Below are 72,089 nucleotides of genomic sequence, written 5' to 3' on the forward strand. Positions count from 1 at the left end.
GTTATGATGAAATGCATATGCTGCCCCACTATCTCAACAGTGGTGGAAAAACGTCTATGAGTAGGTATTGCCGCTCTTCCTTTGTCGTCCTAGGAGAAAGAAAACCTGAAGACGGGCCAAGGAGGGCGATCCGGAGACCGGGAACGAAGATCCAATGGGCCCAGTGGACCGCCTAATATTCCCATCAGGACCGGCGAGGAGGACCGATCGATCAGTACCGGATGGAGAAGAAGATGCTGAACTGTGCCATCTACAGAGTAGGAAGAAGATTATGCGGACAGACCGGTGTGTGGGTCAAAACCCTTGGGCACGCGACTCCCCATCGACTCAAATTCAAAGTGCAGTCGCGTGGGGGGGCTTGTTGGGTGTCCTGACCCACGTTTAAGCTATCATGCTACAACATTTGGTGCTGTGGGCTTAGAAAATTCAAGATGGCGGAAAACCCACATGTGCGCCGAAATCCAGGAAAGCTGTGCAGTTTGTGCGCACACCAAAATGGTTGCCTCACTTGCCACCCACCAGTGCGAGAATGAAAGGCCGGGTTGCCATGAGGGAAATGGGTTGCCAAAGGAAAAACAGTAGCGCCGGTTAGCTTCAAAGCGCTTTAAAATCACCATTGGACTACCCGCACAGTAGTCTGAAACCATTGGGAATGGCAATGCTGATTGCCAAATGCAACCTAGAATTGTGGGGAATTAATTTCTTAAATCCCAAAAATGGGTGCAGTACCAGTACTCACCACTATCCAAAAGCCGGCGTTTTAAAACCACCCTGTGTTTCTCTGAAGGCAGGCTCAAAATGCCTATTTTCAAACATTGCAACATGTGCAAAATATTCACTGAACACCAGCAGACATTTGGCAAAATGGAGTTTTGTGTGCTTACAAAATCGGGGAAATGAAGAGCCCAAAACAATGCTTATAACAAAACTGCTATGGAGTCAGCAGTTTAAGTTGCACTGGATTTAAAGACACTAAAATCGAAAATGTTTAGATTAAATGAGTGACCTATGTTTGGTGTCACATGCCTTTGTAACTGTTGAAATGTCATAGTTTTGCACTTAGAATCAGCATTCTAGCTGCAGGTGTAAAATTGCAAGTTAATTTAAAAAGCAACAAAAAACATGACAGTTAGCTGAAAGTCTGGCTTAAGGAACTTGATTTTGCTTGACAGCTACCCCCATCAGGAGTGAAACTTGAGTCACAAGTGTGTTCCCAGGCCTATCTGCCTTTTGCTGGCCACACTAAGGATATGCCATCTATCTGATAATTGAATTACCTGTGCTCTACAGGAGCTCTGAACAAAGCCTGTCTTGACTCAGGCAAAGGTTTTATTACAGCGGTCGTAAAATGTAGCTTCCTCTTGGCAGAAGCTGGGAGGGCCACTGCCTGTGAGAGCAAGCTGGCTTGGCAGAACTGGATAAACCAGTATTTCCACCATGTGACCTGGGAAACCACACCCCTTTGTAGCCAGAATATTGTTTAGAAAAAGATGAATAACTCATGGTGCGGACATGTGAAAATTTTATAAATGATACCATAATTCTTGTGATTTTTCTGCCCACAGTTTAAGAGGTTTTTAGAACCGGTGGTATGTTCAGGGGGGTGTTAGCGGAAAAGTGGATATTACTCTAAATGTATGCATGTTAAAAATCTGAAACTTCATCAGTTAATGTCCATACTCCCTGCGCACATGTATGTAAAGTTGGGTCAATGTCAGAAATTGAAAAATCAGTTAAAAAGTCAATTATCTGCCATTTCTGAATGCAAGCTCTTAGAAACAGCAGATTTGGACAGAGACATGGCTAAATTCAGCCACACCATGTATATGTAATTTCAAACAACTGTGTAACTCTGAAATATGTATTTTGATCATATATAGATTTGGGTGCACAGATGACAGGGGAGGTTTTTCAAGAGATCATAAATGGATGACATCACTCTGACTCACAGTTCCTTCCCCAATCAAGTGAGGAATGAAAGCTGGACCAATGACAAGTGAGAGGGGCAAGTTTAGTTATGACCAACACACACACCCACTTGCAGAACATATAAATGGACCACTGAAACTTAGGTAGGGACCCTCAATTCCATCTGCCGCTGGAAGCTCTGCCGGAAAAATCCATACTTACCTCCATCAAACTTCAAAGAGCCAACACTTAGACTCCAAGATAAACAGAGACTTCAGAACCTTAACCAAAAAGGTCACTGCCAGCAAGAGTATTTGTCAGCAGGCCTAAAAATCTTTTTGCAACTGAACTCTTCAGACAGCCGGCTGACGCCGTCTGAATTTTGCCAAGAACTTTTGCAAGAACCCGGTGACAGAAATATCCAAAGAGAAGGCAGGACCCGACCCAGAGAACCGGTGCCTAGCAGAGACCAGGCCATTGTATCCAGAGTGCTGACCCCGATACTGTGAGCAGTTCCAGAGACCAGACGCTGTGCCCAGAGACCGTCCGAAGTCCAGACCTGTTGACCAGATCGTGACAAAGCCGCCTTCCTGTTTAAAATCTCTTGTGAGTACCGCCAAACTGTACCAAACCAAAGCTCTTAGTTTAAATTCATCTAATTCAATCTATTTAACCTAAGTAGAACTGCCTGATAGCTCCAAATCTGTCACCTGTCATTTGCAAAATCTGTCACTTGTCATTTTGAGCTTTTAAAATTTCAAATCTGAAAAACGACCTTCATAAAATCGCTCATATCTCCGCGACCGTTTGTGCTAGAGACTTGCAGTAACTTTCATCTGAAAGCTTAGAATCGTGGCTTTCCTACGAACCTAGAACCGCATTCCTACCCCCTATAGTTTTACTGCAATCGCGGAACACGCATCCACGAATTTTACCGCGATTTGCAAATTTCTCCTTGTGTAAAAACAGCTGCTGCTTGCCTTCCCTTTGCCAGAAATTCGTTTAACCTGCTAATCATTCCTGAATCATTGCAAGAGTGAGCCTGAGCTAATATTAACTAGATACCATTCACCCTGAACCTCTGAAAGGGAATTAAAAGCATTTTAGCATATTTTTTTAATTCATTGCCAGCACATATCAAAGCATTTTGCCTGTGTTTTCAAACTTCTGTAGTCTAAGCTTGCTGGGGTGAACTGAATCACATTTGATTGCATTTCTGAGAACTGTGTGTTTTCCTTCCATTTCCTTGCCTTGCATCAAGGGGGGGAGGGGATTGCCAGAGAAAAGTGATTACATTGTTTTGTTGAAATCATATTGAGTATTTTCTATACTGCATTTCATTCATTCAACCTTGCATTTCCTTGAACCCTATAAAGCATTCTCTACCACATTATACTTCTGTACCTATTTACCACTGTGCTACCTTATCCATTTCATGTCAACTCCTTATTGATTATAGAGAAGCGTGTTAGTGCCAGATTCTCCGTTGTTAATCTTTATCATAACAGATTAAGTGTGATATTCAATTATTAATTTATTATAAGGTGTGACATATATATATCTATTGTTTAAATTATCAAATAAACCTTTTAATTTGCAAACCAGAACTACTTCTTGGCTCAGTGGGGTCAGGGGGATTCCAAGAGAGGGGTGTTATATAGAGGTAGTCATCCAGAACGCATGAACTGGACATAAAGGTATATCAATAAGGGTTTTCATTCAGTACTATAAACTAGGCGCTGACTTAGCTGTAGTGTTGAATTGAATCCTCTTACAGGTCCAGCATGCTAACAACGGGCCCGTCATTAACGGGCCCGTTGTTAGTATGCTCCCCATCCCCATTGAGCCCCATGAGGGCTCGAATGGGAATGTGGATGCACAGGGTTCGGTTCCCTGAATGGGGAGATACCGGGCCCTCCAAGGTCGGAATGGCCCGGTATTTCCCCATTCAGGGAACCCAGACCCGGTAGCCATGCTGCAAATAGCAGCATGGCTACCGCCTTCCATGTAATGAGGCCCTATGACATACAACAGTACATTATAGTGAACGAATCTCTGCATTGTATAACTGGAAAACTATTTTGCTTGCTAAAATAAGTCTGTTATTTTTCTTGTTTTTGTCAGAAAAATAACAGACTTCAGAACATGTTTACTCTGCTTACAAAGACTCCTAGTTTTGAACACTGCAAAGGGCTATTATATTCCTTGCATTGGTTGCCAGGTTACTATAGAATGTCATGTAAACCACTATGCATGATTCACAGGGCTTGACATGGCTTAGGTCCTTTGGTTTTTGCAAGAGAAACTTTTGAAATGAATTTGAAATCTTTCCTTAATATCAGCCTCATCCCTTGAATTGATGGTCCGAAACCCAGCTCACAAAGGTAACCAATGCTTTTTGGTGAAGGGGGCCATTTTTTGGAGCAGTCTCTGGCCAGTTAACTTTTCAGAAGAGACCTTCAAGCACATACTTTTTCTGTGTATTTATATTGTCTCTTTGACCATTTGGTTGTTCAATGCCAGGTTTTCATAGCACTGGGATGTTGTTCCAGTGGTGTCAGTCAGCTCTATAAAACCACCTAGAACATAACAAGATAGAGTAATTCAGTCGTGCTCAATAAATGAACTGATGAACAGGGCAGGATTCTCTTGCATCCTGAGTCACTCAGTCACTCAGGTTTGCATTTAGTTAATTCTAGAAGTTTGATGTTTACATTTTGGAAGCAAACAGAGCAAGATTGGAATTAAAACAGGTTGACCAATTTTTCGTCCTTTGCTTGTTTATTTACTTACATGGTAAAGGAACACAATCAGCAAATGAAAAGATACAAAACATTTTCTTCAAAGGGTCTTGATATCGCATCCATGTAGGTAACAGTAACGGGTGCATACCTGCAAGCACTGCCTGTCTAACTGATTCCAAGGTTACAGGTATGGCGGCATTTCTTGCCACTGGTATCTAAAGGGAATGCCACCAGCAGTAAATACTGCCTCATCACAAGGTGGAATACTCCATGCCACTTTACGTAATCCATTCCCATTCCCAAGATGAGGATGCAAGGGGTAAAAACTGTTTCAAGTAGGAAATCTGCCTCTGTTACCACCAGGCAGTATTCCTGTAATTCGCAATGCCCCTCAGATTACTGCCAGCTCTAACTGTAATTGGCCCCATCAATAATTGGACCAAAGAAAAATGTAAAAAAGCCAAATTAGGCCTCACATCAATTTTACCATAACACTGCATTACCAATGCAGGAAGGTAGCTGTAAGGAGCACCAACCACCTCCCTGCATGAAACAAATCATGCAATCACCCGAGTGATGTGTAACGTCACATGGGATTGGTGAAGATAAACTGCAATGCAATTCCATCTCAGTTTGTACAGTTATACTGCACCCGTGGGCTGCACAGCATTCATACCCCATTCGAATGCTCTTCATCATCGGTGCATCGGAACGCAACTTAATTTCTATTTTTACTTTGCATCAAACCCGATGCTCATTGCCACCTCCCCTGCCGCAACACCATTTCCACTGGTCTCGTGGTGCACGGAATCCCCATTGCACACCACGAGATGAGGAAAGGGCAAAGATGGCGACCTGCTCACCGAGGCGGCAACCCGAGCCCAGCTTCGATGTCGACCATCAGCCTAACTGGATTGGCTCTGCCTCCCCTCTTCAACACCAATCTAATGCCAACAGGTGTTAGCCGGCCCACCCCTGCGAAAGTCCACACTGAAAAGGCTTGCTTCCTGTCCAGAGCCTGTTACTACACAGTCCGTGCTTCCTCGGAGGAGCTGGAGCTCCCGACACACTGCTGGAGCAGTGCCAAGCACATCGCAGCTCCACCAGGCCCATGAGGTAAGCACGTGGGCTGCACAGCATTCATACCCCATTCGAATGCTCATCATCATCGGTGCATCGGAACGCACCTTAATTTCTATTTTTACTTTGCATCAAACCCGATGCTCATTGCCACCTCCCCTGCCGCAACACCATTTCCACTGGTCTCGTAGTGCACGGAATCCCCATTGCACACCACGAGACGAGGAAAGGGCAAAGATGGCCGACCTGCTCACTGAGGCGGCAACCCGAGCCCAGCTTCGACGTCGACCATCAGCCTAAACTGGATTGGCTCCACCTCCCCTCTTCAACACCAATCTAACACCGGCAGGCGTTAGCCGGCCCACCTCTGCGAAGGCCCACACTGAAAAGGCTTGCTTCCTGTCCAGAGCCTGTCAGTGCCTGACCCTGCCTCTTGCCTGTAACTCTGCACCCCAAACCAAGGATCCATGGATAACTAGAGCAAGGTACTGTGACCTGTTCTTTACAGACCCCACCCTCAGCTCAGGGGAATAGCACCCTCCTCACACTAACCACAATCTGGCATTCACGCTATATACCTGTTGTACCTGGCTCACCTCCCAAAGCTACAGCCATCGCCCCGTAACCTGTCTATGCCCTCACACGCACTTGGCCACCTATGCTCAAACGCACCCTTCTGCTCTGCCTTCACGCGTGCCGAGACTGCACACCTCCACCTCCCACAGGACTAACCTCACCCGGACCCGAGGGAGCACCAAGTCTCCATGTATTACCACTACTGCTGCTCGCCTATTCCAGCAGCCACGCTCTCACGCGCTTTCAGCCTCATGCATCTTTTAGCCTATATGTGTACATTCAACTCCAGATGAACTGTGCATGCATCTCTGATTCCTGCATCTCTAGCCCATAGTATTGCATTTTTAGCCTATATGTGGATTTCTGAATCTAGGTGAATGCTGCCTGCATTTCAGCCTCTTGCATTTCTAGCCTATAGTATTGGATTTCTAGCCTATATGTGGATTTCTGAATCTAGGTGAACGCTGCCTGCATTTCAGCCTCTTGCATTTCTAGCCCATAGTATTGCATTTCTAGCCTATATGTGGATTTTTGAATCTAGGTGAACGCTGCCTGTATTTCAGCCTCTTGCATTTCTAGCCCATAGTATTGCATTTCTAGCCTATATGTGGATTTTTGAATCTAGGTGAACGCTGCCTGCATTTCAGCCTCTTGCATTTCTAGCCCATAGTATTGCATTTGTAGCCTATATGTGGATTTTTGAATCTAGGTGAACGCTGCCTGCATTTCAGCCTCTTGCATTTCTAGCCCATAGTATTGCATTTCTAGCCTACATGCGGATTTTTGAATCTAGGCGAACGCTGCCTGCATTTCAGCTTCTTGCATCTCTAACCTATAGTACTGCATTTCTAGCCTATGTAGATCTTCGAATCGAGATGAACATTATCACACCCTGCTCTCACCAGTACAACCCCGATTGCTAAACTCTGCCAAGCCCTGCACTCAGCTGCTCCCTTTCTGACCGCAACCACACTATCCTGCTGCATTGACACCCTACTACAGCCTTTCTATCACTGCTCATCATGAGTCCGCTAGCAACCAACCAACCATCCAACCCGCACATCTTCCCTTCCAACATCCCACCCACTTACTTTCTACCCTCCTTCTTCACTAAAACCCACAGCACATTCACTCAGCACCCACACACCATGACTTCTTACACCAGACCCACCAACATCAGAAACCAACTCCTGGGGCTCCGCTCCAGACACCCAACCATCACCTACCAAACACTTCCAAATCCTACCACAACCACAAGAACGTCCTCCTCCCTGCAGAAACCATCCTCAGCCACTCCAGCCACAATGCCCCGCAACCCTGCCTCTCCAACACGCCACAACACCACCACCTCCTCACCCCAGACACTGCAATGTGCCCTCATCAACGTCAGATCCATCCCCGCGCATGCCACAGAAATTCACAAACTCCTCATCAACTTGGACCTTGACATTCTAGCCATCACCGAGACCTCGCTCCATAGTGCCGCACGGCCAGCCCTCAACCTTGCCATTCCACAGGGCTACTCCATCATCAGGCAAGACCGCATCTCCGTAGTAGGAGGTAGGGTAGCACTCATCCTAAAAGATCACCTAGAGGTCAGACAAATCCCATCCGACCTGGGCGATACCACAGACTCCCTTGTGATAAAAATTGCCCTCTCCTCTAACTTCACCATCACAATCAACCTCATCTACCACCAACCTGGCCCGCTACTGGAGTTCCATGAGAATCTCCTACACCGCCTAACAGAAAACCTAAAACTCACCTCCAAAAGCATCCTATTAGGCAACCTCAACCTAGGTTACAACAACAAAAAGGATAAAGCAGCCAATTCTCTCTCACTAGCCCTAAAAGAACTAGGCTTTGACCAAAAAATAACCTCACCCACACACAACAAAGGTCGCACCTTTGACTGGGTGGCCGACCACAACTGTCACATCGACATCAGCTCCATCACCCCCACGCCCTGGTTAGACCAGCACATCATTCACTTCTTCATCCCAGCCGCTGCCAAGACCACAAAGCCCAACCCCATCCCCCCTGCCCAGGCAAGATGTGCCAAAAACCTCACTAAAGACAAGATCACCCCTCACCTTAGCGTCCTCACAACGGACCTTAAGACTTCCGACCCTTCAGTGCTAGCAGAAATCTACAGGAGTACTATAAGCACTGCCATAAACACCATTGCCCCTTTACAGAACAAAAAAGCCAAATCAGTGAAACATTCTAACACTTGGTTCTCATCTGAACTTTAAGAACTCTGCTCCCTGAAAAGAAAAGCACTGTACGCATGGCAAAAATCACCCCCGCCAGCCACTCTATCCTCCTACAAAAAAATCACCTTGCAATACAAAAAAGCCATAATCATGGCCAAATCAGCATCCTATAATGAAAGAATTGCCAACGCAAGCTCTGAATCAAAATAACTCTTCGCCATCTACAAAGAACTCACCACACCAGCCACCAAGTCTCAAGAAATTGATAAAGACCTAACCTTGTGTAACTCTATACAATCTGCACTACTGAACAAAATTGAACTCCTCCAAACTAAAATCAAGGAACACCACAAAAACCTATCACAACTTACTGAACCCACCACCACACCCACCCACCCACCTCCTACCCATTGCCCCATCCAACCATAGACACAATTACCCCATTCAAATTCAAGGAAGTAACAGATCAAGAAGTCTCCGAGATAATGAACAGGATTAAACCATCCAACTGCAAAGGGGACCCTTGTCCAGTCAGCCTCATAAAAGACTGCTCCGAAACACTCATCCCCTTCCTCAAATCCTTCATTAACGCCTCCTTCAACGCCAACAAAGTCCCAGATAGTTTAAAAGAAGCCTGGGTACGCCCCCTTCTAAAAAAAACTACCCTTGAACCAGAAGTTGCTAATAACTATAGGCCCATTACCACTGTGCCGTTCCTGCTCAAGATTCTGGACAAAGTAGCGTACACGCAAATCCAGAAATACCTTGAAACCAACAACATCCTAGGTAAACGACAATCAGGATTCCGGCCAAGTCACGGGACAGAGTCAGCCCTACTCGACTTAAAAATACAACTTGGGGACATCCTGGACAAAGGCAAACAGGCACTCCTTCTCCTACTGGACTTATCCGCCACCTTTGACCTTGTCAACCATGACATCCTTGGGATGCACCTAAAAATTAAAGCACACTTCTCCCCAGAAGCTATCGCCTGGATGGCATCGTTCCTAAATGGCAGACTCATGAAGGTCTTCTCAGAAACCGCCTCGGCTACCCCCACCATCATACACTGCAGCGTCCCACAGGGCTCCTGCACCACCCCTCCACTCTACAATATATTCACCCTTCCACTCTTCAACGACCTTGACTGTCGCAACATAACGTATAGCAACTACGCGGATGACACGCAGGTACTACTCCCACTAACAGGGACCTATGAGGAAGACGCAGCAGCCCTAACCAAAATTTTCACAGACATCCAAACCTGGATGGCTGCCAACGGCCTTTGCCTAAATGGGGATAAAACCGAGATCCTCATAGTAGGGACCAGCGAAACTCTCAACAAACTCCCCCTCAATATAAATCCTTTCACATCCATGACTCCATCATCGCAGTCTCCAAGACTGTCAAAACCCTAGGGGTTCACCTAGATGCCACATTATCTATGTCCCGCCAGGTCAACGCCATAGCATCCTCCTCCGCACTCACTGCCAAGATCATCAACGCAGTCAAACCATTTCTATCTACTAAAAACTGCCTATCCATCGCCAGAGTCACAATAGGTACCAAACTGGACTATTGTAATGCCCTCTTCCTAGGCACCTCTGTCAAAAACATCAAAAAACTACAAATCACACAAAATAACGCGCTCTGGGCGGCACTGACTATTCCCAAAAGGGAACACATCTCGAAAGCCAGAAAAAATGCACACTGGCTACCGATAAAGGAACGCATACTCTTTAAAGCCATGGCCATCACCCACAGGTGCCTCACACTAGATGCCCCACCCTATCTCTCTGATAGAATCACCCTCAACACCTCGATCAGGCCTACCAGAGTTCACCGCGCCAACCAGATCTATGTTCCCACATTCAAAAGAACCAGAGCTGGAGGGTCCAGCTTCCATTACCTGGCACCCAAACATTGGAACGCTCTGCCACTCTCGCTTAGGAATGAAAAATCCTACACCACCTTTCGCAAAAACCTAAAAACCTTGCTTTTCCGCTATTGTCTCTAAACCAACATGCATAGTATGCTTGCACTGTAACCTCAGCAACGCATAAACTCTTTGCCTCTTACCTTGTCAATGTACCACTGCTACTGAATGTTATACCCTACTTATGTATGTATGTTATGCTAAGTTCAAGCCTTCTGTAACAGCGCCACGATGCCTCAGGGCAGCTCTGTGCGCTTTATAAATGCAAATAAATAAAAAAATAAAAAAAAATATATACATGATCTACTTATTTATAGTTGAAATAGACAATGTATGAGTATTTGTCGGATTTCAGATTACACACTGATTTTTTAAATAAAAAAAGTTCTATTTGGTATTACATTTAAAGCTCTGAATGACATGCGTTACCTCTCCCCAGGTTTCAATAAGGCCTCTTAAAAAGGCCAGTACCCATTATACCATTTGATGGTGACAATTGGTCTGCAGCCATGTTTGAATTTGCCTCACCAGATGCATACTTTGAATCTGCAAGCACGGTTGGATCACCAGAGGTGCACCTTGAACATCATTCACTATGTGTCAATTCTGCCAAAACATTGCAGAGTAAAATAGAAATGTCAACTAAGAGTAGCTTGTCCAGTGTTGTGTGAATACAACATGTTTAACCTTGTTAGTATGGTGCATCATTAATGAAAAACTAGGCCGAAAATAGAAATAAAATGTTATTGGTGCGAAACTGTGCTTTCTTCTCTTCTGCTCCAGATTCCAAGCAGTCTCTCCATGTTCACTTTTCCATGAGCATGTCATTCTTCTTTCTCTGTGCACTTCTCACACCAACCTCTTTCCCTTTCTGGGTTCCCCGCAACCTCTTTGCTGTCCTCTTAATACCGCTCCTGCATGTCACCCTCTCCCCTTCCCCAGACTCTGGAAATGCTCTCCCGTATATTCTTACTCTACTGTCTTCCCCGTCCCTCTCTGCCCCTTGGACTCCACACTAGCCTCTTTTGACCTTCTTTCCCATTTCCCTTACTTCACTGCCCGTCCACTGTGTCAGCTACTGTCAACTTCCCCTGGACAGATATTCTCCCATCTCTACTGTTAGGCAGAATTATATGCAATACCCTTTGGGAACACCACACACAATTAAGACTACAAGTGACAGTACAAATTCACCTTTGGTACAAGCTTGTACTACACAGTAAAGTGGTAGCGATGGCTGAGCAGCCAGACTTATCTCAAGAGCAAGTTAGCAGTACCAATAGTTACACAAAGGACATCAATTACTATGATTCAAACAAACACTGACTCAAGGTTTCTGAGTAAAAGAATATACATTTGTTTACACATCAGTTGTAAAACATTTCACTAAAGTAAAGCAATTGAAAAATCACACTCTTAATACACCTCACCACTCCCAATAGATTCTGGACAAGTTAAACTCAAAACGAAGTGTGAGCAAAATGGCACTCCAGCAATTTAAAAAGGGAGGGAAAACCAACGTTAGACTAAAATTGAGCAGCACCAACAGGTAAGTAAGCAGGGCAATCTAGAAAGAGGAACTACAGTGATGGAATCAAATCAAAAAGGCTTAGGGCCAAAGTCAATAGGACAAAAGTCTTTTGCTCAAGATCACACAGTTCAGGGTAGTTTGCGGTTAAGTCTTTGCCAAGAGTTCCGGATGAAGTTGGTCGGCAGAAAAGTTAGTTTAAAGAGTAGAGAAGGACAAGCCCTCGGATTGGCAAAAGGTTTCACACACCTTCACCGCAGCTGGACGAAACTAGCAACCGGATTTGCACAGTATCTTTAAATGAAGAAGAAGCTGTAGCTGTGGCGGACGTTCCTGGCAGTTCCTGCAGGCTCATGGATCCTGAAGCGACTGTCGGACTGACATGAAGCAGGAAGACTGGAGGGTCCTGCAATGCCCAGGGAAGAAACCAGCAGCAGAGCAAAGCAACAAATAAAAGGTGTGTTCCTTAAAACCCAAGCAGGGTCCGACCTTCTTGGCTATCCGGTTCACTGTAGCTCTGTACAGCAAATTCGACCAGAGGAGGGAGTCCTGGCTTGCAGTTTGGGTGCACTGGTTGGTCCCACCAGCTCAGGGGAAGAAGCTTCCTGGTAGATCTCCTCTGTCGTTGGAGTCTGAAGATTCGGACCTGCAGCAGGGCTTCACCGGGCAGTTCAGTCGTGGTAGGGTCCTCTTTCATCAGCTCCTTGTTGGTTCTTTCATTCCAGTGGCGACTCTGCCTTTCCAATCCCAGAGACCTGCTTTTTATGCAGTTTTCCCCTATTCACACAGCCTGGCTGTCAATCACACGGCAGGGTGGCTGTCCTGGCAGGACAGTCACCTAGCCAATCAAACAGGAGTGCAACTTGGATTACCAAGGGAACCCATGGCAGAGGTCCTAAAACCCCTCCCTCACATCCTGCTTACCCAGACTTTCAGGCGCCTAAGGAGGGCTTCTGCGTAGAAGCCCACAAAAAGACAGTGAACAAAGGAACCAAACCTGGTTTGGCACGTGGAGTAAAATACAAGAAAGACATTTGCAATAAGAAATGGTGAATAAACCCAGCCGGAACCGTATAAAAATGTAAATGGTCTAGCGGGTTTAAGTTCGAGGCTACCAAGATAGCCTAAAACAATACCAGGGTTATTTAAGATAACTGCGGTAGGAAAAATAGGGTAGTTACCACTGCCACCAGCCAAGTCTTGATGAAAAGGGAGTAAACAATGCTCCAAGAAAAACAAACAAAAAGGGATATGTATTAACCCTTTCCAGTACTCTATGTAAGATAGTTTGTACTGGGTCTGTGGATTAAAAAGACTAATAAAGTTAATGACAACTTTACATGTTCTGGGAGACAGTAGTCAGTCCCAGAAAATGGAGTCTGAGTTGGGAAGTCTAAAAGACAACCCTGTGTCACTGCACTGAAGGTGCTGTGTAACACACCGTAAGAAGATGATGCCTATGGAGTAGGTGAGGCGCCAAAGTCTATGAACACAATAACATGTTAAACACACACAGTAAAACACATGTAAGAGTGAAAAATAAATCCTAGAAATCCGGCAAAGCTGCTGAGGGACTCAGTAGGTAAGGGAAATTAGCCATTCTGGAGAATTCTCCCTAACATCTACCCCTAAACTTCTCTCCATTCTCGCTTTCATTTTACCTATTGTATCCCCCTCTTATCTAAAAATCCAATATTCCTTCTAGTCTCTGACAGCCTCCTGCATACACCAAGCTATGGCTACCTTCATCCTGTTCTTCTCTCCCAACTATTGGCCATCACACCTCTGCTCCTCTACTGCTCTCTATCTTAACACACCCTGGCCCTTCACTAGCTGGGCACCCTTCGACCTTCCTCTCATTCCTTTCACACCATCTCCTTTCTCTCACTAGCACCTCTCCTCATTGTGCCAGACTCTGGTCCCTTACCCTATCCTCCTTTCCCCCACTTTCTCACCTTCCCTATCTGGCCTCTTCCACTCCTCTCTGCCCTCTCCTCGTATCTCACTTCTCATGCTGCCTACTTTACCCCCCCCTTTCCTACGCTTTCTTACCTTCCCTATCTGGCCTCTTCCACTCCTCTCGGCCCCCTCCTCGTATCTCACTTCTCATGCTGGCTACTTTACCCCCCCTCACCCCCGTCCAGGTTGTGAGGATCTCTTACTTTCCTCCTTTGCCAATTAGTTATATCTTTTCCCGCAGTCATCTCTATTCTTCGCTGCCATTTCAATGAATCTCCCTTTTTTCTCTGGCCACCTGCTCACCTCTCTTTTGTTGCCTCTTATCCCATTTGCCCATTCTATTGATGGTTACCCTTTCCACACCCTCTTATCTGAGTCAAACACTTAATATCTTCTTGCTATTCTCTTTTTTGCCCGCTCTATCACTTTCTCTCTCTGCCCCTATCCCTACTGCCACCTCTCCTGATTGTTTCTTTTTTCATGGGCTACTCACTAATCTGTTAGAAACTCTGCTATCCTCTTCATGGTCCCCATTCCCCTGCTTTCTCCTTATTCCCTATAAGCCTACTCTACTCTTTGCTTTCCTCTCACTACGTATTAATTGTCTTGCTGGCCACCCATTTCCATGTGCCAGCCTCTGGCAATCAACTATTTGTCTTCCTTTTCCACAATCTCTTGTCATCTTTCTTTCTCTGTTCCTTCTTTTCTTTGCAGCCCTCTCACCCTGTTTCCCTTCTATTGCTGTCCATATTCTCGTTGACATTAGACTCCTCTCTTCTCTCACTGCCTTCTTTTCTTCTGCCCCAGGCTACTTTTGTACCACTCTGTTCTACCAGTATGATATGATATGATGTGGCATTTGTAACGCGCCTGTACACAAGTGTTTCTAGGTGTGACACTACAAGGAGGGGGAAACAGAGGGAGGACAAACAATGATCTTACTAGGCTTGTGTCATTCAGACACACTCAATCCCTATCCCGCATCAGTCTATTCTATTCCTCATCGTCTCCCAGCATTTCTCTACTCCAGTGCCTTCCACTTATCCATTATTCAATCAAGCTTTCCCCACCCATGACTAGTCTAATTATATGTTGAGAATGAAAATGTCTGATGTTGATGATTTAGTGTTATTTTTAAATAGAAAGGAAAAATACATTGGGCCTCATTACATTGTTGGCGGTATTCAATGGTAAATGTGCTTAAAATACCACCAACCGGAACTACTGTTACCGCCACTTAGTCACCCGGATTTACTGCAGGATTACAAGTTCTGGTAGGGTGATGAGAGTCCCCATTTATGTGTCCATAGGACTCCATTGGGATTTTTGAGGAATTCACACTGGTGGTAATTGCTGCTGCAGTAATTCTGCCAATTTTTGGCAGTAGGGAGGAAGTTTTACCTTCAACTTGTTGAGTACTGTCTACGTAGGATACAATTGGATTACAAGGAACTGAGAAGATTCATGATTTTGCCAAACTAGTGCAATATATTTTTGTTGTACACGTTTTACTTGTGTGTATGCCATAATTGTGCACTTCATCCTCATCGCCTAGCAACAATGTAATTTTATGTCTGTAGACTCAGTGTTACGGTGGAATTTCTATGTTCAATTAAGTATTTTTCTAAACTGCAATATGTAATTGTAATTCAGCAAACATTGCATGGGTTGTCTTGCTGCAGCAGTAAAACGCACTGCATATATCCTAGGCCTTGACCGCAAGGCTTTACATGATGATGGCCCAAAGTACTTCACTGCCCTGTATAGGTTCACTCACTGAGCAAGTCCTACGTTCAACTGACAAATGGTTTCCTAGTATTTGTAGATTTTAAAAATCCCATGTCAGAAACAGGAAACTTTCCACCACAGTCCCAGTGCTCTGGAACAACCTCTCACTAGATAACAGGAAATCCACAAACAGTTTATAAGGGACCTGACATTCTTGTTTTCTGGGTGCATTTCCCCACCTGGTGTAGACTGTTGTTGGTGCCTTAATCAGTGCCCTAATGTACTGCTTGAGTTTATCTATGCACAATATCCTTGAAGACCACCTGTGAGTGAGTCATGATCGATATAATGCACCACTGTATCTCTTCCACCACCCCAGTGCGTGTGCTTTGAAGCAGTTGGCTCGCAATGTAGCACTTTATGAGACTTCAATAGGATAGAATGCACATAGCCAGCTCACGTGTGGTGACTTCTTACCATAAAGTTTATCCATAAATTAATTGCGATAAAATTGAGACTAATTACCATTTCAACAGAGGAGTTGCCTATTTCTTGTTTCCACAAATAAACTATCTACCTCCCCAGCATCGATTAGCTGCTCTGTAGTGTGGCATATAGCCACTTTTTAATGCCCTATTTATAAAGGGGTGGTGATAGATTAGTGAAATAAGTGCTTTTTAACAGGTAACTGTCCATCCTGCATCCCATCGCAATAAATTAGATTTGTTTGACCCAGAAGGTTTAGATAAAGATTTTGTTTACATTTTCAGATTGGTTTAGAAAAGAGGTCAGCAACCTGTGGCCCTCCAGATGTTTTAGACTATGACTCCCATGATTTCTTACGATGAATTATGCTGGCCAGGTCAGTGGTAACTCTAGTCCACTACATCTGGAGAGCCAAAAGTTACAAACCCCTGATTTAGACCACAATGCAGCAATTTTACTATGTTGATATAAAACTAAAGGTGAGGTGATAGTGGTGTACTGGGAAAAATAGAGTCAGTGAAACTGGTCACCTTGGCACAAATTCCAGCTTCGCCATTTGACCAATTTGTTTGATCCTGGGGAAATCCCTCTACCTCATAGAGACAAATGTTCACTAACTTCTCAAATTAAGATCTCCTAGAAGTAATTCAGTTCAGTTTGCTATTAAAAAATAAGAATTATATCAGGCTTTACCTGGCAAAAGATGACAGTACTTGTACGATGTAGGCTGCAGTTTGTGTATGATCACAGCACTTGGGCTTATGAGACTGTATCTGGCATATGCCGACAGCACATGGAATACATTCGCACTACTAGAGCATATAAAACTAGGTTGGCCATATGATAGCAGTGTCTGGCATATGAGGCAGTATTTAGTACGTGGCATGTGATGCTTTAACAGTTATACAGTGGTAGTAAATCACTATTTGTGGCTGCACTGGTATAAGAAAGCAGTGCTCCTGGCCTATGAAGGTTGTGCTGATTGTGCTCCTCAGCATATCATGCCCTACCCAATAAATATTGAGGTAGCACTGTACTTTATTTATTTATTTGTATTTTATAGTATTGCTTATAACGCAAACCTAGCTTGAGAACAGCAGAGCGTTTTACAATGGGAGGGTGCCATAAGTGTTCTTTGCATTTAATACAGAATCACAGTGTTGAGGGTTCCTCCATGCCCCCATGCGGTCCCGTAGCCCCACCCTGTAAGGACGACACTTCCACACGCATCCTCACAGTTCAGGCTTCCCGGTCGCTCTGCGCGGCTGGGAAACGCCCCGTTTATTTATGTTGCATGCGGCGGTGTGCAACGTCACACCGCCGCGTGCGTGCCCGTCATCGGGCAGCGCCACACTCCTCCTTTTTCCAGGAGAACAACAACACACACTACAACTATTCACTGCACATCAAACACACATTATAACAATAACACTTTAACATTCCCCATTCTGAGAACACCCCTTTATTACCAGCCACCCGGGTCCCCTTACTTCAACAGTGATTGCCACTACAATAATCAGCCAAATGTCCAAGTACGTAATCGGTGAAGCGAGCAGGTCTCCCTCGCCCAGCCCTCTGGGGGTACCTCCTGCTCACCTCCGGCATGGGTGATCTGTCCACAGGTGTTGGTCTGGCCGGGGACTCAGGCAGGCAAGGTGTTTCATCAGTGTCCTCTGGGAGATCCCCAGGGTCGGGCTCAGGAGGCGGGTCGGTTCTTGGATCCCGTAGCTTCTTAAAGAAGCTGACATTGCACGTGACTGCAGACCGGCCATCCGATGCAGTTACCATGGACCCTCTGACTGCGACAACGTCCAACGGCTCAGGCTCATAGGGCAGAGAGAGCTTTCCATGTGGGTGTCTGTTATGAATGAGGACCTCATCACCTGGCTCCAGCCGCTGCGGACGAAGCCCTCTCCGAACATTCTCTTGCTCGATCTGTGTCCTTCGGTCTGCCTCAACATGCTGATCATCGATCACGCCCACTTCCTTCTCCCCCACTTCCGACAGCAGCCCACGCGGGCAACGCCTGAACAATGCCTCCGCCGGGGCCACTCCAGTGGATGCGTGGGGCGTGGTGCGATAGACCCTCAGAAATTGGTACAGTGCTCTCTGCAGTGGTTGTCCCTGCCCCTGGGCAATTCTAAAGGCCTTATTTAGAGTCCTCATGAGCCGTTCTGCTTCACCATTGGCCCTTGGCCACAGGGGAGTGATCTTCCTGTGCACCACCCCATAGCTATCCATCAATTCTGAGAAACATTCGCTCTGGAATGGCGCCCCATTGTCCGAGCACAATGTCTGTGGGAATCCATGGGACGCAAATACCTTCTCCACAGCGACCACAACGTGCTCGAACGCTACCGAGTCCACAAATTCCACCTCTGGATATCTTGAATACTCGTCAACTAGTACCAAGAAGTGGGTGCCCATCGTGGTGGAACCGAAATCCGCGTGGACGACCTCCCATGGTCGTGTCCCGCGAGGCATCGCCTCTATCTCCGGCTCACACTGCAGTGGAGAAGCCGCCTGACACCACACACAGGCCGCCACAAATTCATCCACCTTACGCTCAAGTTCCGGAGACCACACCTTCAGCCTTAGGCGGGCCTTGGTCTTGGCGGCACCCTGGTGACCACGATGTGCCAGCGCAATCATGTCGCCCACCTTCGACTGGGGCACCACAATCCGATCACCCCTGAGCAGGAGCCCGGATGTTGAAAACAATAGTTCCTCCCAGACTTTCCATAGCTGCTCAAGTCCAGTCCTGGCCTCCTGAGTGCGCCCTGCCAGGGCCTCCAGCACCGACTTCCAGGAGCCTTGCTGCATGGACTGCTTCAGAATGTTAAAGCACTCATCCTCAGCTGCAGCTGCCTGAAGCTCCTGAAGAGGCATGGCATTCGGCGTAGCCGCCTCCACTACCACCCGGACATGTTCTTCTGCCTCCTCTGCACAAGTGTCAGGGTCTTCTCCACTGGGCGCTCCAGAGTGGCTGGAGAGGTAATTGGCCGCATTATTCACCCCAGGCCGATATACAAGAGTGACCCCATACTCCAGAAGGGCGAGCATCCATCTCACAGTCACCGGGCGTCCGAAAACATAGAGTCGGAAGTGCCGGCATCCCCAGAGAACTGCCAATGCCTCCCGCTCAATTTGCGAGTATCGTTGTTCCGCCTCAGACAGGGCCTTGCTGGCGTATGACACCGGGCGGATACCCCCATCATGGTCTACTTGGGTCAGCACGGCACCCAATCCAAACGGGCTGGCGTCGACAATGATCTCCGATGGTAACATGGGATCAAAGAATGACATGGTGTCCTCAGCTGCCAGGGCACCCTTGATGTCGTCAAACGCAGCCTGTTCCAGTGGGCCCCAGTTCCAGATTGTGTCCTTCCTCATTAGTGCCCTGAGCGGTTCCGACCTGGAGGCAAGATTTTTTATAAACCGTCCACAGTATGTAACCATGCCCAGGAAGCTCCGTACCTCAGACACAGACTCCGGAGGCTGCGCCTTCTTTATGTCTTGCACCTTCTTGGCATCAGGAGACACCCCCCCTCCTTGAACACAAAGCCAAAGAATTCTATTGATAGTCGCAGAAATTCACAATTCTCTTTGTGTAGGGTGAGGCCCAAGTACTGCAGTCTCTCAAATGTCTTTGCCAAACGCCGCAGATGATCGACCTCCATTCTCGCGAACACCAGAATATCGTCGCTTATATTCAAAACGCCCTCCAGATCAGCTAGGGCACCCCGGATGATATTCTGGAATACCTCCGCCGCCGAGGAGACACCAAAACTGAGTCTCTTGTAACGGTAGAGCCCTCGATGTGTGGTGAAGGTGGTAATATATCTCGACTCGGGGTGGAGTACAACCTGGTGATACCCCGCCCTGAGGTCTAGTTTCGAAAAGAAGCGAGCACCTTGTACCTCTGCAGTGATGTCATCTATCGTCGGAGTGAGGTGCCTTTCTCTCCTGATGGCCTTGTTTGGGAGCCTCATGTCAATACAAATCCTGACAGCGTCGGGTTGTTTGGGTTTTCGTGCCACCACTATAGGGGACACCCAGGGGGTGGGGCGCTCCACCTTCTCTATTATGTCCAGATTGACCAGGCTGTCCAGTTCCTTATCGACATGTTCTCGAAGGTGAAACGGCACCCTCCAATGCTTCAAGGCAATGGGCTGTACCGACTCATCAATATGTAGTCTCACTGGTTCCCCAACCATCTGTCCAATCCCCTTAATCAGTGCCGCATATTTCTCCAACAAGTCATTTATATCCTCCAAATAGACAGAATATGCGAAGCTGACGAGGCCAAGGGCCTCCACTGCAGCACAGCTCAGCAAAGTGTTGGTGCTCACAGGTGTCACATAGAACCATGCTTTGATTTGAGAGCCATCATGCTCTACCTTGGCCACAAATACACCATCAAGGGGAATAGGGTCAAGACCACCAAAAGCAAAAAATGCGGGCCCTAGGCGCGGCCAACTTGGAGGGTCGGTTCAAGGCATCATAATGTCCCCGTGCCATTACATTGACAGATGCCCCAGTGTCCACGAGGACCGGAACGGGATTACGCACCTGGGCTGTCTCCTGTTCTTACTCTCCAGGACCCCCACACTTGAGACAAAGAAAATGTTCTCTTCCTCGTCCTCCTCCACTTCCTCCACCTGGGCATCCTCCTCGCTCTGATCCACCTGAGCGACGTTGGGCGGTCGACCCTGGCGGACGAAGCTTGGCCGCCCTGGGCCTCTCGGTACCAGCACAGGCGTGGCCGCCTTGCATAACCTTGAGAAATGGTCCGGCAACCCACACCGTCCACACGTCTTTTCGGCCGTCGGGCACTCTGCTGGGTGGTAGGTCATATCCACACTTTATGCATATTTCCCCTGCCCTTCCGGCCCTCTCTCGGGGACCACCTCCAGGTCTTCTGACACCCCTGCCGCCGCGCCACATCGCACATACCTCCTCGGTCTTGATGGAGCGCGACCCTGCCTCCATTTTGGTTGCTCTCGCCTCTGACACCTCATGGCACCTCCCCAATTCAAGGATGCGCTGAAGCGTGATGCCTGGTTCTCGTAGCACCTGGCGCCTGAGCTTGCCCGATGAACACGCCTGGATAAGCATCGTCCTAATCCTGTCCTCTGCATCTCCCCAGACGCAGGCTAAGGAGAGATGCCTCAGGCGTCCATAGAAGGAGTCCAGGGTTTCATCGTCCTTCTGTTGGCCGTTAGCATCACAAAACACTCATAGTCCGCGTTGGCAAGAGGCAGAAAGTAAGCTTGCAGGATGGCCTTCGCCTGACCATACGATCCATCCCCAGGCGGCAGGGATTCAAAAATCTCCTGAACAGACGGTCCTGCCGAATACAACATGGTTGCCAGCCTGGTGTCATCATCCACCACCTGGGCCGCTCGAAAATACATGTCCAAACGGTCCACCCACCTCCTCCATCTGGGCCCTAAGCTAGAAGGTGGGCCCGAAACATCAAACTCGGGGATGGGCTGCAGAGCTGCCTGAGTACGCACGTGAGCTATGACAGGAAGGATCTGTGCAGCAGCAGGCCCTGCCACTGGCTACACGAGAGGTGGAGGGCCTTGAGGACCCGCCTGAACAACCAGAGGTTGCTGCACAGGCTGCACTTGAGGTAGTGCACGTGGTGGGGGTGGAGGAGGCCGCTGTACTGTCACCGCTGCTGCACCACCTTGGTCCTCAATGTCACTCATGAGTCTGAGCACACAGGCACCCCAACATGGAACACAGGGGCCGCAACTCAAACTCCGCAGTCACTGCAACACCTTGCGATGATGAAGAGGGTGAAGATCAGTGTAGCCACCAACCTGTTCATGAAGATGCACCACCGTGATGATGAAGGGGATGAAAACCTCTGCAATGGTGTCCACCAGCCTGATGATGAAACAGATGAACATTAATTCCTCAGCTTTCAATTGTTCCCAAAAATTAGAAGAAGAAAATGTGTGGGTTATGTAGAGCCTAGGCCCTAAGCCTTCTTTCTTGCTTTCACTCGACGTAGGAAACCCAAGGAAAACCCAAAATTCAAATTAGGCATATAGTCATGCAGGTATGCCTTCCTGCTATTAGGAGTTCCAAAAATTAAGCCTGGGGCCGCTTCCGAGCCGAAACAAGAACCTCGTGAAGTCCCACGGCTTGTTTACCAAAATGGCCACCAGCCGCGTGGGTAACGCACTACCCGTGGCAAGAAGTGTTGCATCCACCTCGTTTCGGTTAAAAAATTCTATCAAAAGTCACCGCCGGGCCCGGGCATCGTTTCCCCCACTCGTCGCCACTGTTGAGGGTTCCTCCATGCCCCCATGCGATCCCGTAGCCCCACGCTGTAAGGACGACACTTCCACACGTGTCCTCAAAGTTCGGGCTTCCCGGTCGCTCTGCGCAGCCAGGAAACGCTCCGTTTATTTATGTTGCACGTGGCGGCGTGCAACGTCACGCCGCCGCGTGCTTGCCCGTCATCGGGCAGCACCACACACAGTACGGGTGGTGGAGGTAGGGGGGGATTTTTATTCATCCGGCAACCATTGCTTGCCATGTTTTCAGTGTTTTGAGGAACTGAAGGTTGGTGGTGGTGCTGTCGTTAATGTACGTTTGAAAAATGAAAGAAATGTTTGATCACGTTAGTACTATTTGTCATTATGTTAGTTGTACATGTAGTACAGGGATTCTTACTAAGACAACATTTTCCAACCATGGAAGCAAAGATCTGTTATAAGCATCCTGCCACACAACTCTGCTTTGATCCACCATAGCTTACAAGACCATTCCCACCCGAAGCACAAATAGGCCTGGAAGCCCAAGCACACTGATCCACCCAGTAAAACCTCCCTCCTCTTTACCATTACTGTTCAGCACAGTAAGTGATGTTACTGTAGATTGCATAATACAATAAATGACAGTGTTTGTGTATCTCTGTTTATCTGCCTCTCTCTCGCTCTCGCTCCCTCTAATTCTTCTGAAACATCACACAAGGGGTTCTTCTACAGTGTGTATCTGGTGAGAGGTGCACACATATTCTGATTTACATAGAGCCCCCCAAGAGTCTATGATGCAGAAACAGAAACTTGTTGCCACCACCCCTTTCAGAGGCACTTCAAACGGTACAGTACATTCTGCCTTCATAATGCTGTATGTTCAATTTTTGTAGAGTATATTACTGTTGTTTATACCACACTTGTCTCTGTCACCTGTCTCTCAAACTTCTGAGTGAACCAAAGCTGTAACTGTCCCGCCTGTGCTCCCAACACACAGCTCCCAATATGCTGCTGATGTTCTTTGAGCTGAAATTTCACCCCAGGCTTTTGCAACAGCGTGTCTGCAGAGAGCGTCACATCAGAAACAATGATGGCATGCAGATGGAGAGCACGTTAGATGCGACTACTGCCACCTTTGAAATAAAGAATGCAGAGAAGAGATTGGGGGGTCCGTTTTGCACACCACCATTGTACCCAACGTCATCCCTTTACCCGGCCACACCTTCTCCACCACATCGACCCTCGTAGTCACTGCCTTCTCTTACCTTACACCCGCCCTCTCAGTCCATGTCTTTTTCTTCCCCACAACTGCCCTTGCAGTCCCTGCCTTTTCCAAACTCACACCCATCTTCACAGTCCCTGGCTTCTCTGTGCCCACATACACTCTCACAGTCCTAGCCTTCTCCTCACCCACACCCGCGTCACAGTTTCTGATTTGTTCTTCTCATCCACACACAGTTTCTGGCTTCTCCTCCTCCTCACACACACACCATCACAGTCCCTGCCTTCACCTTAGTGGCATCCATTCAGGCCTCAAAGGTGACTTTGGCACCTTCCCTGTTTGATATCCTGTATGCCATGCAATCCCAACTCTCTATGGCTAAGAGGAAAATTGTTGGTTACCCTTTGCATGATTATGCACTGAAATCAGTGTCATCAGAGGATGAGCAGGTGATTATGAAAATCTCTAGGCACTACCTGGGTGATATGGCATGCATGCTGATAAAACACCTGGTTACTTTTGAGCAGTATGAGAGGCGGTGCAAAAGAGCGAACTTTTATAGATCAAACAACAAGGCAGGAATGTTTGCTCTTTTGATGACCGCCATCGTCACCTTTGTGCATGCAAGGTGTGAGGGTGACCACACCTAACTTTGCAAGAACAAAATCCCTATGTATTGAAAGGCAGAACACATGCTCCCACACCTTACCACTCCTGATCCGCCACTGCCCATTTAGTCTCCTTCAGCATTTATTCCTTGTACTCCTCCCACTGTGCCTGCCCTTGGTCCCTGATTCTAGCGGCAGCTGTTAACCTTTCCACGATACCCCAACAACTACGCCTGTCCTTGGCCTTGACAAAAGCACAATTCACCAACCTTGCACCCCTGCTGACATTGACACCTTTTCCCTTCTTGGCTTGCACTTGTGTTCTTTCTCACAATAGCGGTTTTGTCAGTAGCTTTAGTACTGTATCTAGTTGTTTATGGCGCTGTTTTTACTTGGCCACTGGGTCAGTATAAAAATCTAAGTAGCTGGCTGAAATGAGATAATAGTACAAGCATTCAGAGGAAGGCGTATCACACTGATATGATGTGATATAATATGATGTGGTGTTTTTAATGCACCTATACACAAGTGTTTCAAGGCACAGCGAGATAAAGGAGGGGGAACAGAGGGAAGACAGAGACAACAATCTTACTAGGCCAGGTGACATTGAGATCGCGCAAGTGCAGGGGAAGGGGAAAAGAGGGAAAGTGCAGGGGGAAGGGCGAGGGGTCAGTGCAGTACATGGGAACGACAGTAAAAATAAATAGGATAAATAAAAAATATATATGTAAAAGTGCAGCCAGCTGGTGGCAAGTGCAAGGGTAGGTGCAGACATCAGATGTCAAGTACTGGTAAGGGGCTGTAGGGATGCAAAAAACAGTCCCCAAGTGTGGGGTATGCCAGGGAGACAGTACAGGGGTGCAACTGGCGGGGGAGGGGACCTGGGCCCGAGTTAGAGGGTAGCCAGGTGACCAGTGCAGTTTCAGAAACAGCCAGGCGTTCATCAGGGGAGAGGAGGAGAGAAAGCAGAAGTTTATTGGTAGATATTGGTTGCTTACCCACTGTGCTCCATGGGGAGTCCCTTCTTAATGTGGTTGATAATCCTTGCACCAGTATCTGCGGGATAAACCTTCCACCAAAAACTTTCAGATGGCCTCCATGAGTTCTTCCTTGTTGGTGAACTTGTGATCGCAGTTGAGGTATCCCTTTGGTTGTGTCCACCTCATTATGTCAGGCGATTCCAGGGGGTTTGATCCCAAGTGAGCCATTGTTTTACCATAAAGGCAGCTGCAGCCGAGTGCTTGTTGCCAATGTCCTGTACGTTACATGATTTGTACATGTCCTGCAAGTACCTCTTGCTTTGCATGCAGCCCATTCATACTTATTATCTCCTTAAGGAAGAATGTGTCTATTATGTCCTGAAAGGAAATCAGGAGTCCTGGGTCCCACTTTAAGACGTCAAACCCAGGCATTAACTTTGATCAGATCCTTTAGGGCAGGGTTGCTCTAAAAAGTATGCTTTCTTCATGACTGCCATCTTCTTGAATTTTACCAAGATAGCTGAAGAATCATCCGTGAATAGGACATCCTGAAAGTCTTCCATTGTCTCCATTCAGACCTTCACATTGTCCAGCCACCTTCCCTTGATGACATTACAGATCATAGGGCAGAGACATAATTTGGGGGTTGTCAGAGGTACCAGCTGCTACCCCTGTCTTTCCCTTTGCTACCCCGTGCTCTGTCCTTGTGAAACCTGGCTGACAGGCCACAACAGCAGGGCTAAGAAGAAAAGTAACGTACGGCTCACACAAGACATAGTCACTTTCTGTAGTGCCCATCCCCTTTCCCACCTCTCCTTCAAAGCATTTAATAAGAAGCTGATTAGAGGGAAGGAAGATCTGTTGGGTGTCCTGAGCCACTTTTGGACTATTAAGTTGCAACATTTGGTGCTGTGGGCTTAGAAAAACCAAGATGGCGTTAAAAAAACACAGTTGCGCCAGAATCCGGGAAAACCGAGCAGTTTGTGCGCACACCAAAATGGTTGCCTAACCTGCCACCCACCAGTGCAAGCCTGATGGGCCAGGAGTGCCATGAGTGAAATGTGTGTCAAAGGAAAAAGAGCAGTGCCGGTTGGCTAAAAAAAGCGCTTTAAAATCACCTTTGTTTCCCTGTATGCAAGCTCAAAATGCCTATTTTAAACATCACAAGATATTCATAAATCTCAAGGAACACCAGCAGACATTTGGCAGAATGTATTCTTGCGTGCATACTAAATCTGGAAAGAGAAAGAGCCCAAAACCATGTTCATAACAAAACTGGCTGAGCAGTGGATGTCAGCAGCTTAAGTTAAATGGACAGAAAGCCACTAAAATCGAAATGTTTAAAATAAATGAGTGACCTACCTTTGAGTGTAACATAGGTTGCAACTGTTAAATGTCATAGTTTTGAACTTAGAATCAGCATTCTAGCTGCATGTGCAAAAATTGTCAGTTTGATTTGAATGTAGAAAACTGGGAACTAAAGTGACATTTAGCTGAATTCTGCCTGACAACTACCCCCAACAGGAGTTGAACTGGCTCAACAACTCTTCCCAGGCCTGGCTGCATCCTGCTGCCACTGCCAAAAGGAGATGACACCTCTCTGATTGGATTAAGGGAGGAGCACCTGGGGACTACAGGAAACTAAACAAAGCACTGTCCCTGGCTCAGGCAAGTGTTATATTGGGGGGGTCATAAAATGGCTTCCTCTTGGGAGAAACTGGGAGGGGCAGTGCCTGTGAGAGCAAGCTGAGCTTGGGGGAAGTGGATAAACCAGAAATTCCACCATGTGCTTTGGAAAACCACACCCCTTTGGGGCCAGAGCATGATTTTAAAAAGATGGATAATTCACAGTGCGGACTTGTCAAAATTATATAAATAACATCATCATTCTTGTGATTTTTCTGTGCACATTTTAAGAGGTGTTAGGACCATGTGGTATGTTCTTGGGGATAGTAGCGGAAAAAAGGATTGTTACTCCAAAGGTATGCCTGTTAAAAATCTGACACTTTATCATCTGAAACCCATATCCCTGGTGCACATTTGTGTAAAATCTGGAAAGGTTTAGAGGTCGTTATCTGGATGAAAAGGGGAGAATTCTGTCATAAGTGGACATGACATCGTACAAAGACAGGGATCGGATGGTTTGGTGCTACAGAAAATATATTAACTGGACCTATAATATTAGAAAAATGGTACATAGATAAATATGTATTTGGGTCAGAAATAGATTTGTGTGCAATTTGACAAGGGGAGGTTCCTCTGACCATAAAACCTACAGCATCACTCTGACACTCCATTTCTTTTCCCCAATCAAGGGAGAGAGGAAAGCTTGGCCAATGATAAGTGAGAGGGGCAGGCTTAGCTAGGCCCAGGCACACACCCATTTTCAAAACACATAAAAAAAACCACTAAAACCCAGGTAGAGACATTGACTTTCCACTTTCTTGCGGGACGCTTTGCCGGGAGACTTCAGACTTCACATCCAGAGATCCAGACTTCAAATCCATCAATCTCCAGAGACCAGAAATAAACTCCAGAATTTGTAGCAGAGAGGCCTGAATCCACAAGCTGAATCCTCTTCATCAGGCCTCAAAACCAACCAAACTATTCAACAGCCGGGCCAGCTGTTTGAATTCTTTGCCAAGAACTTTTGCAAGAACCTGTAGCAGTATCCAGAAAGCAGTGCTGTATCCGGAACCAGAGAGAACCAGAGACCAGATCGCTGTGAAGAACTGCTAGCAGAAGTCCAGCCAATCCTGACCCGATCGGTGACGAAGTCGCATTCCTGTCCGAAATCTAGTGTGAGTACCCAGCTAGCACTGTGCCAAAACCAATCTCTTAGTTTAAAATAATCTAATCCAAACTATTTTAGCCTATTAGAACTGCCTCCTAGAATCGTGTCATTCTGTCATCTTTAAAACTGAAAACTGTCATCTGTCATTCTGAGCTTTAAATTTTCAAATCCAAAAAACTACCTTTACTAAATCGGCTGTATCTCCGGAACCGTCATCTTAAACCTAAGATTCTAAGCTTTCCAACGAACCTAAAACTGACTTACTACCCCTTATAGTGCCTCCGTAATTGTGCTCGACGCAAGCGACAAAATTTGCCACGATTTGACATTTTGCTTAATTTCAGCCACGTGTAAAAATATTTGTCCTTGCTTTCCTTTGCTAAAATTTGTTTGCAACCTGACAATCATTCATAGAGCATTGCTAAAGTGATCCTGAACTAATACAAAGTAGCTGTCACCCACCCTGAACCTCTAGAGGGAATTAAAATCATTTAAGCATATTTTTCACTTCTTTGCATACCACCTTTAAAGTACTTTGCCTGTGTTAAAATCATCCCTTTTCCTCTAAGCTTGCTAGGGGGGAACTGAATTATATTTGATTGCATTCCTGAGAACTGTGTGCTTTCCTTCCATCTCTTTACCTTGCATAAAGGGGGGGGTGAATTGTCAAAGAAAAGTGATTACATTGTCTTTTGTTGAAGTCATATCAAGTTTATTTTCTGTACTGCATTTTCATTTATCATTGCATTGTCCTTGAAGCCATAAAAGCATTCTCAGCTACTTCATCCTCTCTATATCACTTCTAAGCCATCAAAAAGAGTGTACCACTGTAACATTATCCATTGTTGATCACTATCATCCTCACAAGTGTGCTATCAAATATTAATTTACTATAAAAGTGTGATAGATATATATTGTTTAATTTTCAAATAAACCTTTTAAATTTGCAAAACAAACCTACTTCTTGGCTCAGCGGGGTCGGGGGGATTCTGAGAGAGGGGTGTTATATAAGGGTTGTCATCCAGAGTAAATGACTGGACATAAAAATACATCAATAAGGGTTCCATCAGCATCCCAGACTAGGCATTGACTTAGTTGTAGTGTTGAATTGAAGTCGCTTACAGATCAATGGATGGGATATTCACTCCCCTTATCTAGCCCCTGGTAGCAGAATATAATTGATTAATTGCCGTGTCAGAGCAAAACTATCTGGTTCCACATATGCATTTTTATTGTATTGGGAGGCCCTGTTTCATTTCATTCAAGCTATGTATATAATATACAAACCATTGGTCTTGTGAAACGGATGTATATTCTGGATATAGGTCACAGGCTCTTATGAATTGTCTTGAATGTCTACAATATGATTTAGTTATTTTTTGTGCACCCCCCTACTTTGTTGTCTTAGAGACTAAGGAATACATTCTGTTTCTGATTACAATACAAAAAGAATAATCTTCTACGGAATAACCCTTGCAAAAATTGCAGTTACCCCTTGCATGTGGATATATATTTATATCAAATATATATCTTTGTAGTTATTATTAGTGGGTTTTGTCAGATGTGCTTTGTCACCCATATTGGAATGTCACAGAATATATTGCCCCTTATACATTGTTGTATTCTACCTTGTGCAGGGTACATCTGTCCATGGATGTCTACAAGTATTCTATTGGACATGGAAGAAGGTTCCCAATTCCACATCAATTGAGGTCGGGAAAATAGATAAGTAGAAATGCTAACTTGAAAAGTGGTTGATGCATATCACACCACCTAGAAAATAAACCTATTAGATTTGCTTTTACCCCCGATGAATGATATGATATGATATGATAAGGCATTTGTAACGCGCCTATACACAAGTGTTTCAAGGCGCGACGAGGCAGGGGGGAGGGCAAGGAGAGACAGACAACGATCCTACTAGGCCAGGTGTCATTCAGATCGCGCAGGTGCAAGGGAAGAGGGGAAGGGAAAAGTGCAAGGGGAAAGGGAGAGGGGAAAGTGCAGGGTTAGTCGAATACAAGATAAATAATAAGGGCCAGCTGGTGGCAAGTGCAGGGTAAGTGCAGGGAGGAGGGGCTGTCGGGATACAGAGACCGTCCCGCAATGCAGGGGTTGCCAGGGAGGCAGTGCAGGCAAGAGTGGCTGGGCCAAGGACCGAGATCGGTGAGTGGCCCAGTTGCAGATTCAGTGCAGGTTCAGTGATTTTAGCAGGGGAGAGGGGGAGAGAAAACAGAGGCAAAGAGGAAGGTTTTGAGGTGCTTCCAGAACGGGAGATGGTTCTATTCAAGTTTCAGGGAGGCAGGAAGGCTGTTCCAGGGGGAGGCCCCTTCTGCGGAGAGAGATCTACCCCCAACTCGTTGCTTGGAGAAGCGGCTGACCCTGAGGGAGTTGGAGGCGGATGAGCGAAGAGCTTGAGAAGGAAGATATTTAGGAAGAGAGAGTTGAAAGTATTTTGGCCCAAGAAGGCCTTGTGGACAATGCAGAGGATTTTGAACTTAATCCTTGCAGCCACTGGGAGCCAGTGTAGTGATTTCAGTCCTGGAGAGATACGGTCCCTGGGCTTGAGGCCAAGGACAAGTCTTGCAGTCCTGTTCTGGATGAGTTGCAAAGAGCAGAGAGTAGAGGCAGGCAGATTTAGATAGAGGCTGTTACAGTAGTCCAGCTTCGAGAGAACCAGGGCTCTAGAGACAGTGAGCTTCTGGGGGAAGGAGAGGAAAGGAAGGATAACTCTGAGGAGGTGTAGCTGGTAGTGTGACTTCTTAGAGACGTCAGAGATGTGAGGAGAGAAGGAGAGTGTGGAGTCAAAGATGACCCCTGAGATTTTTTGCCTTGCAGGTAGGAGCAGGAAGCGGGCCAAGAGAGGCCGGCCAGAGAGCTGCAGGGAAGGAAGGAGTGGGTGTGACGATGAGTAGAATCTCAGTCTTACTGGCATTAAGGCAGAGGTCGTTGGCAGCACACAATTCATGGATAGCAGAAAGACAGTCAGAGATGAGGGAAGGGGAAGAGGAGGACGAGGGTAGTCTGAAAATGAGCAGGGTATCATCCGCATAGCACTGAAAGCTGGGACAGAGAGCGGCGATGCGGTGGACAAGAAGTGCCAGATACTGGTTGAACAGCCAGGGAGAGAGGTTAGATCCCTGGGGGACACCACAGGTAGAGAAAAAGATGTCAGAGAGGAAGGACCCCAGTTGGACCTGGGAGGATCGATTGGAGAGGAAAGAGGTCAGCAACGCCAGAGCCTGACCAGTGATACCCAGGTTATCATGGAGACGGTTGAGCAGGATGGTGTGGTTGACAGTATCAAAGGCAGAAGAGCGATCGAGCAAAATGAGAACACATGGGGTGTTGGAGTCAAGGTTTGAGAGCAGATCCTCACGGATGTTCAGGAGAGCAGTTTCCGTGCTTCTGGCAGCTCTGAAGCCAGACTGATGGTCATGAAGACTACCAACAGAATCAGCATGGAGATTAAGCTGGGGGATGGCCAGTATCTCCAGGAGCTTGCCCAGGAAGGGAGTGAAAGAGATTGGGCGATAGTTAGCCGGGCAGGAGGGGGCGGAAGAGGGTTTCTTAAGAAGGGGGTGCACAAGGGAGTGCTTGAGGGGGGATGGGAAGAGTCCAGAGGCGATGGAGTGATTGCAGAAGTTAGCCGGGGCAGGAGCCAAGGATTCGATGTGGTCCTTGATAGTTTTGGAGGAACATGGGAGGACCTGTTTTGACAAGACTTTCATAGATCGGACTTGTCTCGAAACCTCGTCAGCAGAAAAAAGGGGAAAGGCAGAGAAGGAGGGAGGAGGGGTGGCTGCAGAAGGGCCAGAGGAAGAGCAGGGAATAGAGGGGGGGAGATGATAGGAGGAGAGTGAGGACAGGATGTCCTGAGTTTTTGAGATGAAGTGAGAGGCCAGTGCCGTGCAGAGGGCCTGGGAGGGGACAGGAGAGGTAGAGACTGCAGCAGGGTTGGCCAGCTCCTTGCAGATTTTAAAGAGTTCGGCCGAATTGTTAGATGCCACAGAGATTCGGGCTTGGATTAGGGGTCTCTTCTTGGTGAGAACGGAGAGCCGGTATTGCCTTTGGAGCAGGCGGCAGGCCAATTTGTCAGAGGATGAACATGAAGCACGCCATTTCCTCTCTGCCAATCTGCACTTGCGTTCAAGGGTGACAAGATCCGAAACATACCAGGAGTTACACTTGGCTTTGGGCTTCAGGCGGATTCTCATGACAGGGGCAAGGATATCAAGAGTATCAGATATAGCAGAGTGGAGAGTGGAGAGGGCTGTGTCAGGGTGGGAGTCAGCCGAAGGGGGGGGCGAGAAGGTGGCGGCGAAAGCCTCAACAGACACGCGCTTCATGGGTCAGATGACCGCGAAGGTGGGTGGCAGTGATGAAGGTGGCTTTGCCCGTGAGATAGGGAAGGTGAGGTGGGAGGATAGGAGAAAGTGATCACTCCAGGAGAGAGGAGTGGAGAGAGGGACAGAGAGGGGAAGGTGAGAAGAGTTCAGAGCACGAAGAGTGTGCCCTGCAGAATGAGTCGGCCCAGACGGGAGAATAGAGAGTGAGAGAGAGTCGCAGAGGTCACAAAAGAGTCCAGAGGGAAGAGAGGAGGCATCCAGGTGGATGTTGAAGTCTCCAAGAAGGAGGAGTTGAGTGGTTGAGGCCAAGAGAGAGGAGGAGAGGTCTGCCCACTCGGAGAGGAAGGAGGAAATCTGACCAGGTGGTCGATAGATAGTAGCCACGGTAAGGGAATGGCTAGGAGAGAGAGAGAGCCGGCAGACAAGGCATTCAAAAGAGGAGTAGGTCTGCGTAGGAGTGACAGAGGCAGGAATCCACTCAGGGAAGATAAGGGCAACACCCCCACCAGAGCGGTTGGGCCTGGGCACAGAGAGGATCTTGTAGCCATCAGGTAGAAGTATGTCAAAGCTGGTGACAGAGCTTGTTGTGAACCAGGTCTCAGTGAGACCGAGGACATCGAGGTCAAGTTCTTCGACAATGCGGCAGATGTCAAAGGAATGTTTGACAGCAGAACGAGAATTGAGAGTGGCAATGTGGAGAAGGTTGCCATCCTTGAAGGACTTCCGGGGAGGGGTACAGATCAGAGGTACGCCCTGCAGAGGTGTAGAGGAGCCCGAGAGGGGGCAGAGAGGGAGGGAGAAGGCAAGGTAGCTGAGGAAAGGGGAGGGGGGACAGCAGGAGAAGAAAGCAAGTTGATGAGGCATGGGAAGCGTCTATCAAAGAGGTGAAGGTTGGCCTGAGGGCCTTGGACCAGGACGGTCCCATTAGAGTAAACATTAATGATGACCTTGGAAAAGTGAAAGGAGGCCAGGAGGACATCCCAACGGGTGCCACCATTAATGGCAGAAGAGGAGAAAGGAGCGAGCACAGAGACCATATGAAGGGTCCATAGGTCAGGTGAAGGCACGACAAAGAGGATGTCGGTGTTTCCTTGGAGGTGGCACTGCTGTAGGTGTCAGCGATAGGGAGACCTGGATTGGAGACCAGAATGTCCTTTTTAAACTTTTTCCTTCTAGATTTATTGAGGAGAGCAGGATAATAATAATAATAATAATAATAATTTGGCATTTATATAGCGCTACGAACCCTTAGGTATCTGAGCGCTGCTTATTATTACCCACGGTGTGTGGTGCTCATTTATCGACCTCGGAAGGATGAAACGCTGAGTTTGGCGCTGCCGGGATTCGAACCTGCGTTCGCAGGCTCTGCACTGATGTCAAAGCGAGCGCTCTACTTGACCGCCAGAGAAGCAATTAGAGAAGATAGGAGAGATAGAATGCATCATAGAGTAGGGAGAGGAGAGGCAGGGGGGGAGAGAGGGGGAAGACACAGGAGAGAGCAGGCGGCAATCGAGTAGCGCAGGACGACAGACCCTCAGGGTTAAAGAGCTCCAATGCTCAAAATAACCAGGAGGAGACCACCTAAGTATGAGAATCCAAAAAGAGGAGAAAAGGCCTAGTTTCACAGCACAATTTTAAATACAGGTACAGTGTGTATTAAACAACTTTAGAGAGACCACCTAAGTATGAGAATCCAAAAAGGGGAGAAAAGGCCTAGTTTCACAGCGCGATTTTAAATACAGGTACAGTGCGTATTAAACAACTTTAGAGAGACCACCTAGGTATGAGAATTCAAAAAGCAGAGAAAAGGCCTAGTTTCACAGCGCAATTTTAAATACAGGTACAGTGCGTATTAAACAACTTTAGAGAGACCACCTAAGTATGAGAATCCTAAAAGGGGAGAAAAAGTCCTAGTTTCACAGCCCAATTTTAAATACAGGTATAGTGCGTATTAAACAACTTTAGAGAGACCACCTAAATATGAGAATCCTAAAAGGGGAGAAAAGGGCCTAGTTTCTCAGCGCAAATTTAAATGCAGGTACAGTGCGTATTAAACAACTTTAGAGAGACCACCTAAGTATGAGAATCCTATGGGGAGAAAAAGTCCTAGTTTCACAGCGCAATTTTAAATACAGGTATAGTGCGTATTAAACCAAAAAAGGAGGGAAAGACACAGACAGGTTAATGAGTCTGAGGAGGGGTAGGCAGGGGGGCGAGTGGGACAAATCAACGGATACTGGTACTGGCAGGAAACAGGCGTCCCCTGCGGACACCTGCAGACACAACAGGAGCCGCAGCCATGGGAGCCGCCCTTTGCCTAAGGGGCCCTTAGCCGTGGGGGCTGCCGGGCAGGGGGCTGCCCAGGAGGTTCAGTATAAGACACAAGTGCACCCAAGAGGAGGAGAAGAGGGGGGTGGGCGGGCTGCGAGGCGGGAGGGAGGAGGGGAACCAGGAAGAGGCTGCAAGGGGAGGGGCACAGAACAATGCGCTCGGAGCGCAAACAATTTCAAAAACAGAAAACAAGTCAACTCACATGAGGCCCCACAGACCGGCTGGGGTCCAGAAGCAGCAGCTGGACTGCCGGCGAGCTGCTCTCACCCGCTACATTCCAAAAGAGGCGAACGGGGAGAGCAGCCATCAGGTAGTCCAGGGGGACACCTGCAGGCACCAATCAGAGGGGGGTGGGCGGGCAGGGAGGCGGGAGGGAGGAGGGGAACCAGGAAGAGGCTGCAAGGGGAGAGGGAAGGGGGCACAGAACAACGCGCTCGGAGCACAAACAATTGTAAACAAAAACAGAAAACAAGTCAACTCACATGAGGCCCCACGGACCGGCTGGGGTCCAAAAGCAGCAGCTGGACTGCCGGCGAGCTGCTCTCACCCGCTACGTTCCAAAAGAATGTCCTGCAATACATATTAGGGACAGAAACATGTAGGTTCCTTATATAAAAAATTACACATTTAGAGGAGTGTATCTGGAAATATCAAATACCATTGCATTTTGTAAAGAAAGACGTAACCCAAAACCTGTACGATAAAAAAGAATCCAAGGGTCAAATAAGCATTGTGCGGTTTATTATATGCAAAAAGGTCTCAGATGGTCCAGTGGAACCAAACTGACACAGAGCTCATCATGCCTCAAGAAGATACAGGTTGTATAGGCGAAAACCACATATTAGCATACATGGCTTACAAATGTCATCCCACCACCCTCATTGGATACCACCTATATGACATGCTAATATCCCCCTGTAGTCCCTTGACCGATTGGCCACACCTTATCTAAACCCATTCACCTAAGCACGTGGCCTACTACATCATCATCATTGAGTCCTAATACATGATTGGCCACAGGTATATTGAAACACGAATAAATCTCGACTATCACGTGATGTGCACCCCTCCAACCCAGGCATGTTTATAGTGAGACTGGGGAGGTCTACTCTGTTTTGATAAGACAATAGGCCTTCTCATTATACCAGACCCTGTGGCACACACAAGCTGCACCCCAACATTGGACTACATTTTACTGGCATCCCCTCTACCCCTCCTATCCCAGACGACTGAACATTTCAGGCACAGTTTCCCTCTTATCTCCTTCAAACCCCAGGTGCCCAGTAATGACGTGACCAGGGCACCACTCTTAGGCTTCAATTTCAAGGATTAATTTGCTTTAGGTATGCGTCTACTTGTAGTTCAAATGGGATGACTGCCCTTTGGGTGAGTGCAGTAAATATTTGCTTTGCCTGTTGGCATCACAAGGCCTTGTGCCCTGTTTACATTAACTTGTCTTTCAAAGGGCGCATCCCTACCTGCCCTCCAGGCATCCAACATTCCATTACCACTGCCTGCAAGCTCTGCAGCTGGGTACAATTAGTGTTTATCTGCGCATCGCGGGTACCTCTGACCTGACTTCTCTCTTTGTGGATGGAAAGGGGATTTGCCTTGGGATGGAGTTAAACAAAGCCACAGCTCCATATGAAGGCCTTCATTCTGCCATTCTGTTGTTAGGCCTTGAAGTCCAATATGGCTGCACTATTGCCATGATGAGCCTCTGACCTGGCTTTTACCACAATGCCTTTCTGACCCCATCTTCCACCTACTTCAGCTCCCTTCTCGTACCTCGATTTAAATGTACTTTTTCTAAACACAGGACACACTGCCCGATCCACAGCCTCTGCAACCACAACATTAATATATTTGTTGCTCATTCTGTGTTGCTATATGATGTATCTATTATGTGTCAAAACTAGCTACTCGTAATCCACGGTGCTTCTGCTGCACACAATTCGAACTACTCCCACTGTGGCACTTACTAATAGGTCTTTCTCAGCCTGAACCTTTTTGCCTGGCTGGGACAGTGTGCATGCATCCCAACAAGGATTTTGGTTCTTGAATGATTGCTATATCATGGATTTACATGTTTTTGTTATGTGAATCAGATTTTTGTTTGGTACTATATCCATGATGCACTGAATTTATGAAAGCATATGGCTAGGGCTTTCTTGTTATGAACTATGTTTGTATTTTAATATTGATAAAATATTGAGTTTTAAGGTAACATCTGTCTCTGACTAGGTAGCACTTCCTTTCTTTTTATATTGTATTCTTGTACCCAAGGAGTAAGAAAGATGCTATTGTCCAGTTTTTATCTGGATTTCCCGTTGATGTTTAATCACCACTTACTATGATGTCATTGGGCGTGTGATGTCACTTCTGCTACCCCTGGCATTTTGAATTGGCATTCCTGTCATAGGGCAGAGTATTTGGTGCATCAGCAAGGTGTATTTATAATAAAATGACTGAGGTAGTCTAAGTGAGTGGGGTGAGACAGAGTGGGTGAAGTAGAGTGCGTGGGTATGCTGAGTTAGAGAGGGAGGGTGGGTTTGAAGAAGAGTGAGGCGCGGTACAGTGGGATGGGGTACAGTGGGTGAGGCAGAATGAGTGAGTGGGTTTAGGAAGAGTGAGTGAGGTGTGTTACAATGGGGTGAGAGAGAGTATGTGAGCACAATGAGGAAGAGAGCTGTGAAGTAGAATGGGTAAGTGGAAGAAGAAGAATGAGTAAGTAGGGGTGAGGCACAGTTGGGTTATATAGAGTGGGTGACTGGGATGAAGTAGAGGGGAGTGAGGTGGAGTCAATCAGTCAGTGAGAACGAAAGAGGGGAAGGAGAATGAGGTTAGGTAGAGTGGGTGAAGAAGAGTAGGTGAGTGGGGCAGATTTAGGTGAATTAGAGTGGTTAAGTGGAGTGAGTAGGGTACATTGACTGATCTTGGAGTCTTCCATTTCCAGCCCAGACCCTGGCGATCATACTGCAGGATTGCCATTAGTTGCCAAACTGTCCTCTCATCAGGAGAGTGGAGTGCGTATGATGCAATAACTGACCTTGCTGTCCTCCACTTCCAGTCCAGAGCCTGGCAATCACACGACTGGATTGCCATTAGATGCCACACCATCCTCTTATCTTCCTGCTGCAGCACCTATGACCGAGCAGAGATAGTGCAGGATAGAAAAAAGGATGTTAATGTACAGTACCGTAGAGCAAACATTACCATACAATTTCACCAAGGAAATGTGGGGTACTTTGTACTGATTTTGTCTAAGCATATACAGTGCTGGGGAGTTCCATATGAGGTAGTTGCTACTTCTTGAATTAAAGATGTGCTTCCAACTGTTAACATGTATATAATGTTTTTCTTAGTTTGAAAGTGCTGAAAAGTGCATAAAAGAATTAATGGCCGGTAGCCAGGCCTATATAAAGCCAGAAAAAATTATAAGGATCATGGGTGCGGGGGGAGTTGCAGGAGCAAAGTGAGCAAGCCGTTTGAACAGCAAAGCTGCAATTGAGAGAGCCAAAGGAAAGACAAAGAGTCTCAATGAGAGGCAGTAAGGACCTTGCACTTTGAAGCTCTTGAATCTGCCAAGAAGCAGGGGAGCCCCAGGGGAGATGTAAGCATGTTTGCAAAAAGGCAAAAAGACAGTGGCCCTCATTGGGAGCATGCTGTTCTGGAAAAAAGTGCCGATAACAACGTTACCAGCAAATTTTTTGGACCAGCATACTCTGAGTCTGCCGGTAGGGACAGTGAACTACCAGCAGGCCTGACCTGCCGGTTATTGAGGGCCTTACCAGCAGAAAAATCACTGAAGCACTGGCACCAATAGCAACGGTGCCAGTGCTTCAGTGTTCCCATTCCCATGGTGTCCTCTGGGACTCCACCAAAATAGGTACTTACCGTTTCTCCACCGACCGTAAAATACCTTGTAATGAGGGACAGTATCTGGCCATGAGAATTGCTCAGGCTGTGAATTTGTCGAATGCCCTGTTTAATATTCTAGAGAAATATATAACTCAAATAGGGATAACAATGTGATGGTGTAACGGCTTACAACTATATTTTGAGAGTAAAATAAAATCGACCAAGCCTGCATAATTGATTCACTGGCACAATTTGGCAGTAAAAAGACAGGTTGTGTTGTGATTAATGAATGATCGATCTGAAGGTGCATACAGACCAAATTGTATTTAAACATTGTTCCTTCTTAGGAGCTAAAATATCATTCTTAGTCTGAACCTGACTAATTGTCCCAGCGATCCATGTCATTCCCAAGTTGGAAAGTAATGCACTGACTCCTAGTCCATAAAAGTCTCCCGCATTATAAATGCTTCATTTAGAGAATCAATAATTCCTGGATGTTTGAAGCAATCATGTATTATACCTCTCTCTCGAAGAAATCTTCTCTTGAGCAGTAGGATTTTGCTAATTACAGACCAATTTCCAATGTGTCGTTTCTGTTAAAAATCTTGGACAATGCTCCCAAAATTCAAACTCATGATTATCTTGTTACAAAGCAACTATTTGGAGACAGACAATCTGGATTTCAACAGCATAGGCTCACTGAAACGGTTCTCTTTCATGTAAAGAGCATGATAATTAAAATGTCAGACGAAGATGATATTGGTATTTTGATGCTGCTAGTCTTGTCAGTGCATTTGACATCTTTCATCATGCCATATCATTCCAACACCTCAATGAGGTTTACACAGTGTCAGATGGTTTAAGTCTTTCATAGCTACTAGAAAATCCAGGATGACTAATTAGAAGTTAATTTCAAACCCAGAGGTTTTGTGTTGTGGTGTTGTTCGTAGGTCGTGTATTTCACCTTTTCTGTTTAATATTTAGGTTAGACATTTGCACAACCTGTTGGTAGCTCTCAGAGGTGTCTTTCAGAACTATGAGGATGATATCCAGATTATATTTCAATTAAAAGGGCACACCCAAGATAATTTGGCCTTCATACTGTCTACCATTTGAAAAATATCTATGGGGATGAATACCAATAGTTGGGTTTAAACCAAGCCAATACACAGCCTTTGATAATTCCCTAAGTATCCAGGCAGTGAAAAGAAATTGTATAGCTCCAGGAAATTGCTCACCCCAATCGTTCTATTAAAATGTTAAACAATTTGAAATCATTGGGTATGGTCTTGGACTTCTCATTAGCTATGACACATCCAATCAGTAATTGACTTCCACCCAGCAGGAGTATAAGGATGAGCAGAGGCTAAATCCATAGTCAGCCCTTACACTTCTATAAACCACAAGCCAACACAATCATAAAGGTAAACAATTTACAGTTAAGAGATATACCTCCTTTGCCTTTTGAGGTAATGTGAGCCAAGGGAAGGTTACACTCTCAAGAGGGATATACATGTGAAACAGTGGCAACCCAAACAGCAAAGTATAACAGTCAAAGTTAAGGCATGTCCAATATAAGATTCTATAGAAATCTATATACTTTAATGAAACACACCATGAACAATAATACCTAACTAGAAAACGCTGTAAATACTCACTTCTGCAGAAAGATCACAGATATTGCAAGATATTAAGATGCAGCACTGTGGGTGATGAGAAGGGGAAAAAGGCAATAAAAACCACAATGTTCAATAGATATATTCTTGAGTTGCAAAAAAAGATGAATGTGACCTCTCCAGTCTATTGGGCCCACAATGGACCATAGAGGCAGATATCAGTCAATAATACCTTTGCAGCGCCTTTGCAGTTCGACAACGGCGAACCAGGCTTCTGTGAGCTGTTCAGTGGTTCGAATTGGTTCGTAATACAAAAGTCGTGGTGGAAAATTGGCAATAAGGACTCAAAGTGGGGTCAAACTGAAGACGGCTGTGGTTCGAAATGTTACTGTAGTGCTGTGGATCGTGAATGTCATCATGTCTCAAGTACACAGGCAGGCCAATGATGCGAGTGACAAGGCATGTGTCATGCATCAACTGATGGACAAATACAGGCCTTTCATGTCACACAGGTGCTTCTAATTTGAAGTGGATTAACATATTTGAACATCTACCATGCACATACATGAAATGGTATGCAAACAGGCACCCTTATTGCCATTATCAATGCCTGTAACCATTCACAAGGGCTATCTACGGACATGTAAATTTGAGATTTCAAGAATGGCAACCTCTGCATGATGACGCACCAGAAGCTATTATTCACCATGTTGAGTCTATTGTAACCTGTTACACCATGCAAATGTACTTGCATCTACATCATGCCTGCTACTCGGGGCAGTGATCTGTCGGCACCATCAGTCTGGTCATGCCACAGTGTGTCATGACAGACAGCTCAGATATGCATCATAACAAGGCATCCCATAGGAGCAGGGGACATTTAATTCATGCAACTCAGCATCCAATGATGTGATTGGTCAACATCTATTGCATTAACTTGTTGACACCGGCCTGAAAAAATGTAGCAAACAACAATACATGGTCATGACACAGATGTGTGACCTGTGCGTTATGTGTGCTTGTCAGGAGGGCACTTCATGGGGACTTGCAATTTGCACATGTTTTGGACATTGATACCCTGCATGCAAGTATTGTCACTGCTCTCTAGGCCAGCAGACAATGATGTGTACTGTCACACAGACATGTGCCACACATGTGGACCAGACAGGATACTCCCAGAATGCAGGCCAGCGAACATGCATTCCCCAAGGAAGTTAGACAACTGCAGCCAGATGTACCACAACACATTTATGGTTGGGTCATATATGATTGGCGTAACATGCGTTGCACAATAATTGCCACTCACCAAATGTTTCCTCATAGGTCTCGACACCGACCATGCCTTGCACCTGCTCAAGGGTGATGAATTGATGTGTGGCCTCTTTATGCTGTGTCAACTGCTCCTCCTCTGGTGGCCCCCCTCCAGTGGGTGGCCAGTGCAGAGTCCAGGTTGACACTGAGCTTGTGCTTGGTCCTATTTGTTAGATAATTCCGCCACTTCTGGACCTGTTCAGCAGTGTCCATCTCCACACCTAAGGCATTAATGAGGCTTGTGACATGCCACCAATTCAACATCCCTTGTGCGGGTGTATGAGTGCTCCCCGCATACTTGCACATCTTACGATAGTGGTTAGTTGGGTAGTCAACGAAGATCTGGAGCTCCTCATCAGTGAAGTGCCTCTTCCTCTGCAGACCCATCTACTGTGCTGGGTCTTGGGTTGGAGCCTCTTCCTGCTCTGCAGGACGTCCCTTCTTGGCCTGAGAGACCCCAGTTGGTGGTGCTTCACCTGTCTGGCTGCAACCACGTTCATGTCCAGCTGCCGGGTCACCTGTGGGCTAAAGCCTGCCACATCCCCCTGGGGCGTGGGCAGATGTGTCCTCACCACTTCCCTGACCCCATCTACTCCCTTTCCCTCTTGGGGCCTTTCCACTCATGTTTCATGTGTAAAGGAGAAATGGAAGGAACACCAAGATATTGTTCTGGGCAATATGAGAAAGTGAACAAGCTACGCGATATGCCACTTAGATGTGTGGTCCATTAAGACTCCAATGTACCCCAAAAGCAAAAAATATGGTACGCGATATGCAGAGGCATGGCTAAACTCAAAAATTGCATATGCGATACTCGAAAAGCTTCCAAAAGTTAAACAAAAGTGGTATGCGATACGCAGAGGCATCACTGAACTCATTGCGTACGCGAAACCCTCAAAACTTTCGAAAAGGTGAAAAAAGCAGTATGTGGTACGCAGAGGCAGCCTGAAACCAATAATTGCATACGCGCCACACCATAGGCCTCAAAATGGACAAAAGTACATGCACGTATGCGCAGAGGCTAGCCCCAAAAAGAGAGATGCGGTATGCATAACCAGAAGGAAAACTTAGTAACAAGAGGGAAAGCCCTGCAAAGGGAGAAATGACTATGGGCTATCTAAATATCAACACGGGGCGGGGGGGCGTTCTTCCCTTAGAATTATGCTGTTTGTCTTTTATTTAGGCAAACGGACTTTGTTATGTGAGGTACACACTTGCCAATCTTCAGTGTACCATGTATATCATTTACATGAATGATTAAGCAAGAAAACAGCAAAACACAGCATATTCATTCAAGAAGAGGGACAGCATTTATTAGTTTGCTTCCTTCTGCTTCCTTCTGATCTTGTTTTCCTTATTTTCATATTTTAAAAACAAAGATCTTGATGTTAAAGTCCATATCCAATTTGGATCCATTTGCCTGAAGAAACAAAAACTTGGTTGTACAAAGTGATAGTTGTGGTGTGCCTTCACCTCCAGTGACTTGTGAATAATTCACCAAATTATACAAATTCAAATATTAGTCACATTACAGCAAGCTATATGAGTACATGGTTGCAAAGCCGGACACAAAAGGGTGACCAGAAGGAAAAGGCTTGTGTAACACCCCCAATACATGTATACTATACTTGTCCGTTTTTATACCTTCCTGCGCACGACCAGTCATGTGTGTCACGTGCCTCATATTACACCATCATTGCCGTGAACCGCGTAGGTGCACTGCGTAGGTCATAACTTTCGTAACTTATACGTTAAGGGCCTTTACTCTGTTTCATGGCTGCTATCAACCCGCAGGGGGTGGCAGTGTGCCCCAAGAACGCAGTCTGGAAAACATTGGGACAACCTCAAGACCCATTGCCATTCCAAGGTGGTGGCAGCCCTTGTGGGCTTCCACCGGTTCTCCCAAGTAGAGCTGCGGGTCCGTGAGAGGTTCTATCCAGACCTTCATGCACAGATCTATGCATGGAGATGTCATCTGGAAGCTGCTGGTGAGTACCCATGTGGAGCATTGTTCTTCAGTGTATATGTGGCATGCATGTATGCAGATGCCACATTCTGTTTGCAGCTTGTGTGTGGTGTGAGACGCAGCAGCTTGCAGCCTCATGCCAATGCTGGGTGTATGCAGCATCAGACATTGCATACTGGCATATGTATGGGCATTGGGAGATTTTTCCTCAGTGACTTGTTGGACACACGCACATGCTGTGTGAGATCATGGACCAAGTGCAGGGACAGTACAGATGTGGGCATGCTATGTTGTGGCCATGTGAGGGATGTGCATGATGGACACCTTCATTTGTGACACACCTGCAAGTGCATCCATGCGTACACATCTGCTGAGAGTTGTTGCATTGACATCTCCGGGACAGGGATGTGATGTCTCATCCTAAATGCATTTGGGGCACAAGTGTACGTGGGTACATGCAATATGTATATGCTGGGCCAAACAACATGAGCTATTGGATCCCAGATATGTGTGGTGGTACATGTTGTTTGCTTGCAGGTCATGCCGACACATATGCATGTTCGTGACTCTGTTTGTGTGGGCATGTTCTCAGTTTGTGTGGGCATGTTCTCAGGTGCAGTTCCCATGGCTAGGGGCCGGAGGTATGTTCAGGTTGGGCTCAGATATGGACTGGATCTACCTTAGTGGCGCGTGGCTATGTGTTGGGAGTGGTCTGTAAGAGTGGGCAGGAGCATAGTAATGCTATACTAAGTGGTAGGCAGGTCTGGCAAGTGCAAGTTTGCTGAATGCTGGTTAAGTAGGTAGAGCAACGACTGATTGCAATGCCTGGTGTAAGGGTGTCGGCATGGGCGTAGGTCGGCTAGGAGGTGGCTCGGTGGTGATTGTAGGGGGTAGCGGTTAGGGCACAGTGACTAACGTCAGAAGTCTGTGGTTAGAATGCACACAAATCTAGATTCGAATTGCAGTAAATGTAAGGCACAGTGGCTAAAATCAGGAGTCTGGCTAGAATGCACAGTATCTAGATTCGACTTTCAATAGGTAGCAGGCACAGTGGCTAAAATCAGGAGTCTGCACAATGACTAAAATCAGGAGTCTGGTTAGAATGCACAGTATCTAGATTAGACTTTCAATAGATAGTAGGCACAGTGGCTGGCTAAAATCAGAAGTCTGCACAATGACTAAAATCAGGAGTCTGGTTAGAATGCGCAGTATCTAGATTCGACTTTCAATAGGTAGTACGCACAGTGGCTAAAATCAGGAGTCTGCACAATGACTAAAATCAGGAGTCTGGTTAGAATGCACAGTATCTAGATTCGACTTTCCATAGGTAGTAGGCACAATGACTAAAAGCAGGAGTCTGGTAAGAATGCACAGTATCTAGATTCGACTTTCAATAGGTCGAAGGCACAGTGACTAAAATCAGAAGTCTGTGGTTAGATGGTACAATATGTGAGTTTGAGTACCGTCTCTTGCAGTATATGGTGAGAGTGGGAGAGCAGGTTCACGAGTCAAAGCCAACCTATGTGCAGATGGGCGGGCTAGTAGTTAAGGAGGGTGAGTTGCATGTCGGGCGCACTGCTAGTGCTGCTGCTAATATTAATAATTATGGGCGGGCAGGCTGCTGTTTCAGTTGAGGTCGTGGTACAGCAAGGATGATGGGGGGGCTCCCTGGGTCGACGTGCTGGCGAGGGGGCGCTGGGTTAAGGCGCATCAAATTACCTTAGAGGGTGTCCCAAGCGTTTTGCAGTGAGCCTCATGGGATTTTCCCACAAGACCGCGTCCATCCGCGGACATCCCGCAGACAGCCGATGGGCCTTAGGAGCCGGGCCTTGGTAGGCGGACCACCGGCTTTCGCCTTCCGGTTCTTCCGGCGGCAGGAAAAGCACACAAGGGGCAATGGCAACATAGGAAAGGTGCTGCTCTGGTTGCTAGGCAGCGTGCACCTCGGGGGTGTAGGGCGTAGGTGGGCAGATGCAGCGGATTGTAAGATCCTGAACGGGGGTATGGGAGGGCCCGCCTTCCCCGAACGACGCAGTGTGGACAATGAGATGAGATCAGCCCGCAGACAGCCGATGGGCCTTATGAGCCGGGCCTTGGTAGGCGGGCCACCGGCTTTTGCCTTCCGGTTCTTCCGGCGGCAGGAAAAGCACACAAGGGCCAATGGCAACGTAGGAAAGGTGCTGCTCCGGTTGCTAGGCAGCGTGCATCTCAGGGGTGGCGGCCATCTTAGTATCTCCTCGTCAGAAGGTCACCACATAAGCGCAGAGGGTGAAGTCGGACCCGAGCAACCTCACCCCCGGGAGGGCTGCAGCCGTGCCCCAACGCCTCTGCAGAGACCAGGTGAGTGTAACAGTTGCCTGGGGGTGATGTCTGAGGTGAGCAGCACTGGTGGGTGGTGTCAGGACTTGAGGGGCTGCCTAGTGGTGGTGTTGATGTGCGGGGGGCTGGTGGGCGGACTATGGGCTTGAGGGGGATGCTGTGCGGTAGGGCTAAATGCCAACAGTTGGGGTCAGTTGGAAGTAGGGGGAATCGTTCGCAGTTTCGCAAGGGTGCTGCCTCAACTCACAGGGGCCTCAGGCAGAATAGCTGGGGTGCCGCATTTACTTATGGGAGACCTCATGCAAAATAGCTAGGGTGCAACATTTACTTATGGGGGACCTTGCGCAGAATAGCTGGGGTGCAGCCTTTACTTACATTGGACCTCGCGCAGTTTGGCTGGGGTGCAGCCTTTGCTTATGGGGGAGCGTACACAGAATTGCTGGGATGCAGCCTTTAGTTTCGGGGGACCTCACGCAGTGTTGCAGGGGTGCTGGATGTTGGGTCAGAGGTGGATGCAGAGGTTTGAGGAAAGGTTGGTGTATGGCTTGCGTGGGGACGTGTTATAGGTGTTTCTCATGCAACTCTCTTTTCTTTAGGGGTCGGGTCGCTTTACGATTTGGATTCCATGAATACACAGGCCGTACATTGGCAACTTTGCACGTAGGGCCGCGCAGAGTCGTTTTGGGAGCGAGGACTTTGCAGGATCAATGCACACTTTTCTATGAATCGGGTTCATCTTTTATATCAAGAAGTGGAGCGCATGTCTCTTCACATTTCTTCTGTGGCAGATGAGCCTCGGCAAATCTTCACTAAAACAAATTACATTTAAAAAAAAAAAAACATTGTTGGATGGCAAGGGGGTTCACAATGTGGCCATTATTGTGGAGGTGGAATTGGATTCCCTCGCTTGACTTTTCCCCCCCTCAGCCATCCAAGCCGCTAGATTAGCTCATTGGCTATGACTTCAGTCTGCTCGTTTTACATGACCATGCACTCATCTTGATCAAACCTTGCGCATGGGCAGCGTGACTTCCGGCTAGCCCCACACAGAGGCAAACTCATGAAACAGAGGTCACTGCATGAGACAAAAGTGTTGCATCGCGACAAAGGCTGCTGCATCGCGTGTTGGCTAATATTTCAGTTTATGAGGACAAGTACTGTGTGTACACGTATACACGCCAACATTATTCTGAAAAGAGTAGAGAAGGGACATCTGAAAAATGAATTGATTGTCGCTTCTGAAACAAGCAAATGTTGCTTTATTTTCAACGGAATATTTTCTTTCACAACTACAAACAACTTTCACAACTACAGGTTTAGCGGGAAAATAAAGGAATTTGACTTACACGAAATGAAATCCCTGTACGAACAAGCACTTTCGGCTATAGAAGAGGAGGGGTGACAAGCATCCAAACAGCAGAAAAGAAGACACATCTTGTGAGGCGGATATAAAATGATGAAAGGATCCCAAAAATGCAGTGTCCCCTTTGCTTTTCCGCATGAAAGGCGATGTCTTCTTTAGGATTTTAACGGTTTCCGCTTAAAACACAGAGATCGAAAATAATGAAAAGAACCAATGTCTGTGCCACACGCGGAAAATCCCAAGTATTGTCGCAAGAGTGTTTGCTTTCAAAAGGCTGTGAAGTGCAAGCCCCGTGCCACGGAAAGAATGTTCCTTTCAAAGGCTTTGGGTAATGGGGAAAATGCTCTCCCTCTGGTAGAAAACTGCAGTGCTAGTCAGCATTTGATGTTTCTTTTCGAAGTCGCATCTTCTGAAGTGGCCCTTTAACCTTTCCAAGGGCTCCGCCATTGTGTACAATATATCTCTGGGGAGATGTGATCTGAGCTGCTAACTAGACAGTAAAGACAGTCATGGCCGCTTCTTCCCGTTACCATTCCGCTTTGTTCAATTCAGGGGGCTTTCTCGGCTGTTTAAGATTTAGCAGGTCAACGATGAAAGAAGCGCGCCTGCCTGTCGCCCAGTGGGGCTCCGTCAGCTCGTTCGCTTTTTAAAGATATGGACTCTTTCTGTGCAATTGTATTTTCACTTTAAAGAAGCTATTGAAGACACAGAGTCTTCATGCTATTGTAGCGAATGTTGATGTCAGGTGCTAATTCCTGTGCGAGATGTACAATGACCCAAAAGAATAGACTCACTAACAAACTGAGTGAGGACAGTGCGCCAGGCCCAGGATTTCTCTTGTCAAGCGGTGTTAGGTGGTCTAATGAAAAATAATAACGAGGGTCATTCGGCTGCCCCAGATTCCCCAGGGCAGGTAGGCCCTGCTGGAGTCTTACCAGTACCATTAGTAACAGGGTAGGGTAGGCGCAGTAGGCCTGGTCCTGCACAGATTGCCCTGGGCCCACTCAGACCCCCAGCAAGTTTCTGAACCTCAACCGACACGGTCAAAAAGAGATGCTCTATTACAGCAGAGATTGCCAGTGCCTTTTGCTGCCATTAAACAAGGATTCCCTGCAGTCTGGACCTCTTGGGCAGTCTGCTCAAGAGGGTGTGGGGGATTAGAAGAGAGGTTAGGTGTTAGGGGGAATGTTAATTTATGTTCCAATTACCTTTAACCTTGCAGACCCACAGCTCTTTTGCTGGATTCAGGACTTTTACAGTTTTACTGCTGAGTGAGTGGGACCTTTTCTCACTCATGTGTTTTTCTGACTATGATTTTCTATGTTCATTACTGTTTTATAGAGTCTGGTAAAATCGATAGGCATCTGTTTTTGCACTGTGACACGCACCACCTTTTATGCAATGCCAAGGATATGTCCCTTTTCGAGGGTGAACTACTGTTCCCAAGAATAGTAAGATGATCCCTGTCTTACCTTTACTTTATGGGTCCAACACACACCACCCTATGTAGAGTGCTGGGGGGTTACCTAGTAATTCCTTTAACCCATTCCGGATGTAATATTTTGTTACACTAGCTCACTTGAATGGCTGGTGGTAGTTTTTACTACCAAATGGCATGTGTCCGCATGCTGATTGATACCTCAGCTGCAATGTTGCACCAGAGGAGGTCTTATTTTTTCGTCATTTCTTGTTAGTTAGTTTCTTCTATGATTTTACTCTTTTGTTTGCATCAGGTTTGAGTCCTTTATGTAGTTTGCCATTGGCATGCTTCAGCCCTGAAGCCCGCACAGGTTCCAGTGTGTATGGAAAGGCAAGAAGTGAGGAGGGTCCTGAAAGTTCCCTGTCCTTTGTCTCTAGAGTTAAACCAGCTCCATTGGCTGGCTGGTTGTCCTGGAGGACAGTCAACCTGCTGTGTGCTTGAGAGCCTAGGTCTGTGAATGAATGGGAACATGCATAAAAAGCGAGGTTTTTGGGACTAGAACCAAAGTCAACCACTGGAGGACAACATCCAAAGCAGTAGATAGGAGAAGATGCCAGTAACACCCTCCTGGGCTGTGAAGTGCCCGTAAAGCCCTGCAGCTGTGCTGACCCCATTTTTGAATCGACAGGGAAAACCTGTAAAGGACGACTTATTGTCTTAGGCTGGTGGGACCAACTAGCCTTGAGACAAACTCTATTGTGGCATATCCCCCGACTTGCTGCACCTTTTCAAGGCTGCAGAAGCCCAATACACACGGTAGTTCGACCACTTGTGGGTGCATTGTCTTCCAAAGTCTGAATCCAGACAGATTTTTATGAGCATCCAGAGGACCCAAAAGAAGCAAGAAAACTGTGTCAAGTCCCCTCACCAGAGTCCAGGGCTGAGGGATCAAGGAAATCCTAATCAGAGCTTTTTGTTCTTTGTTGTTGCTGAGAAAAAGGCACCAAAACCACAAATACCCACTGAATCGATAGAAATCCATTGATGCCGAGTCCCTCTCAAGTGCTGCCACAGGAGCCCACCAGTCACCCGTCCTTTTGTCACCACAACTAAAGACCAGGTACCAGGGTCTACTCCATTGCATCGTGAAGGCAAACAGCTGGAGCGCTTTATTCACTTTCAAGATACTGTGAGGGTTAGGGTATTTTATCCTTTTGCCATTTGGGGTGCTTCCAACCTTTGGGAGTGCAATTTAACCCTACTCTAAGTTGACCTCAACTTGCCTGCATAAAGAGCATCAGAACTTTGACTTTGCCCGTTGACTTTGGCTGTCCTGGCTCCCTAAAGACCGCCTTCTGAACCTATTAGCTTCGGCAGTGCTTGTTCCCTTACAGGTTTTAAATGTTGAACACTTTAATGCTGGGTCATTGACTGCCTGCATCCCGCTGAGAGAATCAAACTGTTCTTATAACCTATCAGTCTGTTCTGATCTAACCCTAACCTTTCCTTCCTTGAAAACTCAATATAGCAAAGGTGAAACTATATAATTGCTATACTGGCCTCAAATAACATCACCTCCGGGTGCTGGAACTTGTGTAACATATGAATGACTGCTGACCTGATTTATTGTTCACTTGTTGAATTGAATCCCAACTGAGAATTAATGTTACAGCTAATAACTGCTTTTTAAAGAATGCTTTAAATATCGTTGTGTATAAATAAATAATTAATGTATTACAACTCTAAGTCTGTAAGTGTTTACTTGCATACCTATATTTACTTGTTTAATTGCACAGCTCTACAACTCACATTGCCCCTCTTAAGATAAGCCTGACTGGTCAGTCACACTAAGTCCATTACTACCAAACTTGTGTTGTACAGGCCTATATTAAAAGGCGGGTTACCTATTACCAAGAGATAAGTCTTGTGTAGTTCCACACCAGTTGGACTGCAGTTAGACTAACAGTAGGGTGAAAGATAAAGAGGTGGATAGAGGAGAGGGTAGGCGGTGGAACAAGAGGGTTATAAGGGATCTGGTGGACTGAGTGGTAGAGGGAGTTGGCAGGTTCAAGGATTGAGCTGGAGAGTGTAGGGAGATGAAAGGTGTGGAGCGAGGAAGGGACAAGGTAGAAAAAAGAAGATAGAGAGGGTTTGAAGAGGATAAAAGACGGGGAGAAGAGAAAAGAAGAGGACGGAGGAGATAGGGAGGCATGGTAGGCAGCTGGTCAGGGAGGAAATGGGTGAACCAGAGTTGGAGAGCTTTGGAGAGGGTGGCAAACTGAGGAAGATAGGGAGTGGAAGGAAATGGATAGGAGAGTGTGGAGAAGTGACAAAGAGATAGGGTAAGGGCTTGGTGGGCTCTAGGAGAAAGTGGTTGAATGGAGGATTGAGTGGAGGGATGAGGGAAAGAGGAGAACGGTATGGAGAAAAGTAGAGAGTGAAAAGGATAGTGGAGAGAAGAGAGAGAGAGAGAGCTATTGCAAGGGGAGAAGTGAAGGTGGAAAAAAGGGAAGTAGACAGCTTGGACAGAAGGCCAAGAGAAAGTGGGCGAACAAGGATAATAAGGCACTGTGACAAACTGGCATGCAACGTATATGAGGAACAAGTGTCAGGAAAGGAGTTGATGGCATAGAGCGCACAATGGACTTAGATAGGAAGGCCTAAAGGGTCATGGAAGGCTTAAGAGGTCATGGTGGTCAGAAATGTTCATGTGAGGCATACCAGCAAGGGAAAGAATAAAAGATCACAGAAGTCAGAACAAGCTTTCAAGGCATACAAGGGTATGGGAGAACTAAACATGTATGTAAGACATAAACGTTCATGGAAGGCATTCAGGGCCGGAAAGGCATTTAAAGCATGCCAGGCCTAACAGCAATTTAGTCTTAACAGAAATTTGAACCAATTACACAGGAACCAGCAAATCCCTCGGATGGCATGTTAAATTCGTCAATATAGGCTTGTTTTTATAGGGAGATGAGTACTGCTCCCTGCACACATCTCTTCAAGTCCTTCAGTCGCCAATCCTCTGCCACCTCTCACCTCAACCAGCTCCTTCTCAGCCACACCCCACCAACCCAGTCATCTATGTCCACCACATGTCACCATCATCTGACATCTCGAAAACCCCTTTGGAATCTCCTTTGAATCTGCCACCATGAAACCCGAAAAGGGGCTCACCCCTCCACCCCCCAAAAATGTGTCTTGGGTTTCCATGGTGGCCATCTTATCTTGGCACTCTCTTCCGTTTAACAAAAGGGTTCATGACTTTGCATACCCTTTCATCAGAGGGAACTATTGAAAAACATAAGTTTGCTCAAAGGCAGGATGCTAGGGTGCTAATAGCATTAATGGCAGATTTTGCAGGGAGGTGGGTGGGGGTTCAGGGGCTTACCTATATTATATATACTATAATGGCCATAAACCCTTGGTGAAGGCCCTCACTTCACTTGGGCTAGGGGCCATTACCAGCTAGGCAAGCCCCCCACCAGCAACCATTAATGCCTATTGAATGCATATAAACATATGAGGCAAGGAAGGCATAAGAGGAATATAGGCATACACAGCCAGGCCCATGTACGAGTTGTAAGATGCATGAATACAAGGCAGAAGAAACAAGTGAGACTTAAAAAAGAACTACAAAGGTTCCATGTTGAATTGCTACAAGACTGGATTGCAGAAACCATCTTTTCCAGGGCTGCAAGTAAGGAAATTCATTAAAGACTCCCCACATATCCCTCAGTGTGGGGTACAGCCCCAGCAAAGCATGATACCCCCCGTAAGAGCGGGAGACACCGCCACAACCCATGGTTGCAACCTGGTCCATGTGAGCGTGGAGGACAGCCACGCAACCCGTGTCGACCTTCTCATCTTTGCCCCAATGAATCCCTGCCCACCTACTCCATACCTGCTCCATCCCAGTCCTTCTTCTTACTGCAACAACCCTCAAGCATACACGATTACTGCACATGCTAAAAGAGATGGGCCATTGTTTGGCAAAGGCGGCCTGTCTGGGAATGGGCTTGGTGTAGCTTGGTACAGTACAGCAAGCAGCAAACTCATTAGCTTAAATTAGGCCCAAAGTGCCAGGATCTGCAATTTCATCACGCTTGTATCATATGGCATGCTCAGCACTAAATAAAGAATATGAGTTGGAATGGATTTATCCTCTCGCCATGGATTTTCAACATTTACTTTGCCCCTCTCACCCACTTGATCTCTGCCTTCTCTCCTCACTTCCAGTGTAATGAAGACGACACGCAGCTCTCTTTCAAGCTTCCCTCCCCAGGCTCCTCTTCTTCCTCTCTCATTACAGACTTTCTCCCTGCTATTCAGTCTTGGTGTGCTGCTAACGTTCTCTGCCGTAATGCCAGTAAGACTGAGATCCTTCTCCTTTGGACCCCAGCTCCCTCTCTTCCTTCTACCCTCTGGCCAATCTCCATGGGTCCCCTTCCCTCAACCTCACAATCCTGGTGTCATCTTTGACTCCTCTCTCTCCTTTTCTCTTCACATCACAGACCTTGCCAAGAAGGACCACTTTCTGCTGCACCTCCTCAGAGGCATTCTCCCTTTCCTCACCTTCCCCCAAAAGCTCAATGTCTCCAGACCTCTAGTCCTCTCTAGGCTGGACTACTGTAACAGCCTCTTCCTTAATATGCCTTTATCCTCCCTTTGTTCCCTTCAACTAATCCAGAATAGGACTGCAAGACTTATCCCTGGCCTCAAGCCCAGGGACCGCATCTCCCCAGCCCTAAAATCTCTCCACTGGCTCCCGGTTGCTGCAAGGATCAAGTTCAAGATCCTCTGTATCACCCACAAGGCTTTCTGGGGCCTGGGACCCTGCTACATCCAACTCTCTCTTCCTAAATACCTCCCTGCTAGAGTTTTCCGGTCTTCTAGCTCCAAATCTCTGCAAGTCTGAAGCATTTCCAAGCAGAGAGTGGGGGTAGATCTCTCTCTTCCATAGGAGCCACCCTCTGAAAGGGCCTCCCTGCATTTCTCAGGCTTGAGCCAGATCTCCTTAAGTTCCGGAAGCTCTTCAAGACCCTCCTTTTTTCTTCTTCCTTCTATGTCCCCTGCTCCCTTGCTAATGCCTCCTCTGCCGGAGGTGACTGGCTGCCTGGTTCCTTCAGAGTTCTACAGGGCACCAGGCCCTCATCGCCCAGTCCATCCCATCCTTGCACTCAGCATGTGGACCCTCACCCCCTGCATTCCCTGACACTCGGCCACCTGGCCTCCAATTAGCACTTGTCTTCCCCCTTCCTCCTTCTCCCTAGCACTTGCACGCTCTCCACTCTCCCCTGCATTTCCCCTCCCACCCTTTCATTATCACGCTCCTCTCCAACCGCCACTTCCCCCTCCCCATTCCCTTCTCCCTTGCGCTTATTGCAACTGCACTTGAACCATCCGAATGTTACAAGGCTTAGTAGGACCGTTATTGTCATTTTCATCCCTGACCCCGCTCCCCCTTTTTTTGTCTTGTGGCGCCTTTAAACACCATTTGCTATATTGGCGCTTTAGAAATACCCAATAAATAAATGTAATAAACTATGAGGTACCCCAAGTAAATGTCTCAAAATGGAGCTCTGTACTCTCAGAATGAGTTTGAGATCACGGAAGGCCAATATACCTGCACTATACGAAGGGATAACCTCACGGTTGGCTAAATACATGGCTATAATCAATGGTAAGTACAGACAGATTCTAATGATCTCCCAAACTGCACTGGCCATCCATGCAGCGTACTTATCAACATGGTGGCCCTTTTTTGATACTCACAGGATATCACACCAATGTAATAATAATGTCAGAGCTTCTGAAGGAGTTTTCGCTTTAACACAACAGGTGCATTTATAAATCACACATTCACCTTGGAGTTCGCTTGGTGCGGAATAACAGATGTTTATTGTAATCCAACTCAGCGTTACTCTTTTTATCAACCTGTGAAGGATGAAGGGCTGAGTGGATCTGCCGGGATTAAAACCAGTGCCCTTGAATACGTTTTCAGATCCCTGGAGTGGATTAATTAGTCCACTTCGCCAGAAACCTGATTTCAGCATTGTTAACTAGTGGCTTAAACCCAGGTGGATGACTTAACTCTTGGATGACTTTACTGAGAGTTCTCTCAAGTCCATGAATGAACTAGACGCATCAACTAACCTGTATAGTGCTGAAGTAGCCCTTACAATTAGGCCTGCCTCATCTGCCTGCAACAGGAGAGGCAGGCTCGGCAGTCGAGAGAGCCCATTCATTGAAAATTAGGCCACACTATTTACGCTGTCTTTGCTAATGAGTCAATATACAAACTGAAAAAGGGTGTCGCTGAAACTCACTGGTGTTGGACACCTCTTAATGTACGAAAGGAGGATAAACAATTAACGCCAAGTGCCAAACCTGTCCCTCATTGCCTGTGTGTAGTTCAGTTGATGAGACCAAAAGAGCTCAGGAATGTCAAGTGAAATTAGGATTTGCAGTTGCTTACCATTGTCAACACTGTCAAATAGAGACGACAAAGTAAATGTCAGGAGGTTATAGGTTCCTTAAGCAGACACAGATTTCGACATTAATTGTTGTCAATTACACCTTTTGAGAAGCCCTCCCTCACTCGAAGCAGTTTTGGCTACCTGAGAATATATCAGCCTCCCTTAATCAGAGCACAAGCATATTATATCTCACTTTCCCACATAGTTTGCTGATGAATCGAGCAATGACATTGGGCTGTAAGATTTGGGGTTTCGCATACCCCCTTGTTGTATAGTGGCACTATAACCTTTGTTGAGGTAAGTTAATTCACAAGAAGGCACATCCAAATGTCTGGACACAACCTATACACCTCCCGAGAAGCACAATCCCATGCAGGGACTTTTTTCAGTGCGTGAGAGATGAAAAACTTCATACCTTCATCTTTTGTAAAGTTCATCACCACTGGGAGCCTTGACGTATGGACCAGCTGTTCTGTTGGAGAATTTAAGAAAAGGTCCTATGTCAGGTGTGTAACGAATTAATACGGGATAGTGATATACCCACATCAGAGGATGGATGTTAGCAGCTGAAGCGGTGTGAGAAGGTGAATTAGCTGACATAAATGCTAATAGTTCCCAACATATTTGTGATTCCCAACCTCAATCACTGAAGCAAGTACTTTTCAAGTCAGTAGACCAAGACACTGAGTCACATCAAAGTCCTTTCTCGTGTGTCAGCCGGCATTGGGATTAAACTACAACCGAACAAACCTCCCACAAAATAATAGCACCACTCCAGCGTGTTTACTCAAGTGGGGATGGTTGTGTAAAAACCCAAACCACTAATTACCCATCCAATAATGAATGACATGTCTTTAGCAGTTGGGCAGGGGCTGACTGAAGTGCAGTGCACGGGATGTCTCATAATTGCATGCAGTGTTTCTGCAGAATGTTACTTTGCATCATATGCCTCTGCTACCAGGCCTAGAGTCAAAAGACAGGATAGGATGCGAGCACAGATCCTAGGAGGGGACTCAAGGCAGCTCATTGCTAGATGCAGAAATGGCCTGGGACAATGGGGGTCATTACGAGTTTGGAGGTAGCCATGGTGCTATTAGCGCCAGGGCTGCCTCCAAACCCGGGTCCGTTCTGACTGAATGGGGACTTACCGGGTAATTCCGACCTCAGTGGACCCAATAAGTCCCCATTCAGTAAACCATGCCCCATTCCCATTTGAGCCCCCACAGGGCTCAATGGGAATGGAGAAGGCGCTAATAACGGGCTCGCAAATTGCGGGCCCGTTATGAGCTCCAAGGTCCCTTAACGCGACCCGCAGAGAACGGCTGGTCAGACCATCCGTTCCTGCTGGGATTCGCTAAGGGACCTCGGAATAGGGCGGTAAGGGTTTACCGGCACCGGCATCCTTACCGGTGCCCATAAACCCTTACCGCCCAACTCGGAATGACCCCCAATATGTTTACGCTCTGCACAACCACAGAGAATGCGAAGCAAATGATTGCGGCACATGCATGTGGAGAAAATAAACTTGAGGGATTCAGGGGGAATGTCCCGATACCAGAAGTATTTTACAACAAGAGGCACTATAAAAAGTATTCACCTGTATTGTATTGTATTGTATTGTTTATTTATTTATAGAGCGTGCCGGGCCCTCGGGCAACTGGGCACTTGCAGAGATGTAGGTTACAGATAAATATTAGGTTACAGGTACATATGAAAGAGATACAAAATACAGTGCGAGACAAGGTGCAGGGATACTTTACAGGATGGGTAAGCAGGTATAAAAATATACAAACAATAGATACAATATTTACAATTTGTATGGATGATATTAGTGGTCATTAACATGTAGCCATAGTTTAACATTGGTTTTGAAGGAGAGGAGAGGGGGTAAAGCTCTTAAGGTGCCCGGTAGTGGGTTCCAGAGATGTGCTGCCAGAACTGGAAGGCTGGAGCCGCCTGTTTTTTTAAGTGTAAAGTTGGAGATTCTAATACTGTTAGCGTATGCCTTTCTGAAAGGCCTTTCTGAAGTGTGTTTGGGGAATCTCTCAGGTAGGTGGGTGCCGTGTTATTGAAGCAATTGTGAGTTGGGTTAAGTGTTTTGAGCATGATTCTGTCTTTGATGGCTAGCCAGTTGGTGGATCGTCTTTCATCAGAGATATGGTGACCTTTAGGGATGCCTAGGGCGGTTCTTAGGGCATTGTTTTGGAGGGTTTGGAGTACATCGGTACATCCAGAGAAAAAGTTCAGATACCCATGGAAATCTAAAAGCCCGGAAAGAAATCCCATATAGATATTGCTTTTTGAAGAAAAACGATGTGTCTATTTGCCCAAGGTAATCCTGTATATTATGAATATAAAACTGATAGAGGTGAAATCGAGAATATGGCATCCACTGGATGTACTATAACATGCGCCCCCTGTTGCACAGCCTATGACCACAATGATAATATCACAGATCACATCACTGATGATATCACTAATTACATGTTATAGGAGAACACTGATAACATCACAAATTGTATCACTGATGACATCACTGGTGACACCACTAATTACATTGTATATAACAGATTACATCAATAAAGGCATTAGAAATAATATGATAAAAAAGTTAGCTCATAAAAGCGTTGATTTTCTTAATAACAATTTAGGCCGTGGATTTGGCCATTACGAAGGCTGTGGCCATTGGCCATCATCAGACACTATAGCTAGTGGTCAGTTAGTTTTGCAAAATATCACAATGTGCATGGTTAAAAGCCATGCCCAGTGGCCTGTCACTGTTTTAAAATATACATGGCTTGTGACCCATTTATGTATTAGTATATATAGTGGACACAGCCAAAGATTGTGGCCACTAGCCAGTATTGCACAAAAGCACATGGCTAGAGGCTGATTGGTGTATATAATATACAGTGGACACAGCTGAAATCTGTAGTCACTGATGAAGGCCAAAGTCTATGGTTGGTGGCCTGTCAGTGTTTTCAAATATACAGTGCACATGGGTGAAGACTGTGGGCAGTGTCCACGATGGAAGGCCATGATTAGTAACCATTCATGTGTCGAAATATATGTGGCCATGCACACTGACCATGGCTGAAGGCCATGCTTAATGCCAGTTACAGTTATAATGTAATTAGTGGTGTCATCAGGGATGTGATCTGTGATGTCATCATTGTGGTCATCGGCTGTGCAACAGGGGGCGCAAAGTTAAGGTGGCTTTCGCTGATTTTCAGGGGTTTTGTTGCGTTATGTTCTCACCTTAATGTCCATGCAACTAACGTTTTTTCCTTGAACTTCAAGTTTTTTTTACAATGTCATGCTCACTTTAACATCACTGCAACTAAAGTTCTCTCACTGCAGTCCAACCTGTGCTCTACCTGCAGGGGTTTCCAATGCTCCAGCAGCTACACTGTATAACAGCCCTCACTCATCCCTGCCACCCCAAATCTCTTCAGCACGCCCAGTGAAGTGTAGACCCTATCTCCATACACCCTGCTCCATAGGTGAGCTACACTGGTTGAAAATAGAGGATAGGGTCCACTTCAAGGCCTTAACAATCGTGCATAAATGTATCCATGGAAAAGCCCCGGCTTACTTGAAATCCAGGATTCATTCCCAGGTTCCAGGCAGAACACTAAGATCTACCCATCTTGGTAAAATCACGGTTGCTCTGAATAAACTTAAATGTGGTCTTGGCAGATCCTTCCCTATACTGGCAGCCGGCATTTGGAATAATCTCCCCACCCATATTCGATTGGAAACCAACTACATGAGTTTCCGCAAGCAAGTGAAAACTCTGTTTTAAATAATCTCCCTGTTGAAACTACCTTTAGGCCCTCTGCTCACTTGTTTGTCTGTCCCGTCTCTCAATGCACCGTCCATTTGTAACGTGTCCTTATTTCTGCGCCCCGAGGCCTGCAGGCTACCGGCGCATTATAAATTTAAAAAAAAATAAATAAATAGGTCTCGAGCACACCTCCTGCACAGGAAATGCCCAACACCACCACTGCACCTGAAAAGACGAACAACCTCAACCAAGGGACACGTACCATGGTCCAAATCCCAGTTCACCCTGCAACCTCCCACAGCAACATAAACCTACTCTATCCCACTTGCAACAAAAATATCAAACCTTGGCAGAGGCAGCATAAGTGAAGTGCATCAAAATCACCCGCGCCACCCGTCACAATAGAATGGGACACCTACAACCCACAAGCCATATCAGCATTTCCTGAACTTCATAATGTAAATGTTCAACTTTATATATTAAAGTTTTCATTTTAAAAACGGTCCTGTACTCTTCGGTCTTAAATTTTGCAACAAAATAATTTCATAGATTTATGTAATTAAACAACGATTCTACGAACACATTTGTTCCCAATGCAATTCCCTCTGCCCCTCGCTCCTAAGCAGCTATACCTTGCAGGAGTACATTCAACTCCCCCCTTTTCATACTTAAGCTCATCCGACCCAGAGGTGATGTGCACCACACATGTTCCACCTCAATCCACCATACTAATGTGTTGAGAGCAGGAAATTAGTTTCTTGCCAAAGATGGGGTCCAGTTAGTGGTCAAAGTGGGAGGGAGCGGTTGGGAGCAGTGCTCCTCCACTTTTTAAAATTATGTTTTACCGTTCCGATAGTCTTATTTTAAAAAGAAACCGTTCGGGAATGGTTTCGTTTTAAAATGAGTGTAGGAAGAAGTTGAAAATTGTGTAGGGTGCTTGGCGATGGGGTTTGTGGGGAGCGTGGTTGGGCCTGCAGGGAACCTAGTTCCACTACTTATTTTCATACAAATCGACCACTGTGTTCAGTAGCAGGGAGGAAAGAAATACACATGAGGAGTGTGGGAAGGACGTGTTGAATGGGTGAATCGGATGTGAAAATAAATATGAAATTGTAAATTCCAGAATGCAGTTAATAACAACACTGGGTAGAACTTGACATATGTGCTTGCTGATGCACTTAACATTCATTCTGGTGGCTGTCCCTTCCCCCATTCATAATAACTCTCATACCACCATGGTCTGATATACAGCTCACCTTGTCCATGCACATGCTGATACATTTGCTGATGGCCAGTTGCAGTCTCCTCCTATGTGGATCCTTGCTTCGTAAGAAGTGTGCTCAATGGACCAGAAGACTGGTGTCTTCTCCCTTTCAGCCCCCTTCCCCATCCTCACCTGCTTTGAATGAGACCTCAACGCTGAGTGTATGTTCATAATTAAAGGTGTTCATAAACTCCTAATGGTCGATTTGCCTTCCTTGCAAGTGGCCCAGGGTGAACAGTTGCTTTTTCCCATCCTCTCTCCACTCAGATGTTACGGTTTTTACTCTAGGACTGCAAACGTCACAAGTCCCCGTGAAGAAAATTGAATGGACTTGAAAAGACATTCCTTCATTTCCCGCCATTCCGTGAGACCCCAATTCGGTTGTTTTATGGGTCTGTTAGCACATAATGCCTCAGAAGTTGCTAATGGACAGTATATTCTTTGAACACGTTTCTGGGTTCACAGTGGGCCGGAATTCAAGTGTCAAGTGATGGGGAAGTCGTACAGCAAGATGGTGGGGTACAAATAGGTGTGGGCTAGGCAAGCTCTTTCAAACCAGAAAATAGGATGGCAGGATAAGAGAAAGAATAAATGAGTGAACAAAAACAAATTAGTCAGCTGAGGTCTGTGAAAGCATTGCCTGAATCCGAATTTGAGCCACAGACAGAGTCCGAAGTTGATGACAAAAATATGGACGGAAATTAAAATAACAGATGCTTTGTCGGGCAAAATGTGCCCTTCCTGCGTGTGGTATCCCCACAGATGGATACAGCTGTGTTATCAGTACATGCGCAGGAGGAGAGTTCGATGGCACAGGGGGCAAGTGATGAGTTGAAGGAAAAGAAGCAGTTCCACACAAACACTGTGCAGGAAGACAGAGTCCTCTCTATTGGCTGTTTCCACAATGCGAACTTGCTTATTGCTCGAAACGAAAGTCAACTGATCACAACAACATGATTCAGAACAGAAATATACTCTTTTGGGGCCTCTGCTATGCGTTCATGTCTCTGGGACCGACTATGAGGCTTTAATGTCAGCAGAGTCTATCAGTCCCACTTTTGAACATAGCCGAGAATGTAGGAGAAAGAAATAAGATTTTCCTCATCTTCACTCTGGGCCCTCAATTTGGTTTTAGAATCTCTGCTGAGATTAAATGACAATATTTGTCTGGATTTCAAGAGCCGTCCAGAACCCATACAACAACTCATCTTCATGCAGATTTTATCAAATCTGGTATTGACTATGTAATTTCTAGTCACGAGGTTGTTAGCATCGAACATTATACTGTAGACATGCTGAGGGGCTAGCACAAGTGATTATCTAGAATGACTCTTTACACAACAAAATGATGCCGGCTAAGGATACGCAGTCTGTCATGGAATCAACAAGGACGGAAGAAGTTGTAATTTTAGACATGAACAGGAGTAATTTAGAAGCTTCTGGGAAAGGGGTGTAAAAAAAGAATGGATAATGAAAATATAACAACGCAAGATAACTAGAGAAATATGTATTAAAGGAAGGAGCAGCCAAGAGTCAATTGAAGGGCAGAAGGATCCAAAATCAAAAAAGACAGAGTTGGAAAAGTACAAGGTTAGGACAAAAAAGGTTTCTATAAACTGTACAACATCAATGTACATACAATGACCCTAATAGTAAATGAACAGGGGCGATTTAATGCAACTGAAGCTAGACGAAAGAAAAAGGAAGAGAAAGAGTAAATACACTTTGTAATACAAGATAGTCGTTTTTTTAAAGACCTCCATCGTCCATGAAAGAAAAAAGAAACTTCAGAAAGTTTTTGGGAAAATGTAATTGGAATATGGAGGATTTGCCAGTGTGAGCTCTACGGTCGTTTCCAACAGAAACTTGATTATAGAAGACTAGTCAATTTTAGAGAATTACATTCCAAATCAAAGTTTCAATGTGGACATGTATGAGGTAAACTCTGAGGGCCCGATTCATGGAATTATTTGCACCAAAATTCAACCATAGGGTTGAATGAGGTGGGGAGCATGGATGCGCCGGCACCGTTGATAATGGTGCCGGCGCAAATACAAGTTATGCTCGCGGGTGTCGCACAGCCCGCCAGGTAAGACCTGGTGGGCTGTCAGGCACCCGCAAGCATAACACGTAATTTGGGCGGGACAGTATGAACGGTGCCTTACCGGCACCGTTCATACCGTCACCGCCAGGGCCGTAATGAGGCCCACTGTGTTGAATCATACGACTGGGTGATTTAAACTCAAAATGTCCAGATGTTTTGCAAGAGAAGGATGAAATGGTGTTTGACTCTTGAAAAGCTATTCAGAAAGGCCTATAAAAAAAGTGACACACCACAATGTGTCTGGGCCAAGATTTTGCAAGATTGGATTTTATCATGTTAGATGAGCAGATCAAGGGGGATATTCCTGGTTATTCTACATGGACTAATGGTGGCCTCTATTCAACAACTGAATATACCATGGTTGTCCAACTCCAGGCCTTGAGGGCTGGAATCCTGACAGATTTTTGGGATACCCCTGATGAATATTCGTGAGAAGAAATGTGCAGACATTTAGAATCATTGTATGCAAATTTATCTCATGAATAGTAATGATGGATATCCTGAAAATATTTTTATGGACCTTGAGACCTTGAGTTGGACAACCATGGACTATACTTTTGTTACCTCTAATCTTTTTTCAATTGACAGATACATTATCTATTGTACAAGCATGTGTTGTTGACCATGATTTTTAGTGTTAGAAAGGGGAGCACAGTGTCGTAAAATGACCTGGTATTAAATGGAGGCATGATGCGGACGAATAGGGGTTTGAATATGTTTGGATGTAAAACAACATTGACCATGTGATTTCTATGATCAATAACCAGATACAGGTGTATAATGTAGAAGAGAATCGGGGAAATATTGTGTCTTCAGTGTATAGTCAAAAATGATGACATATAGACAAAAATTGTGAATCAAAGAAAAAGAGAAATACATATATTAGTTGGAAAAAGACTGATTAATAAAATGGACCAAAAGAAAAGGGAGATGAGAGATTTGAGATTCCTATGATCTGAAAAAAGCTTGATATGGCTGCAATATCTCAAATTAAAAAATAAAATTATACAAAGTTCAAAGAAACATGCTCAACGTCATGCTAGTCAATTTTTTTATATCACACGAGATGCAAGTTTGTATACCTTTTATTGGGTTAACTGAAAATACTATGCAGAGATGCAACAAAGCCTTAGTTTATGAAGCCTCACAGACTTCTTCATCAGATGATGCAGTGGAAATGATTTGAAAAGAGAAAGTCACAGTTCAGATTGTTCACAAAATTAAGTACTTCATTGGCTGAAGGAACAGTTTTCCTGGATTGTAAGCCTATAAACTGTTGTCTTATCTAAAAAGGTTATACAAACTTCTGGAAACAGGAAACACATAGCGGTTTGGAAGCAGTACACATTTCTATCTGAAAGTTACACTTAACAAAAAAGGGAAAACAAATCCTTTTCACAAGCCACTGTTATGTATTTCCCAGACACTGTTAAAGTGAGCCCCGGAAGTTTACTAAAATTGCTAATGTTATTTCTAAAGGCATATTGAAATGAGAGGTTTAAAAACACATAATTAAGAAACAGGGTCAGTATTATATTTTCCTCACATCGGGCTCATTATAAGTGAGCCGGTCCAGAAAAAAGGTGCCGGTAACAAGTTACGGGCACATTTTCTGAACCAGCTCACTTCGAGTCTGCCGGTAGGGGCACCGAACTACTGGCATTCCTGACCTGTCGGGAGTTCAGGCCCCTACCAACAGGTTTTTCACTGTAGCACCAGCACTGTTATTAGCGGTGGCAGTTCTTCTGCGTTCCCATGGAGTCTTGTAGGATTACATGGGAATGGGATCTTACCATAGCGCTGCTGCCTGTGGTATCCCAGTATAACTGGGATGATGTCAGGCGGCAGTAATGATAATACAGGGTTACCGGCAACCTCGTAATGGTGGCCATCGTCTCTAAAAATGTGTTCTGCAGTCTCTATGTCATGTCAGCACATTGTAGTGATTTTAAAGCAGATGTTATAGTTTCCTGGCTATTATACAATCTGGCACTACAAAATATGTTCTTGCGGTTTAACTGGTGCAATCTCCAAAGTTACCTCAGTGTGCCTCAAGCTTCACAATGGTTTCTTAACTTGCATACAGTGTAGCAAATGTAAAATCCATTACCCAATTTGAATAGCGCAATGTTCGCTATTATCTCAGTGTGTCTCATGCTCGGTAATGGGTGCCATCCATTCGAGGTTAGATGCCCAAGATGCTTGTGGTCAGTGCCCTATGCCCCTCACACGTAAGGGGACCTGAGCAGTAGTTTCCAACAGCTGATGTTAAGAAAGGTTATTGAAGGGTTGTTGTCTGACTTTGTTGAAGTGATGCCATTGCCATACCTGGGGTCAAAGATGGCCATAGTGTCAAAAACCTATATCTATGGGCAGACCTCTGTGTTATTGTTCAAGCATCTTCAGGTACTTGAGCTCTTGCATCCTTCTGTGTGTGGCCTTCGAAAGGCCACCTTTTAAAACAATAATCCTGCAATGAGTGCCATTCCTGCAATGAGGTGTCGGCCCACTGGTGTTTCTCTTTTGTGGTTTGAGATGGTGTATTACACCCACATAACTCCCTTCTGTACATGTTTTCCATTGGAAAATCTGTAGTTGCATGGCCCCTGTATCTGTACTGTTTCATTCTGCAGGGTTGTTATGGCAGATCCGGTGCTGATGTGGCAAGTTTTGCATCTCCCGATATTGCAGGGGTAAGTTCCATGTCTTCTTTGTTCTTGATCTTGTGTAAATTAACCCCTGGTCACTGACTGTGCTAGATTTCGAGTTGTTTTTATGCAATTAGGGGAGCTTTTTTGAAAATGTCTCTCAGATCATTATCCCTGCTGAATATTGATTGAAGGTCCTTAAAAATATTCATTTGGTTTAGTGCTGGATGGTAGGTAATAACAAAGCAATTTGTTGTAATGGAACCAGTTGAATGGAACCTTGGACTGTTTACCCATGTCTAGGGTTCCAAGTTCCAGTCAGTTGCTGGTCGGAGTTGAACGCTGCAGGGCGTTGAGGTTTGCCTGAATAAAGCTTGGTTCAACCATTACAGACTCACTTCAATTACTACACTGGCGACGAGGACGGTAACGGCAAACCCCAGAGCTGAGAAGGGAACCCACCCTGCCACTTGGCAGAGACGAGGAGAGAGGGAAGGACGCCTTCCCGCGCGCTCATAGTGTGAGAGAGTGAGCGTGGCAAAGCCTTCCTCTAAGTGCCGAGGTCATGGCCATGAAGCGACATGTGCAGAAGGCCCCGGATCCCCGCTGCACTCATAGACGTGTGTGAACATGGTGAAGCTGCCCCCAGCGCTGTAACCTGCGATGATGAAGAACACCTCCTCTTGTAACGTGGGGTGTGTGTGAGCCCCATCCAGCTCATTTGCGCACATTCCGGGAGAGGACGGAGGATCTTCAGTCCTTGTGAGTGCCTTGGGCTTGAGCGCGCATGCGCACGGCAGTTGCTGAGCAACCCAGCACAGCACAAAGCAAAAGCCGACCCATCAGCTGATCTTTATCCCTCGTGAGGGCCTTGTGTGTGGGCGCACATGCGCACGGCATTTGCTGGGTCACCCAGCACAACACGAAGCAGCCGCACAAGGGAGCACAAGTACGAATAGGATGTGGTGTGCCTATCAGGCAGCCTAGGAAACAATACTTCCTGGCAATAAGTAGGACACTAGCAGTTCAGAACATTGGCAGTTCAGAAGTTTTGGATATAGTGATACCTGGCGAGTGGTGAAGCATTCATCACAACTAGCTGTCCCAGCACAAGTATGTGTAGTATGTAGTGTGCATATGTGCTAGGAAAGAATACTTCTTGGCAATAAATGGGACATTGGCACTTCAGAGCATTGTCAGTTCAGAGGTTTTGGATACAGTGATACCTGGCAGGCGGTGAAGCATTCAGCACAGCTAGCCACCCCGATGTACACAGCACTCCCCAAGCCACCCCAAGAGGTTGAGGAGCGCCTTTGCACCCAAGGATGCGTCAAAGCAATGCTCGACCTCCAACCGCATTCTTACCCAGCCCAGGGGAACCTCCCGTACCCTGGGATCTAGGGATAGATACCTTCAAGCTGTACCTCAGGGCGGCGGGAGGAGCAAGATACGACAATTATGAGAAAGAGGGAGCACTGCTGAATTGTCTAGGACCAGAAGGGCTGCAAGGATTTAGACACTTGCCTGGGGAGGATGTACGTGTGTCTGGTACTGGCGATGGAGAAGGAGCGATGAGTGCATACGAGACTGCGCTCAAGAAACTCAAAGATCATTTTGGCAAAAGGTCGAACGTTGTAATAGAGAGGTACCATTTCTTTTCAAGGGCCCAAGGTGTGGGTGAAGGCCTAGAAGTATATGTGACGGTGTTACGAGCGCTCAATTCCACCTGTAAGTTCACGGGCGTAGCGAAGGAGTACATAAGGGATCAAGTTATGATGAAGACGGGTAATGCCAAGGTGAGGGAAAGACTGTGGATTGAAAAGGATCCCCCACTGAAGAAAGTCATTGAAATAGCGAGGGCCATCGAGGAATCGCAAATAAGCGTGCAAGAAGTAACTGAAAGGAATGATAGAGAGAGCAATAGCACACAGTGATAACTAGGAAGGATGTTGGTGAAGGGAAGTGGAGAACAGGAAAAGGAGAAAATTGCAGGGGGAAAACCTGTCTGCCAGGGACAACAAGGGGACATCGTCCACGAGAGAGCCATGTAGGAGATGGGGTTGGAGGGGTCATGCTACAGGTGCCAGAAATTGCCCGCCATGTATTGTGGAGTGCAAGAAATGTAAAGGAAGAGGACATTTTGCTCGTTTTGCTTGCATGTGCAGGACCCCCCCAGAGAACAGACAGACTGTGAGAATGTTGGAATTCCGAAGAGAATTCCGATGGTGTGGTTGGTTATGTCAGTGATGGGATGTATACCAGATTGAATCACAAGTTGCGCAAAGACGTATTGTTGAGCATGGGAAGTGCACAGAGGAAGGGCCCTTGGCGCGTGTTGACAATTGATGGTGTATAACTACAAATGCTTGTGGACTCAGGGTCCCCCTATACAATGATGTCTCCAGTAGTGTCAAAAGTTTTGGCAGGGACGTATCCTCACTTACTCCATCTGATCTAAATCCCTATGCTTAGGGTTGTGTGCTGATAAGAGTGTTGGAGTATGGATTGGGCAATAATGGAGTTCAGGGGCGCACTGTGTGTGGTAAGTTGTATGTGGCTCACAAGGGGATACGGTCCTGGGTGGGGATGAGCAAACTGCCTTAAAGATGGAGATACACCTTGGCAAACCAGTACCTGTATTGTGTCTGGAGGGTAAGGAAGGAACACACATTGGGCCTCATCACGACTTGGGCGGTAACGGTAACGATATTAGCGCGGGCGGTATTATCCCTACCGCCGGATCATGAGTTCGGCGGTAATGTAAGTCCCCATTCCACACTGAGCCCATTCCGGAATGCCCCATTCCCCATTGGGCTCAATGGGGAATCTTCGCGCCAATACCGCCGGCGGATTTCCCGCCGGCGGTAATAGCGCAAATTTTCAGTGGATTTCCCCCCAGCTCAGAGCTGTGGCGAAATCCACCAAAGCCCTCATTCGGCAGACCCTTAAATCCGGCGGTAATAGCACTACCGCCAGATTTAAGGGTTACCGCCGAAGTCGTGATGAGGCCCATTGAAGGGTTCATAACTGCTGATTACCTCAAGGAGGCTTTTCCTACCATATTTTCCGAGAAGTTGGGAAGGCTGAAGGGATTTTCACACAAGATTATGTTGAAGAGGGGTGACCTAAAGCCCATAAAGTGAGGAGGGTATCTATGATGGCAAGGGATGGGCTGAAAAGTGAACTCTCTAAACTGGTGGAGGCTGGCATAATTGAACAAATAGAGTGTTCTGAATGGTTGTCGCCATGGTGCTGGCACGTAAGTGCACGGATGTGTGAGAATGTGTGTGGATTTGAGGGAACTCAACGCTAATATATGGGTTGACCGTCATTCCCCTTCCCAATATCAAAGAGTTGTTGTCATTGGTAGGGAGAGGAACATGTTTTTCCACATTCAGTGTATCTTCTGCTTACCACCAGATAGATCTGCATGAATAGTCACGGGCCCTGACATCTTTTGTCATCTTTTGTCACGCCATTTGGGGTGTACTGTTTTTGTCGAATGCCTCTCGGGTTAGCATCGCATCCGCTGTGTTTCAAAGGCTCATGCAAACTTTGTTTGGTGGTGTGCCATTCTTGAGTATTTTCAAGACGATATATTGGTTTGGGGAAGGGATCACGAGGAACATGACAAATGGGTGATTGAGGTGATGCGAGTGTTGAAGGACAGTGGATTAACAGTGAAGTGGTCTAAGTGTCATGTGGGTGTTTTCCGAGTGTGACATACCTGGGCCACACGCTGGATGAGAAGGGAATATGCCACAAGGAAGAATTGTTTAAAGTGATGAGGGAGACACCTGCTCCTGTGAATAAAGAACAGTTGAGGTAATTTCTGGGAATTACTGAATATTACGTGAGATTTATTCCTTCGTATGCTGAAAGACAGTGTGCATGAGGGTGTTGTTGAAGAAAAGTGCCTGTTTTGTTTGGACCGAGAGTTGTCAGAAGGAGTTCAGGGATTTGAAGGACGACATTGATCGTGGCCTGTCCTTGGGGTCATTCAGTCCCAGTAACAAGACCCTATTAACTGTGGACACCAATGATGTGGGTCTGGGTGCCGTGTTGGAGCAGTGGGAGAATGCGTCATGCCGTCCAAAAGCTTTTGCTTTGACGGTGCTGAGGGAGGCTGAGAGGCGGGAATACTGTCATAGAAAGGGAGGCCTTGGCATGAGGTATGGGCGTCCAAACATTTCAGGACATTCCTCTGGGGTATCCCGTACATGATATGCACTGAGCATAAGCCTCTCATGTATGTGTTGACTACGAAGGGGATGTCTTCTGTTTCACCTATGATTGTCAGATGGATGGCTGATTTAAAAGAGTTCAATTTCAGAGTGGAATATATTCCAGGGGACAGAAATGCGGTTGTGGATTGTTTGTCGCGATTGTCTAGTTCGCTCACTAACAGTAAGGATGTCGAAGAAACGTGGGAAGAGGGTGCGCAGGTGGCTAGTGTGTTTCCTGCTGTGAACAAGGAGGAGTGAGACAGGGAATGTGCTAGTGATCCTGTGTTATTTAAAATCAGAGAGGGTCTCAAGTGTGGTGCATCTGAGCATGAGGACAAGGCGTTTGGAAGAAGTTATGAGCATGTATGGCACGAGTTGTCGGAGGGCCCGTGGGGTGTTGCCAGGGGTGAGAGGTTGATTCCTCCATGCAGTTTGAGGTCCAGATTAGTAAATTTAGCGCATGAAGGACATTTGGGGAGGTTGTTGACGAAGAGGAGGTGTTGACGAAGAGGAGATTAAGAGCCTCCTAAGTCTCCTAAGTGGCCAGGGATGGACGAGGAGGTTGAGACGGTGGTAAGGGATTGCATTGTTGTGCTAGTAGATTGCACCTCGCGTTGGGTGGAGCCCACATCATTGGAGAGTGTCACTTCTGGGAAGGTTGTATTGTTTCTCAACAAGGTGTTTGACAGGGAAGGAGTTCCAGCCGGTATTGTGACAGGTAACAGGGCACAATTCGTGGCAGGTAGTATGCAGGACTTCATGCGGGAGTCAGGAATACACCATCACAAGACCGCACTATGCATTCCTTCTGCCAACTCTTGTTCAAAGTACGCTATGAAAAGGTTAGTATACTGAGATGCCATTATTGTACCCATGGTCGTTCCGGTCTTTTTTAGGAAGTGCCTGCAATTGAAGCAGAAATAGTTGTGCGTGAGTATGAATCTCATGTGATAGCTGTGGTTGGGGTGTCTATCTTGGTGTTCCATTTTCTTCAAGACATTTTGGCATGCAGCAAGTCCATCTTTTTAAAAAGCAGAAACGATTCAGATCACATTTCTTTCTGGATAGTCTAGTTCTTTAAATCAAGTCAAAATTTAAATGTATCACAGTAGGACCACTTTGTCATATGTTCCCAAACATTCTGTTAAAAATGTAATTGATGCTATCACCAGGGGGACTTCTCCCCCTCAGCATGTGCTTCCACCAGTCCTCAGCTGAGAGTATTTGTGTGCCCTCCAAAAATCGTGAAAATGTTCTTGTCCTTATCTTTGTCAACACGGTACAAGTTGTGAAGATGTGTTGCTGGTCTTCCAGAGAGCCTTCACTATTCCAGTATCTGCATGTTACATCTCTCAGCCCCTTTCTGTTTCTAACTCATAAGACCTCCTTCGTTTTGTGCAGATTTAATTTCATCCTTATAAATTGTGTCCTGTAACAAGGGACTGGGAATGTTCTTACATACCCTGGGATGTTTCCTAACACTCTGATTTCTAGCGCTACGTTTCAGTACAGTTTATGTTGATTTGCATCATCACACGTTTGAATCCAGTCACGTTCCTGCAGTTTCTTTTCAACTTTATTTGGGTTTTTGTGCAGGTCTTCCAGCATAACATTAACCAGATCCAGAAAATCTCTGCAGCCTGTTATGCATCTTTACACAGTTTTATCCGGTCCTAATTGGCGCCTCATCCACTTTTGTACATTTCCCATAGAGTGTCAAGGTCTTCCAGTTGGCCATAGCTTTTAAGAAGGTGAGTCTCAGTTATCTTCTGATAACTTGGATGGGTGTTGGTTTCGGGAGGCCCAACACCTTTTTCCAGAACATACCCTGCAAGAATTGCCACTGTTTCTTCAGGAACTGTATCAGGGTATCTGCAATTTAGGACAATATTGCTACCACCTTACCCTTGTAAAATTCAACAATGGGAGCTGCAAATACTGGCAGTCTCTCCATTTTAACACCAGTGCTTGGTTCGCCAGTATCTTCATCTTTTATCTTAATGTTAAGATGTTCTACATTTCCACAGGGCTTTTATTAACTATCATCCACCAGGTATTTAAATTGATTTACTTTTTCCAGCAGTAGGCTGCCCATTTGCCATTGGAATGCTTGTGATCTCTTACACCTCCCATCAGTCATAGTATTTTCGTTTTGCAAGAATTAATTAGTAAGCCGTTCTCAGCTGCATATTCGTCTAGTGAATTCAACTAACTGTCTTTGCAGTCCTATCTCAGTGTGGTCCAGTAACGTAAGATCATCTGCATAAAGCAGGCGGTTCACCTGCACTCCGCCGATTTTTGGTGGGACGCTTTTACAGGTCTCCATAAAACGGCACAGGCTGGGGAGATAGAGATTGAAAAGGGCTGGATCTAGTGAACAGCCCTGTTTAACTCCCCTGGCTGTCTCATTCTTTTTTGTGAGTTGCTCTTACAAGTTTAAACATACTCTCATGTTGGAGTCTGTATATAACACCTTAATTTGGGCCACCAGATCTTTCAGACAGTTTCAGGCCCTCATCTTGTTCCATAGCCACAGTCTATTTAAAGTGTCAAAGGCTTAAGCCAGGTCCACAAACCGTAGGAAAAAGTTGGTGTTTTTCCTTCTGGTTTGCTCTTTTACTATTGACAACAAGAAAATCGGAGGGGAGGTACCCAGGCCCTTTACAAATCCACACTGCAAAAATGTCCAGCCTCTTTGGACCATACGACCAGTCGTTCAACCTTCTCAGGAGTAATGATGCATAGATCCTCCCCATAATATCACAGAGGGCAATAGGGTGATAGTTGTTTGGGTCATCCCTACTGCCACTCTTGAAGATTGGGATCACGTTCTACGACCTCCATGTGGTAGGTACATTTTGGGTTTCTCTCACATTTCCTATTATCTGGCATATCAGTTTGGCCCATTAAGCTGGACATTCCTTCAGCATATGATTTGATACACCATCAGGACCTGGCACACATCAAGAGCTTGATTGCTTTATCAGATTCAGAATTTCCCCGTA

The sequence above is a fragment of the Ambystoma mexicanum genome, chromosome 6p, assembly GCF_040938575.1.
Source record: "Ambystoma mexicanum isolate Mex_15411 chromosome 6p, UKY_AmexF1_1, whole genome shotgun sequence".
Taxonomy (NCBI): Eukaryota; Metazoa; Chordata; class Amphibia; order Caudata; family Ambystomatidae; genus Ambystoma; species Ambystoma mexicanum.